Raw genomic sequence first — 72089 nt, forward strand, 5'->3', positions numbered from 1 at the left:
ACCAGAAAACCTATCAACTACGCTTCAGTCTTCCGATCTTGACGCGTCCGGCGAGGTCACCGTGCTCTTGCAAATCTAACAATGATACTCAAGTCACACGGTGAGATTACTCAAGTGTTGTCATCAAACACACAAAACTTGGGGTGTGAATTTTGCTCTTACATAGGGGTTTGAACTTATCCTTTTTCTTTGATAATGTTGGCACCCGGGTCAGACTTTAAAGAAATCCAGATACTGTGCATATATACAATCTGATTGAGAATGACAAGGATGCAAAACAGCTCCAGGAAGTTCTCGTTCACCATCATTGGCAAAGGCACGGCAACTAGGATTTATTTGTGTTTCCAACCATTTGTTATTTGTTCCATCTGTTGTTGTACCATTTGATTCATATTGCACCAAAACATTTGTTCCAATTTGTATTGTTTGTAATGTATGACAGTAAATATTTGTGTAATAATTCAGATTATTGTTGTATTTGTCGTATCAATTTGTGTAATAATTCGGATTGTGCTATTTTGCAAAACCCTGTGTATCCGGTTTTGGTTGCGGGTCGAAAAACATCCGCCCTAAAGCCTTCTTTTGTTTGACGCGGTCAAGTACGGTGTCCGACGCCCCAAGCCTATCCCCGCTACACAACAAAATGCGAGGCGGGGAGTGGCGGGACCGACGCATCAGCGACACAGGAAAAAATCGTCCCCCTCTCCCGCCAAATATTGCCTCTCCCGCCACATCGCGGCTCTCCCGCAGCACATTTCTGCCCTCCAACACATTTCTCCTTCTATCTCGCCGATTCATTTCTCCCTCCCGCCGTCGCTACCCATGTCCCTCCCGCCGCCACTACCTCTCCCCATCCATGGCGTCGCCGATAGGCTCCAAAAAATGGCCAAGAAAGCGGCCACCAAGCCGCCGGGCAATGAGACGAAAGGGGCGAAGGAGCCCTTCGCGAAGCCGCGGAAGGCGCCGGCTTCGAAGAAGAAGCCGGAAGGCTGGACCGAAGATCAATGGCAGCAAGACTGCCTGCACCGCAAGATGTCGATGGCAGAGCGGAGGGGATAGAGGGTGGCGCAGCAGGAGAAGAAGACGATGGTGGCACGCGCGCAGCAGTACGGGCTGGCCACTGATACGTCTCCAACGTATCTATAATTTCTTATGTTCTATGCTAGTTTTATGACAATACCTACATGTTTTATTCATACTTTATAATGTTTTTATGCATTTTCTGGGACTAACCTATTAACAAGATGCCACAGTGCCAGTTCCTGTTTTCTGCTGTTTTTGGTTTGAGAAAAGTTAGTTTACAAATATTCTCGGAATTGGACGAAACAAAAGCCAACGGCCCTATTTTCCACGGAGTGTTCCAGAAGATCGAAGAAGAGTCGGAGAAGGCCAGCAGGGGGGCCACCCCATAGGGCGGCGCGGCTGGGCCCACTGCCGCGCCCAGGTGTGGGGAGGCCACCCCCTGGCTCCCCCGACGCTGCCCCTTCGCCTATTTATTCCTTCGTATCGGAAAACCCTAGTACCGAGAGCCAAAATACGAGAATAGTTTCAGAGACGCCGCCGCCGTCAACCCCATCTCGGGGGGTTCAGAAGATCTCCTCCGGCACCCTGCCGGAGAGGGGAATCGTCACCGGAGGGCTCTACATCACCATGCCCGCCTCCGGACTGATGCGTGAGTAGTTCATCCTTGGACTATGGATCCATAGCAGTAGCTAGATGGTTGTCTTCTCCTATTGTGCCATCATGTTTAGATCTTGTGAGCTGCCTATCATGATCAAGATCATCTATTTGTAATGCTACATGTTGTGTTTGCTAGGATCCGATGAATATGGAATACTATGTCAAGTTGATTATTGATCTATCATATATGTTGTTTATGATCTTGCATGCTCTCCGTTGCTAGTAGAGGCTCTGGCCAAGTTGATACTTGTAACTCCAAGAGGGGATATTTATGCTAGATAGTGGGTTCATGCCTCCATTGAATCTGGGACAGTGACAGAAAGTTCTAAGGTTGTGGATGTGTTGTTGCCACTAGGGATAAAACATCAATGCTTTGTCTAAGGATATTTGTATTGTTTACATTACGCACAGTACTTAATGCAATTGTCTGTTGTTTGCAACTTAATACTGGAAGGGGTGCGGATGCTAACCCGAAGGTGGACTTTTTAGGCATAGATGCATGCTGGATGGCGGTCTATGTTCTTTGTCGTAATGCTGTAAGTAAATCTCATAGTAGTCATCATGATATGTATGTGCATTGTTATGCCCTCTCTATTTGTCAATTGCCCAACTGTAATTTGTTCACCCAACATGTTATTTATCTTATTGGAGAGACACCACTAGTGAACTGTGGACCCCGGTCCATTCTTTTACATCTGAAATACAACCTACTGCAATCATTGTTCTCTTTTGTTTTCTGCAAGCAAACATCATTTTCCACACCATACGTTTAATCCTTTGTTTTCAGCAAGCCGGTGAGATTGACAACCTCACTGTTAAGTTGGGGCAAAGTATTTTGATTGTGTTGTGCAGGTTCCACGTTGGCGCCGGAATCCCTAGTGTTGCGCCGCACTACACTCCTTCACCAACAACCTTCACGTGGCCTTTATCTCCTACTGGTTCGATAACCTTGGTTTCTTACTGAGGGAAAACTCGCTGTTGTACTCATCATACTTTCCTCTTGGGGTTCCCAACGGACGTGTGCTTTACCGTCACAAGCAGCTACTTTTCTGGCGCCGTTGCCGGGGAACTGAAGAAAAAAGGTACACCACAGAGATTGCTAACTCCCACGGCAACAACTACTTTTCTGGCGCCGTTGCCGGGGAGATCAAGACACGCTGCAAGGGGAGTCTCTCACACCCAATCTCTTTACTTTGTTTATTGTCTTGCTTTATTTTATTTGTTGTCTTGTTTGCTTTCTTTATATCAAAAAATAACACACAAAAATTAGTTACTTGTTTTACTTTATTTAATTCGGTTTTGCTTTATTTATTGTTATTATCGCTAAAATGAGTAGTCCTGAAGTTGAAGTTCATTCGTTTAAGCAACAAGGGGCAGAAAGTTTTAAAGATGCTTTGTATAGAATTAGTGATGCTCATCATAGGTGCACTAAGAAACACTCCACTATTATCCTCCTTAGGAACTTTTATGTTGGTATCACTAGCTGGAATAGGTATGTTCTTGATACTCTTACAGGGGGTAATTTCCTAGGTACTCCTGCTTTAGAAGCTAGTTGCATCATTGGCAGTCTAGTTGGAATACCACCTGTTAATGAAGCTAAAATTGAAATCTCTCTTGAGGATGTCATGAAAAATTTGGAGGCCATAGAGAAAAATCTTCCAAGTGTTGAGACTATATTGGGAATATTACTTGATAATACTGATAAACTTGATAAATCCCTAGGAGGAATTAATGAAAGAATTGCTGTCTTAGAAACTTGTGCTATCCATGATAATCAAACCCATAGGATTGGTGAACTTGAAGAAGCTATGGGAACCTTGGGTTCAACTTTTTCTTCTCTTAAGTTTAAGGAGAAAGCTTATGTGGTTAAGGAGCAAAAGTTCATGTATGTCTCTAAGATGCCTAAGCCAAAGAATCATTATGAGCTTAAAATTGATAAAACCCTTAGCACCACTATGGGAAATTCAGATAATGGAGCATCTAAGATACCTGTTGCGACAAGTTGTGTTTTTAAGGAAAATAATAATGTTAATGCTTTTTCTCTTGATGTTACTTGATTTTCACTTTCTGCGCCTAGCTGAAAGGCGTTAAAGAAAAGCGCTTATAGGAGATAACCTATTATTTTATTTCTGCAATTTTTGTTTTATATTTGAGTCAAGATATTTGTTGCTACTGTAGCAATACCTTTGTATCTTTATTTTATTTCATTGGTGTGCCAAGTAAAGTCTTTGATAGAAAGTTGATACTAGATTTGGATTTCTGCGCAGGAACAGATTTTTAGCTGTCACGAATTTGAGTTGTTCTCTCTGTAGAAAAATCGTAAAATCTTTAAAAAATTCATGAGTAATCCTCAGATATGTACGCAACTTTCATTCAACTGGAGCTTTTCCATCTGAGCATGTTAAGTGCCTCGAAAAAATTCGTCTTTACGGACTGTTCTGTTTTGACAGATTCTGCCTTTTATTTCGCATTGCCTCTTTTACTGTGTTTGAGTGGATTTCTTTGCTCCATTAAATTTCAGTAGCCTTGTGTAATGTCCATAAGTGTTGGGAATGATTGTATCCTTGCTGAACATGTGAATTTTTGATTATGCACTAACCCTCTAATGAGATTGCTTTGAGTTTGGTGTGAAGGAAGTTTTCAAGGATCAAGAGAGGAGGATGATATAATATGATCAAGAAGAGTGAAAAGTCTAAGCTTGGGGATTCCCCCGTGGTTCATCCCTGTATATTTCGAGAATACTCAAGCGTCTAAGCTTGGGGATGCCCAAGGCATCCCCTTCTTCATCAATAACTTATCAGGTCACCTCTAGTGAAACTATATTTAATTCTGTCACATCTTATGTGCTTTATTTGGAGCGTCTGTGTGCTTTTATTTTTGTTTTGTTATTTTCATTCTCTGAATAAATTCGGATCCTAGCAATCCTTGTGTCAGAGAGAGACACGCTCCGCTTTTTCATTTGAACATTGGTGTTCTTCGTTTTACTTTTAATGTTCATGGCAAAAGCTGAAAGCCGCTTCACTTATTGCTATTTGGTTGGAAACAGAAAATGCTTCATGTGGTAATTGGTGTATTGTCTTGAATAATTTGATACTTGGCAATTGTTTTGAGCTCTCAAGTAGATCATGTTTAAGCTCTTGCATCATGTATTTTAAACCTATTAGTGGAGAACTACCGTAGAGCTTGTTGAAATTTGGTTTGCATGATTGGTATCTCTAAGGTCTAGATATTTTCTGGTAAAAGTGTTTGAGCAACAAGGAAGACAGTGTAGAGTCTTATAATGCTTGCAATATGTTCTTATGTAAGTTTTGTTGTACCGGTTTATACTTGTGTTGCTTCAAACAACCTTGCTAGCAAAAGCCTTGTACTGAGAGGGAATGCTTCTCGCGCATCCAAAACCTTGAGCCAAAACCTATGTCATTTGTGTCCACAAAACTACCTACTATGTGGTATTTTTCTTCCATTCCAAGTAAATACTTCATGTGCTACCTTTAAACAATTCAAAACTTCATTACTCCTTATTTGTGTCAATGTTTTATAGCTCATGAGGAAGTATGTGGAGTTTTATCTTTCAATCTTGTTGGGCAGACATTCACCAATGGACTAGTGGCACATCCACTTATCCATTAATTTTGCAAAAAGAGCTGGCAATGGGGTGCCCAACCCCAATTAATTAACTTTCATTAATAATTCTCTTCACATGTTTTGCCCTGATTTATCAGTAAGCAACTTAATTTTGCAATTAGACACTCCTCCATGGCATGTGAAATGTTGGAATGCACCCGAGGATTCGGTTAGCCATGGCTTGTGAAAGAAAAAAGGTTGGGAGGAGTGTCATCTATAAATAAAACTAAAGTACATGTGTAAACAAAAGAGAATAGGGATGATCTACCTTGCTGGTAGAGATAACGTCCTTCATGGGAGCCGCTCTTTGAAAGTCTGTTTGACAAGGGGGTTAGAGTGCCCACTACCATTCGTTGCCAACAACAAACACCTCTCAAAACTTTATATGCTCTCTATATGATTTCAAAACTTGAAAAGCTCTAGCACATGATTTAATTCCTGCTTCCCTCTGCGAAGGGCCTTTCTTTTACTTTATGTTGAGTCAGTTTACCTACTTCCTTCTATCTTAGAAACAAACACTTGTGTCAACTGTGTGCATTGATTCTTACATTCTTGCTTATTGCACTCATCATATTACTTTGTGTTGACAATTATCCATGAGATATACATGTTGAAAGTTGAAAGCAATTGCTGAAACTTAAATTTTCCTTTGTGTTGTTTCAAAACCTCTTATTAAGAATCTATTGCTTTATGAGTTAACTCTTATGCAAGACTTTTTGATGCTTGTCTTGAAAGTACTATTCATGAAAAGTTTTTGCTATATGATTCAGTTGTTTAGCCATTATCTTTTTGTTAGCAAACTATAGACCATTGCTTTGAGTCACTTCATTCATCTCATATGCTTTACAATAGTATTGATCAAGATTATGTTGGTAGCATGTCAATTCAGAAATTATTCTTTTTATCGTTTACCTACTCGAGGGCGAGTAGGAACTAAGCTTGGGGATGCTTGATACGTCTCCAACGTATCTATAATTTCTTATGTTCCATGCTAGTTTCATGACAATACCTACATGTTTTATTCATACTTTATAATGTTTTTATGCATTTTCTGGGACTAACCTATTAACAAGATGCCACAATGCCAGTTCCTGTTTTCTCCTGTTTTTGGTTTCAGAAAAGTTAGTTTACAAATATTCTCGGAATTGGACGAAACAAAAGCCCATGGCCCTATTTTCCACGGAGTGTTCCAGAAGATCGAAGAAGAGTCGGAGAAGGCCAGCAGGGGGCCACCCCATAGGGCGGCGCGGCTGGGCCCACTGTCGCGCCCAGGTGTGGGGAGGCCACCCCCTGGCTCCCCCGACGCTGCCCCTTCGCCTATTTATTCCTTCGTATCGGAAAACCCTAGTACCGAGAGCCAAAATACGAGAATAGTTCCAGAGACGCCGCCGCCGTCAACCCCATCTCGAGGGGTTCAGAAGATCTCCTCCGGCACCCTGCCGGAGAGGGGAATCATCACCAGAGGGCTCTACATCACCATGCCCGCCTCCGGACTGATGCGTGAGTAGTTCATCCTTGGACTATGGGTCCATAGCAGTAGCTAGATGGTTGTCTTATCCTATTGTTCCATCATGTTTAGATCTTGTGAGCTTCCTATCATGATCAGGATCATCTATTTGTAATGCTACATGTTGTGTTTGCTGGGATCCGATGAATATGGAATACTATGTCAAGTTGATTATTGATCTATCATATATGTTGTTTATGATCTTGCATGCTCTTCGTTGCTAGTAGAAGCTCTGGCCAAGTTGATACTTGTAACTCCAAGAGGGGGTATTTATGCTAGATAGTGGGTTCATGCCTCCATTGAATCTGGGACAGTGACAGAAAGTTCTAAGGTTGTGGATGTGCTGTTGCCACTAGGGATAAAACATCAATGCTTTGTCTAAGGATATTTGTATTGTTTACATTACGCTCAGTACTTAATACAATTGTCTGTTGTTTGCAACTTAATACTGGAAGGGGTGCGGATGCTAACCCGAAGGTGGACTTTTTAGGCATAGATGCATGCTGGATGACGGTCTATGTTCTTTGTCGTAATGCCCTAAGTAAATCTCATAGTAGTCATCATGGTATGTATGTGCATTGTTATGCCCTATCTATTTGTCAATTGCCCAACTGTAATTTGTTCACCCAACATGTTATTTATCTTATTGGAGAGACACCACTAGTGAACTGTGGACCCCGGTCCATTCTTTTACATCTGAAATACAACCTACTGCAATCATTGTTCTCTTTTGTTTTCTGCAAGCAAACATCATTTTCCACACCATACGTTTAATCCTTTGTTTTCAGCAAGCCTGTGAGATTGACAGCCTCACTGTTAACTTGGGGCAAAGTAATTTGATTGTGTTGTGCAGGTTCCACGTTGGCACCGAAATCCCTGGTGTTGCGCCGCACTACACTCCTTCACCAACAACCTTCACGTGGCCTTCATCTCCTACTGGTTCGATAATCTTGGTTTCTTACTGAGGGAAAACTCGCTGCTGTACTCATCATACCTTCCTCTTGGGGTTCCCAACGGACGTGTGCTTTGCCGTCACAAGCAGGCACTTGTATCATACCTTCCTCTTGGGGTTCCCAATGGACGTGTGCTTTACCGCCAGCTTCCTTGGCACGGCGGGCCTTCTCTATTTGTTTAAGGGAGTAGCAGTTCCCCGTCGTATGCGTTGAGGGCTTGCCCTCCCTGCTGTGGTAGATGCACGGAGCGTCCAGTAGGCTGCGGGCATCAAAGCGTTTGGGTTGGGGTCGATCCTCCCGGGGCGCGCTGTTGTCGCGTCGGAAGGATTTTGGGTCGCGCTGCTCGTAGTCGACGTTGGCGACGAGTTCGGTGTGTCCGCCGTCTGTGCGGTGCTTGCCGTTGCTGGACCGACCGCCAAATCGGTAGTCGCCGCGGCGAGTATCGGCGTGAGTGGGGCGGCGGTTGCGCCGCTGCCCGTACTCATCATCTGAGTCGACTGTGGGGTCTTCGTCGGCGTAACGCAGGGCGATGTTGAAGAGCTCTGCGATTAAGATTTTGTCTCTGCTGACACGGCGGAGCTTGGCGCTGAGCGGTTCATATCGGCAACACCGCCGGAAGCAGTAGATCGCCGTATCCGTGCTAATGCCATTGGAGGTCGTCCACATGTCCTGCGAGCGCTGCACCCATCGGCGAGTCGACTCGCGTAGGTTCTGGATACATCGATCCAAGTCTTCTATGGTGGTTGCGCGGGTATACGCGCTGGCGAAGTGCTGGATGAAAGCGGCGCGAGCTTCTTCCCAGGAGTCGATGCTGTTTGGGGTGAGGGTGTTGAACCAATGGCGATTTACGCCATCCATCATGAGGGGCAAGTAACGTGCCACGAGCAACTCGGAGTGGCCTTGGATGCCCATCGCCATGGCGTACGAGTCGATCCAGACCGTGGGGTCGATGTGGGTGTCGTACTTCTCGATGTCGCGGGGCCCCTTGAACCCTACGGGGTAAGGCTCGCCTCTGATCATAGGGCCAAAACAGGCGGGGCCGACTCGATTGAAAGCACTCTGGCGTGGGAGTTCGTTGGCGTAGCGGTCGTTCATGCATTTTCGCGCCCGCCATTCTTGATCGTTGACGATGTGGGTGCGCGTGTGAAGGAGATATGCCCTAGAGGCAATAATAAAGTGGTTATTATTTATATCTTTATGTTTATGATAAATGTTTATATATCATGCTATAATTGTATTAACCGAAACATTAGTACATGTGTGATATATAGACAAACAAAGAAGTCCCTAGTATGCCTCTTAACTAGCTTGTTGATTAATGGATGATTAGTTTCATAATCATGAACATTGGATGTTATTAATAACAAGGTTATATCATTATATGAATGATGTAATGGACACACCCAATTAAGCGTAGCATAAGATCTCGTCATTAAGTTATTTGCTATATGCTTTCGATACATAGTTACCTAGTCCTTATGACCATGAGATCATGTAAATCACTTATACCGGAAAGGTACTTTGATTACACCAAACGCCACTGCGTAAATGGGTTGTTATAAAGGTGGGATTAAGTATCCGGAAAGTATGAGTTGAGGCATATGGATCAACAGTGGGATTTGTCCATCCCGATGACGGATAGATATACTCTGGGCCCTCTCGGTGGAATGTCGTCTAATGTCTTGCAAGCATATGAAAAAGTTCATAAGAGACCACATACCACGGTACGAGTAAAGAGTACTTGTCAGGAGACGAGGTTGAACAAGGTATAGAGTGATACCGAAGATCAAACCTCGGACAAGTAAAATATCGCGTGACAAAGGGAATTGGTATCGTATGTGAATGGTTCATTCGATCACTAAAGTCATCGTTGAATATGTGGGAGCCATTATGGATCTCCAGATCCCGCTATTGGTTATTGGTCGGAGTGAGTACTCAACCATGTCCGCATAGTTCACGAACCGTAGGGTGACACACTTAAAGTTGGATGTTGAAATGGTAGAACTTGAATATGGAATGGAGTTCGAATATTTGTTCGGAGTCCCGGATGAGATCCCGGACATCACGAGGAGTTCCGGAATGGTCCGGAGAATAAGATTCATATATAGGATGTCATTTTATGTGAATTAAAATGATGCGGAAGGTTCTATGGAAGGTTCTAGAAGGTTCTAGAAAAGTCCGGAAGAAACCACCAAGGAAGGTGGAGTCCCGGTGGGACTCCACCACCATGGCCGGCCAACCCTAGTGGGGGAGGAGTCCCAAGTGGACTCCCCCATAGGGGGCCGGCCACCCCCTCCATGGAAGGTGGAACTCCCACCTCAAGTGGGAGTCCTAGCTTGGGTAGGTTTCCCTATTCTATGGAAGGTTTTGGGTTCGGGTCTTATTCGAAGACTTGGAGTCCAACACTTGGGGTTCCACCTATATAATGAGGGGCCAAGGGAGGGGGCCAGCCACCCCAAGACTACAAGCTGGCCGCCCCCCTTGAAGTGGCCGGCCACCCCCTCCCAAACCCTAGCCGCCCCCTTCTCCTCCATATCTCCCGCGTAGCTTTAGCGAAGCTCCGCCGGAGTTCTCCACCGCCACCGACACCATGCCGTCATGCTGTCGGATTCAAGAGGAGCTACTACTTCCGCTGCCCGCTGGAACGGGAGGTGGACGTCATCTTCATCAACAACCGAACGTGTGACCGAGTACGGAGGTGCTGCCCGTTCGTGGCGCCGGAGCGATCGTGATCAAGATCTTCTACGCGCTTTTGCAAGCGGCAAGTGAACGTCTACCGCAGCAACAAGAGCCTCATCTTGTAGGCTTTGGAATCTCTTCAAGGGTGAGACTCGATACCCCCTCATTGCTACCGTCTTCTAGATTGCATCTTGGTTTGGATTGCGTGTTCGCGGTAGGAAAATTTCTGTTTTCTATGCAACGTTATCCTACAGTGGTATCAGAGCCGTGTCTATGCATAGATGGTTGCACGAGTAGAACACAATGGTTTTGTGGGCGTTGATGCTCTTGTTATCTTTAGTTTGAGTACTTTGCATCTTTGTGGCATAGTGGGATGAAGCGGCTCGGACTAACTTTACATGACCGCGTTCATGAGACTTGTTCCTCGTTCGACATGCAACTTGTTTTGCATAAGAGGCTTTGCGGGTGTCTATCTCTCCTACTATAGTGAAGATTCAATTTACTCTTCTATTGAATACATTAGTATCAACGTTGTGGTTCATGTTCGTAGGTAGATTAGATCTCTATCGAAAACCCTAAACCACGTAAAATATGCAAACCAAATTAGAGACGTCTAACTTGTTTTTGCAGGGTTTGGTGATGTGATATGGCCTTAATGTGATGATGAATATGTATGAGATGATCATTATTGTATTGTGGCAACCGGAAGGAGCCTTATGGTTGTCTTTAAATTTCATGTTGAGTAGTATTTCAAAGTAGTTGTAATAGTTGCTACATGAGGTGAACAACCATGAAGACGGCGCCATGAACCTTGACGCTACGCCGACGATGATGGAGATCATGCTCATTGATGATGGAGATCATGTCCGTGCTTTGGAGATGAAGATCAAAGGCGCAAAGACAAAAGGGCCATATCATATCACATATGAATTGCATGTGATGTTAATCCTTTATGCATCTTATTTTGCTTAGAACGCGACGGTAGCATTATAAGATGATCCCTCACATTAATATCAAGATAATAAAGTGTTCTCCCCTCGTATGCACTGTTGCCAAAGTTCGTCGTTTCAAAGCATCTCGTGATGATCGGATGTGATAGATTCAACGTTCATATACGACGGGTGTAAGCCATGTTGCCCACGCGGAATACTTGGGTTTGCTTGACGAGCCTAGCATGTACAGACATGGCCTCGGGACAACGGAAACCGAAAGGTTGAACACGAGTCATATGGATGATATGATCAACATGTTGATGTTCACCATTGAAGCTACATCATCTCACGTGATGATCGGTTTTGGTGTAGTGGATTTGGATCGTGTACCACTTAACAACTATGAGGGATGTTGTATTAAGTGGGAGTTCATTAGTAATTAGATTAAAACATGAACTAATTATCATAAACATAGTCTGAGTAGTATTTTGAATTAATTTTGTAATATTGGCATCCGTTTTCTACCATGCGCTAGTCTTATTATTGAGATAGAAATACTGTTAAAATCTGACAAGAAACTTTACGGATTGGTACCGTATTGTTAAAGAATCAAGAATTGATTAAGTCCTATTGCAAACTTTTAGTAAACCTCACATTGTTGATTCAAAGAGCTATGGTTTCAATTAGTACCTAAAGTTATCTTGTCTCCGTGAAACTTGAAGTTCAAATTTGTTTGAAAAGTAAGGAGCTGAAAATTTAGTTTTCAGAAATAATCAAGGTATGAGATATATGTGATATCTAAGACCTTATTGCAAGATGATAGAATATAATTTGGTGAGACTACATAAACTCATAAGTTTTATGGGAATGTATGAAGGTTGAAGACGCCAGGCGTCCCAATCCTCCAACTATTGGGGCACTAATAATATTCGCATATCCATGAAGTTACCATCCTTAGTATGCACCGTTGCTAAGACTCGTCGTTTCGAAGCATCACGTGATGATCGGGTGTGATAGATTCTACGTGTGCATACAACGGGTGCAAGCCAGATTTGCACATGCGAATACCAAGGTTAAAACTTTACGAGCCTAGCATGTACAGACATGGTCTCGGAAAGTTGTCATGATATGATGGATAAAATTATGAGTGAAATTGTTCATCATATTACAAAGTTACTAATAGTGAAATCTGAAACACTTGTCATATGATGATCAACTTAAAGTAAGAACCTCAAGGTTATTGGTATTTAACCAACAAACCTAGAAGTTAATAATGTTAAAGTGTTTTTCTGAATAATGAGGAAAGCTAAAAGAGAAACTGCAAAAGATATTTTGGCAAAAAGAAAAGAAAAGACTAGAAAGTCTAGCTCATGTGTATATAAATGATATACATGTTATGGTTGTATTCCTAGTTAAGTCACACTATGAAATTCTTGGGTATTAGTACTATATTGGTTGGTATGAAGTGTCATACAAAACAACGCAATACAAGAATAACAATGGCCTAAGTGACTGACAAGGAATATGATAAGGATGCACGTCTGGAACAAAATAAAGTGTTATTATGTTCGTCGTTAGCATTTTATCTAGCCCTTAGAATTTATAATGAAGAACTTAATAATTGTTATTTTGCTCCGGTCAAATGAAAACAATGAGTTGTTCAAATTATGACATTACTCCATGTACGATGGATGAGTTATTATAAATCTTAATGGTGAAACACACATACATAACACTGACGCTAAAATGCCATAAGGCAAATGATTTGAATTCCACTTATTTGTGGAACCGCCATTTAGGTCATGTTAGAAAGGAACGCATGAAGGAACTCCATGCAAATGGATTTTTGGAGTTATTTGATTTATGAATCATTTGGTGCTTGCAAATTTCTTCTAAAAGGAATGACTAAAATACCGTTCATAGGCCAAGAGTTGAACGTGCAACTAACTTAGTGAAAACATACATAATGATATATGTGGTTCACTGGGCATAGTTGTGTGCGGGAGATTCTTCTACTTCATGAAAACTTTCAACAATAAATTGAGTATATATGTGGATATATTCAATAAGAAAGAAGTTTGAATGGATTCAAATAAATTTCAGCATGAAGTGGATATCATCGTAATAGAAAAGTCAAATATCTATGATTGGATCATGGTGAAAATATTTGAATTACGAGTTTTAGCAAATATCTAAGAGAGTCATGAAATTGTTCTACTACTCACATTTCTTGGAGTATCATAATGATGATATAGTATCCGAGAGATGTATCCAAACCTTGTTGGATTAATGATGAGATAAAATATTATGACGCCATTATATTTTTGTGGATTATGCTTTAGTGACTACCGCTTTTACACTGAATAGAGCATCATCATGATCCGTAGAAATGACACCATACGAGTTATGGCATGGGTATGAACCCTAATAGTCCTTTCTTAAAATTTTGGTATGCATAGCATAAGTAAATAAGTTTACAACCAAAATCGGATGAATGTCTTTGTTGGTTATCCCAGAGAATTGATTGGGAATTCTTCCCACTATGTAGACAAAGACAAAAGTGTTTGTCAATGTTTCTTATTTCCAAGAAATTGTTTCTAGCGAAGTATTTGAGTGGGAGGACAATAGAACTTGATAAGGTTTATGAACCTGAGCATAATGATCAGAGTAGCGCAACATCGGAATTGGTTCCGGAAGCGGCCACGACGATCATGGCTCCCATGACTACAAAGTGTTTTAGCCATGGAGATCGAAGTACTTATTGAACCTTGTAGGTATGGTTTACTTTGTGATCAAATAAATGATTTGTGGACAAAGGATTGATTTTGAACAATGATAAACCAACTACAAACAAAGAAGTTATGATGGGCCCTGACTCCATTAAAATGGCAGTAAGCCATGAAATCCAAGATAGATGAATACTTTCTTGAAAGTAAATGGATCTATGAAATTGATGGACTTGGATGAAATATCCTTGAAGAAGCTCAATTTGTCGAAAAGTTGTTTACGACAAAATTCAAAGAGTTGACTACGATAAGATTAGATCTTCCGTAGCAATGCTTATAGTCTATGTGGATTATTCTAGTAATCACTACATATTTCTTTTATGAGATATGCTAGTAGGATGGCAAAATACACTACTTAACAGAAGTGTGTATTAAAGGTGTATACAAGATACAACCAATTGTTTTGCTAGTCCGTAGAATATTAGATAGATATACGAAAATTCAATTGGATGAAGTGAGTATTACGGAGTTGGAATCTTCACCGGATGAAATAGTCAAAGAGTTTTTGATTTCATTAGAGACGATGAAGAGGCTTGCATTTGCAAGAAATTAAGTGGGAGCGCTGAGACATATTTATAATACTTATGTAGATGACATATAGTTGGTTATAAATGATGTAATTATATACTTAATTAAAAAGGTTTCATTGAAAATTAACTTCAATGAAAGGATATGGACCGAAACATATTTAGTGTCAATATCTATGAAGATAGATTGAAACACATAATAAGTTTAAGTCAAAGTACATAGAATGGATATTGAAGTAGTTCAATATAGAAATATTAAGAAAATGTTCTTGTCATGTGAAGGTTTAACAAGACTTGAGTGTATCTGACACTCGATGAGTAAAAACACATGAGTGATTATAGATCACAAATAATATGTACACAATCAGATATCACGTACTCTTAAAAATGTTATGAGCATGTACCAGAATGATTCATGTGGTGATCATTGAAAAACAGTAAGAATATTCTTGAGTACTTTAGAAGATCCAAGGATATATATATAATTTTATATGGTGTAATGACAAACAAATCGATGTAATGTGTTGCACCGATATTAGTTTGGTCGCATATAAAATAAATTTCAATCTCAATTAGGCTAAGGGTTGTTTAAAAGGTAGCACAATGAGATAGAAGTTGTCTATGCTAGATTTAGAAGAGTTCTAAATATTGTGACGGATTCTACAAAAGAAGGCAGTGTATGTCATTGTTTTGATAATGACAAAGGATGTTAAGTCAAAAGGTTCTTTGAGAATTTGGTGTAGTTCCGATAGTGTCAGAACTTTGAAGCTATATTGTGTATGACAATATTAGTGACATATTTCAGACCGCGGAATTAAGGTTCCACCAGATGACCAAACATATTTAATGCCGACTCATTTGGAAATGAGTGATGCGTTGAGACGCAAATAAATTACAAAATACATACGGTTCTGAGTATGTCAGATCCGTTGACTAAAACCTCTCCCGTGAGCAAAACATGATAAAGCACCGGAAGACCAAGGTGTTATATCTTTACAAATGTAAACTAGATTATTGACTCTAGTGCAAGTGGGAGACTGAAGGAGATATGCCCTAGAGGCAATAATAAAGTGGTTATTATTTATATCTTTATGTTTATGATAAATGTTTATATATCATGCTATAATTGTATTAACCGAAACATTAGTACATGTGTGATATATAGACAAACAAAGAAGTCCCTAGTATGCCTCTTAACTAGCTTGTTGATTAATGGATGATTAGTTTCATAATCATGAACATTGGATGTTATTAATAACAAGGTTATATCATTATATGAATGATGTAATGGACACACCCAATTAAGCGTAGCATAAGATCTCGTCATTAAGTTATTTGCTATATGCTTTCGATACATAGTTACCTAGTCCTTATGACCATGAGATCATGTAAATCACTCATACCGGAAAGGTACTTTGATTACACCAAACGCCACTGCGTAAATGGGTGGTTATAAAGGTGGGATTAAGTATCCGGAAAGTATGAGTTGAGGCATATGGATCAACAGTGGGATTTGTCCATCCCGATGACGGATAGATATACTCTGGGCCCTCTCGGTGGAATGTCGTCTAATGTCTTGCAAGCATATGAAAAAGTTCATAAGAGACCACATACCACGGTACGAGTAAAGAGCACTTGTCAGGAGACGAGGTTGAACAAGGTATAGAGTGATACCGAAGATCAAACCTTGGACAAGTAAAATATCGCGTGACAAAGGGAATTGGTATCGTATGTGAATGGTTCATTCGATCACTAAAGTCATCGTTGAATATGTGGGAGCCATTATGGATCTCCAGATCCCGCTATTGGTTATTGGTCGGAGTGAGTACTCAACCATGTCCGCATAGTTCACGAACCGTAGGGTGACACACTTAAAGTTGGATGTTGAAATGGTAGAACTTGAATATGGAATGGAGTTCTAATATTTGTTCGGAGTCCCGGATGAGATCCCGGACATCACGAGGAGTTCCGGAATGGTCCGGAGAATAAGATTCATATATAGGATGTCATTTTATGTGAATTAAAATGATGCGGAAGGTTCTATGGAAGGTTCTAGAAGGTTCTAGAAAAGTCCGGAAGAAACCACCAAGGAAGGTGGAGTCCCGGTGGGACTCCACCACCATGGCCGGCCAACCCTAGTGGGGGAGGAGTCCCAAGTGGACTCCCCCATAGGGGGCCGGCCACCCCCTCCATGGAAGGTGGAACTCCCACCTCAAGTGGGAGTCCTAGCTTGGGTAGGTTTCCCTATTCTATGGAAGGTTTTGGGTTCGGGTCTTATTCGAAGACTTGGAGTCCAACACTTGGGGTTCCACCTATATAATGAGGGGCCAAGGGAGGGGGCCGGCCACCCCAAGACTACAAGCTGGCCGCCCCCCTTGAAGTGGTCGGCCACCCCCTCCCAAACCCTAGCCGCCCCCTTCTCCTCCATATCTCCCGCGTAGCTTTAGCGAAGCTCCGCCGGAGTTCTCCACCGCCACCGACACCACACCGTCGTGCTGTCGGATTCAAGAGGAGCTACTACTTCCGCTGCCCGCTGGAACGGGAGGTGGACGTCGTCTTCATCAACAACCGAACGTGTGACAGAGTACGGAGGTGCTGCCCGTTCGTGGCGCCGGAGCGATCGTGATCAAGATCTTCTACGCGCTTTTGCAAGCGGCAAGTGAACTTCTACCGCAGCAACAAGAGCCTCATCTTGTAGGCTTTGGAATCTCTTCAAGGGTGAGACTCGATACCCCCTCGTTGCTACCGTCTTCTAGATTGCATCTTGGCTTGGATTGCGTGTTCGCGGTAGGAAATTTTTTGTTTTCTATGCAACGTTATCCTACAGCGTGTCGATGGGCTGCCCGTTGGCGGCGACCATCACCCGTGCGGGGCGCGGCTCGACACGGTTATTAGTCGAGTGGGCCGCGCGTGGCGCTGGTGGTGGGCAGTTATTGACGTTGGCGACCGCGCGATTTGCCGCTGCTGAAGAAGCTGTGCGGCTAGCGGATGAGCGCGAGTAGAGTCGTCCTTGTGAGTCAGCGGCGGCGTGCTGTTGCTCCAGGGCCTTAGCGACTAGGGCCTTAGCGTGTTGGACGAGGATCGCGCCATCTCCCGTTTTAGGGAGTCTTGCGAGAACAGCCCGAGCGGCCGCGACGTTGTTGGCCGGAGATGAGTGCAGGGGTAGGCCGTTGGCATCGAATTCCACCCGGGGAGCTTCGGGTGGCGGTGGTGGTGGTGGCGGCGGTGGTGCTCCATGCGCCGTTCTGCTGGCGACAGCCCGACTTGGTTCGGGGATGTCGGGGTTCTGGACTCGGGCGGTCCGGACTTCTCCATCTGGGTCGTCGAAGTTGAGACGCGCACTGGGGAGTCATGCGCGCGGGCGCGCTCCATGCGCAGGCGATTGCGCTGTTGGCGATAGTGAGACACAGCTCTCACTTCGTCTTGCTCGAGGCGGAATTTCTGCCGCTCGGCGAGCTCCTTCTTCCTCTGCTCCTCAAGGGCCACCCGATGCGCCTCAATCTCGGTCGCGTTGGCGGTTGCAGGGAGGGGCGTGGTGAAGGCGTCTTTTGGAGGTACTTCCTCGCCCCCCGCCATGAAGACGGCGATTGGATACTGGTAGTGCGGGGCCTCGATGGAGTCCGACTCGGAGTCGATGCCGAAGAGAGAGAGAACGGAGTCGTCCACAAAGTCGCTCGGGTGAGAGACTGGGGAGATGGAGTCTTTGAACGACGCCGCGGTGATGGAACCGACGACTGACGCCGTACCGGTCGACCCAGCGACTGACGCCACGGCGGTGGATTCGGCGACTGATGTCGCAGCGGTGGATTCGGCGATTAACGCCGTGGCCGCCGAGTCGGCGTCGTCCTCCAGGGCCGGCTCGCCCTCGACGTATACTTCGCCGGTGACCGGGTGAGTGGCAGTGAGGAGCTGCCCCGGCGCGAAGGGGTCGTGCGGCTGGCCAGGACGAGGCTCAGTGGGGTCGCTGACACCGGCGAGCCCGACGAAGAGGTTGATCGTGCCGACCGGCACCATCCAAGCGTGCTCGAGGGGTGATGAGGCCGGTCGGTAGGTGCTTGGCTGGATGTGGAAGAAGTTGCCCGTGGCGATCATCCTGCCAGAGGCGACCGACCGTCGTATTGGCGAGTAGGGCCTCGCCGCAGCTCGAAGGCTTGATGTCCCATGCCCCACGGTGGGCGCCACTGTCGAGGTTTTGACCACGGTAGATGCAACGGGGTAGCACATGAGAGATGTAGAGCAAGGCGGCGTTGGAGATTCCGGAAACGAGTCGGCACACGATGTACCCAGGTTCACGTCCCCTCGGTGGAGGATCGCTACGTCCTGCTATAAATCACTATGATCATACTGTCCCCATCGTTAGGCGACTTGCTTTTGGTATCCGCCGGAGGCGGAGAGGGAGATTGGATCTAATCTGAGTTATGTGTGGGGGTTCCCCTGGTGGCTTTATATATGGAGCCACCTAGGGTTTACAGGTATAAGGCCTCTCGGGCCACTACGCTTCCTTCATGGGCCTTGTGCAGATCGAGTCGCTCCTGGCTTCAGTCGCCAGGACGCTTGGCCCAGTCGCCCGCCGACTGGAGCTGTCCTGGGCTCTCTTCATCTAACGAGTGAGCTGGGTGATGGACCCCCTAGGACGTATCCCCATCAACCGGGCCGGCCAGTTTGGAAGGCATAGAAGAGGCGGCACTACAGGAATGGGGCGGTATGCCGAGGGCCGGGAACCCTCGGCGATAGGCTACGCCGAGGGCCGCCCTCGGCATATCTCCTCGGCGGCTACCTTCCTCGGCAGAGTCACTATTGTCGTCGGCGTAGCCCGGCCCTCGGCGTAGGACGCTACACCGACGCCAAAACCGTCGGCATACAAACTAAAAAAAACCAAATTTCCATTTTCAAAAAATAAATTCCAAAAAAAAATCGAAAAAAATCATTTTTGGCTATGCCGACGGCAAAACCCTCGGCATATAGTTTTAAATTTTTTCAAATTTTAATTTATTTTACACCATTATTTTCTTATTTTCTTATTTTACTTGTTTATCTTTCACCCAAGACACTTTTAACTCCAAGTATACTTAATCTTAGGTCAAATTACAATCATGGTTAAACTTTCCAGTCGGTCACCCATCCTCACACTACTCTAGACTTAGCACGCTTAACTCCTTGGTTCCATTCGAATGAGTTTCCATTACAGAATTGACACATTGCTGATAATAATAGCTTATCAACCCTATTAACCCTTGGACCATGATGTCACACCTCTTTACTTTTGAATTCCAAATAATTACTTAATTAAACAACAATGAATATATAAGTAATAATACTATTGAATTCAAATAACAATAAAATGATTTTTTTGGACTTTTTTCTATTTAATATGGAATAATTAATATCTTTAAATCGAAAATCGAAATTCCATAAATAATATGTCTAAATCGATCAGAAAAATGAGAGAAATCTAAATATAACATCCATATCATCATTTGAACCTAAAAATTAGAGGAATCTAAATATGACATCCAGTTTGCCATCTGGCCAAAATAGCCCCCCTCGGAAGATGCGAAATGGCTGTACCAGGCGCGCTGGTGCACCGTTCGCCAACACGCTAAACGAAAAAAAATAGCAGATAAAGGGATGTGTTATAGACCTAAAAACATTTTTCGCGGAATTTATTGAGCGACGGAAAGTGTACCCCTAGTTCAAATCCGGTCAGTTTTCAACGGATTCGGCGGGACACCGCAGAAAGCCGCAGGGATTCCTAGATACCTAGCGCGCACATATGGCATGTGATATGTGGTCCGGAGGCAGTGTCCTACCACTACACGGAGGTCTCGCGCAATAATAAAATATGCCCCATGTAGCTGCTTCACAAAAAAAATCCCGTTTTGACACCCCAATAATAGTAAAAACCGTCGCCCATGGGTCGGATTGGAAATCCGCTCCCGGGGCCTTTCTTCCCATCCCAGGGACCACACATGTGCCAGATATGGCCTCGTTCCGACAAACTATGAGGTGTCACCGGCCGTTTCCTACTCATTTTACCCTAAAAGCCATAGAACTCAAGACATGATAGCCCTATTTGTGAATGATTTTCCAAAATAATTACCGTATCCCAATTCCGAATTTTGGAGTGGTTACTAGGACACATAAAATGTTGTCATGCGGCTCCGCGGGATTTTTTGACTTCGTTTAAATTGTCATTTGGCTAAAATGGGCCCCACGGAGACGTGGTATGGCCGTACCGGACGCACTGGTGCACCCGTGTACCATCGCGCTAAACAGAAAAATAGCACATAAAGTGATGTGTCGTAGACCTAAAAACATTTTTCCGGAATTTATTGAGCAACGGAATGTGTACCCCTAGTTTATATCCAGTCAGTTTCCAACAGATTCGGCTGGACACCGCAGGAAGCCGCATGGATTCTCAGATAGCTAGCGCGCACATATGACATGTGATATGTGGTGCAAAGGCGGTGTCCTACCACTACGCGCAGGTCTCACGCAATACTAAAGTGCGCCCCATGTAGCTGCTTCACACAAAAAAAAACCGTTTTGGTACCCAGAAAATGAAAAAACCATCGCCCATGGGTCGGATTGGAAATCCGCTCCCGGGGCCTTGCTTCCCATCCCAGGTGCCAAATATGGCCTCGTTCCGACAAACTATGCGGTTTCACGGGCCGTTTCCTACTCATTTCCCCTAAGAGTCATAGAACTCCGGACTTGATAGCCCTGTTTGTGAAGGGTTTTCCAAAATAATTGCCGTATCCTAATTCCGACTTTTGGAGTGGTTACTAGGACACATAAAATGACGGCATGCGGCTTCGAGGAATTTTTTGACTTCGTTTAAATTGCCATTTGGCCAAAACGGGAAACCAAGGATATATAAGAAAGTGTTTGAATTCTTAGTATGTTAACATGGTAATGTACATGATTCAAATATGCATGATTTTGACATAAACGGATAGAGGATGTTTTTCTGAATACGCATTTTTCTGACATCATATGAATTAGTTATAATTTTTACAAAATTAGACAAATTTGAAAAATAGCCTACACCGAGGGTGGCCGTCGGCGTAGCCCTGTCTACGCCTAGGGCCAAACATATGCCGAGGGCTGCCCTCGGCGTAGACCTCGCTACGCCGACGGCAACTCTACGCCGAGGGTCGGACTGCAGGCTGGCCTGGCTGGGCCATACGCCGACGGCCCCGACTTTTGGCCGTCGGCGTATAGCCTGGCCCTCGGCGTAGCCTCCCATTCTTGTAGTGCGGATGCGGCAGTTTCATCGGAAGGCTCTACCTCCCAGAATTTTGACACCGACGTGGATACGGAGTCTAGCGGCTCCAGTGGCGACGGAGTCCCCATCCTAGAAGCGGTATGTGTTCCCCCGGCGTTCCTCTCTGATATTTTTTTCTTGTTGTGTTCTTATCATCCTGTAACTTCATTTTTTCGCGAGGTCTATGCAAATTTCATATGCAGTAAAACAAACTTCTTTCTGCAGATATACCACAGAAGATAGTAAATTGGAGGCATGGTTAATGAGTTCATTTAGGGCTGCAGTTCAGTTCAGATCACTTATAATTGGTTTTCTGGACTCTGTTGCTCTGAAAATTGTAAAATATTATCAAGGATACTAAGATAGCAGATTTGTAATGGTTAACATATGATGTCTAACTATCCTCAAGGCGCTAGTAAATGCATGCTCTGGATTTCTATTTCCCGGGAGCACCAACCAGAACATTTTATGTTTATTTTTGTGAGAATTAGTTGCCATACCATCGCTTTCCCCATATGTTGGTGTCCTGGATCATGCTTGATATTATGTGTTGCTTTCATGATATTTTTGTATAGCTTTCCTCATCTAATATGACCACATTTTCTTATGGACCACATCTTCTACTTTCTTTTCTCGAACCACATCTTATACTAAAAAATATATGTGTTTGAAATTGATACATGAGACAGGTATAGGAAATGAAGCGATCCATACATGCACATTAAAAAAATGAGATTCTGACAGCTCCTACTGAAGAGGAGGTGTTTGAGGCAATCCCACAGACGGAACTCAATAAAGCTCCTGGTCCGAATGGTTTTCCGGTGAAGTTTTATCAAAAAAAAATGGAAAGTAATAAAACATGATTTGATGGTGCTGTTCTCTCAGTTTAGTAAAGGGGAATTGCCCCTGTACAAACTGAATTTTGGTGTAATCACGCTACTTTCCAAGAAAGAGGATGCAGTACAGATACAGCAATATAGACCTATCTGCCTCCTGAATGTTTGTTTTAAAAAATTTATGAAGGCTGGTACTAATCGTATCTCAGGGATTGCTCCAAGAGTGATAAAACCAACCCAATCAGCCTTTTTGCCGGGTAGGAATATTTTGGAAAGAGTGGTCATTTTACATGAAACAATTCATGAGTTACATACAAAAAAGATGGATGGGGTATTGTTTAAAAGTGATTTTGAAAAGGCTTATGATAAAGTTAAATGGCCTTTCCTACAACAGACCTTGAGGATGAAGGGTTTTGCTCTTGAATAGGGCCAATTAGTTCAACAGTTTGTTCAAGGAGGAAGCGTAGGTGTTAAGGTTAATGATGGCATTGGTCATTATTTCCAGACAAAGAAAGGTTTGCGGCAGGGGGATCCTTTGTCCCCATTGTTTTTTAATATTGTGGTAGACATGCTGGCTATCCTAATTGAGAGAGCAAAAGAGGATAACCAAATAGGTGGGTTGGTTCCTCATCTTGTTGAGGGTGGCCTCTCCATATTACAATACGCCGATGATACCATTCTTTTTTTGGAGCATGATCTACACAAGGCGGTTAATATGAAATTAATATTATGTTTGTTTGAGGAATTATCAGGACTTAAGATTAATTTCCATAAGAGTTAGATTTTCTGTTTTGGAAAGGCCAAGGAGGAGGAGGATCAGTACAAACAGATCTTTGGAAGTGATGCTGGATCACTCCCCTTTAGATACTTGGGTATTCCTATTCACTACAGAGAACTTAAAAATTCTGATTGGTATCCGGTAGAGACGCGATTTGAAAGCAAATTGGGATGCTGAAAAGGGAAATTACTATCCTATGGTGATAGGTTAGTCCTTATCAATTCAATGTTATCGAGTTTACCTATGTTCATGTTGTCCTTCCTACAAATACCCGTTAGGGTAAGGAAATGTCTGGACTTCTATAGATCTAGGTTCTTTTGGCAATCTCATGACAATAAAAGAAAATATAGACTTACTAAATGGAACATTGTGTGTCGTCCACAGGATCAAGGGGGGCTAGGTATTGAGGTTCTTGAGATTAAAAACAAATGCATACTGAGCAAATGGCTCTTCAAACTTCTTAATGAAGAAGGGGTATGGCAAGAGTTACTTCATAATAAATACTTACGACATAAGACTTTAGCTGAGGTTCAGGCTAAGCCTACTGATTCTCCCTTTTGGAAAGGGTTGATGGAGGTTAAGGGGGAGTTTTTTTCTAGAGGTTTTTCCAAAGTGGGAAATGGTATGAATACCCGCTTCTGGGAAGATACGTGGTTAGGAAAAACTCCTTTAGCACACCAATATCCATTATTATATAATATTGTACATCACAAAAATGTAACAGTCGCCCATGTTTTAGCTCAACCACCACTCAATATTACTTTTTGTAAGTGGTCCTCATGGGTAAACTTATGTCGCAAATTGATGAGGGTAAACTTGAGTGAAGATAATGATCGATTTGTTTGGGATTTGACATCGACAGGGCTCTTTACGGTTAAGTCTATGTATGAAGATCTTTTGAATGTCCATACTCCTTTTTGCGAAAATATCTCTGGAAAGTTAAGATGCCTCTTAAGATAAAGATTTTCATGTGGTTCTTGAGTAACAAGGTTCTTTTAACTAAAGATAATTTAGCCAAGCGACACTGGAATGGATGTACGAAATGTGTTTTCTGTGGGGATCAGGAGACTATACAACATCTTTTTTTGGACTATCCTTTAGCTAAACTTCTTTGGCGTACAGTTAATTTCACTTATGATCTTCCACCTCCATCAAATATTACTAATATGTTTGGTAATTGGTTGAATGGAGTAGATAAACAATCTAAGGCTTTTATCCGAATTGTGGTTTCTGCTTTATGTTGGTCTATATGGAGGGTCAGAAATGATATTATCTTTAACAGGAAAAATTCTTTTCATTTTCTGCAGGTTATTTATATGGTTGCACATTGGATCCAGCTTTGGTCCCTCCTTTCGCCGGAGGGAAAGCAGGATGCTATGGCTACTGGGTGCACACGGCTCCTGATGGTCGCTCAGGATATCTTGTGCCAGGCTGGTTGGCGGCATACTAGGAGGATTTGTTGATGAGTCTTCCTTTTTTATGATTTGTTTCTTTTCTCTGATTGATTTTTATATCAATCAGTGGTGATACTTGAGATGTAAACAATACTTTGTCTAAACGTATCTTTAATAAAAGGCCGTGTGCATCATCACGATGCAGAAGCCGGGGTATTTCCTCATTTCGAAAAAAACATGCACCTTGAAAGTGTGATCTGGAAATTTAAATGTAAGATGGAAATGTCCTTGACCATATATTCTTAGCGACAACATATATAAAAAACATTGCCGTCTCTGAAGTCAACACATCAGATTTTTTCAAAAAAGGGCGCTTTATTACTTCAGAGTTTGACGTAATACACCCGACCTCTGCATAATTAGGATGCACATAGCCGTTCGTGATACAACCAAACATAAAAGGTTCAAACTGAAAGTATAGCTCTCATACAAAGGTGAGCAAATCAGGGTGAAGGAGCCGGTATCCTCAGACTATGCAGCCACCCATGTTGGATAATAAACTCCTTGGCCGAATTCTCCAATTGTGTAGATACGTATACCAATTGAAGTGTCACACACATATACGGATATACCTTGAAAAATTGTGCTCTGGAGATTTAACTGCAAAGTCGAAATGTCCTTGTAAACAATATGTGTACTTGTTGCTTGTGGGCATAAAAATTATGCTATGAAATACATATGTCTTCATTGTGTTCAGTTGGGTAAATCCAGGTTCGGGGCTAACCGTTGCTCCTTCTTCCCCAATAGGGTGAAGTTCGCAACCTTGTGGATTGGGGAAAAGAAATTTCAGAAGGGAGGACCTCTGATAGGTATGACTTTGTTGCCACAATTTTGTTTCAACAATTTCAAATTTTGAAACCATACTTGTTCATAATCATCTTCTCTAGTATAAATGCTTGGGTGCTTCTATTGCTTGTAAAGCTGGATAAGTCCTATATTTTGTCTTCATATTGCTATGTAAATCTCTATAACAAAACCTATGTTATATCGCTTGCCTATCTTTATGCCTTTAACCCAATCTTTAAAAATTGCTTTAGTCATTTTGTCGTATTCAATATTCATTCATAGGAGGGTTCATGTGGCCAAGTCATCACTTGTATTGACGTCAGGTGCTGCCATCTTGCCTCATCCTTCTAAGGTAACAACTGTTCTGCATCTGCATGTTTTCTTTTACAATGTGTCATTTTCATGTCTTGAAAAAATTGCAGAAGCAATTTCCCCTTTTTTCTCCGAGAAACCCAATTCCGCTCCATAGTTATGTTAATTGCTGAAATATGTGAATGTTGGTTGATTTCGCATTCTGTGTACCTATCTTTCCGGCACTCAATCTGATTACTCAAAAGATGGTTCTTTTCCAAAAACTTAAAAGATGGTTGTGTTTTGCACTAGATTGTGTCCAAGATTGGCCAGTAAGTTTTATGACAGAACAAAGAAAAACTGTAATGTGATACTATGGAAGCATGTTTTTTTTATGATGTTCCCTCACGAGTATTTAACCAGTATATATATAGAATAATATTTCTGGTAAAAAATGGAGGTGTGTGGTGGTATATATCCCACTTTGAGAGAAAAATGTCTGGAGGAAATGAGTGGCCTGGTAGTTTTATGTTAGGTTCAAGAACGTGCAAAATCTGCATGAAAGCAAATTTTAGTTATCAATCGTAATTTCTGCTGTAAACTGGCAGTCATTGGTACCAACCTTGCAACCTGGGGTGCCAATTATGACAGCAGCGTGCTTGTCGGCGTCGCTGCAATCGATTGGAAGGGCTGGGGTGTGAAGACAGTGAAGCAGAAGCAGATCCCAAGAGTTGCAGCACCTGCCTGACAGCATCCAAGTTCTGGACCGTCGGGTGGCAGAATACCACAACCCTTGCTCACAACCTCTACCACGAGAGAGGCACACAATTTCTCTTCTTGAGATACAAAGTATACACAAAATCAGAACTAATGGTTTATGGTTTTAATTTCCCACATCAAATTGAGAAGGGGGTTGATCCCTTAAAGCTTGTAAAGGTGCGAATGATTACCGAATTTCTCCTGTCAGTCCTTGCACCTTGTGAACAACTAAAAATTAACACTTGAATTTCTACTATGTTTCTAGAATTATACAATTGATCTAGAGGAAGGTGATGTCATTATAACAGCAACAAATGGCCTTTTCGACAATGTCTATGAGCAAGAAGCAGCAGCCATGATCTCGAGATCTTTACAGGCAGATTTAAAACCGACGGTAAGGATCAACTTTCCTTTAGATAATGTGCCCAATCGTTGTCGCAAGATTCAACAATGACATGATTATTTTACTTGCAGGACATGGCCGAGCACCTGGCTGCTAGGGCACATGAGGTAGGGTGGTCTGGAGCAGGGACAGGCCCATTTTCAGATGCTGCCCTCGCGGTGGGTTACCTAGGTTTCAGTGGGGGGAAGTTGGATGACACAGTTGTTGTTGTGTCCATCTTCCGGAGATAGGAAGTTTAATTATAGAAGTCCCACCTGTGGAGAGAGGCTATTCTGTTTTGGTCGAAGCACTGCTTGGAAGCGTTCCATCTGTCGGCCATCACACTCAGGTACTGTTGTCAAGAAGTTCAGTGGCAAGCATGGTGCTTCCCCCTGGTAGACACCTGGTCTTACGACCAAAGGTTTCAAATTAGGAAGTGGTCTATGCACTCTACTAGTAGATTTTTTTTTACTTGGTGTGAGTGTTATGTGCAATTTTTTGGGCTATATAGAATGTGAATATGTGATATTGTATCCTGATCTCCGAATTGAGTTATAAACTAGAGTGGCCAAGAACTAGCCATCTAGGGATGTCCAAAGACAACCATGCATAGGAACTAATATTGATAAAATACATTTATTGGAACATTGTGATGTTAAGTTGTTACCGGATACCTTGCCACACTGGTAACTATAGTTTTTTTTCATTACTATGAAGGGAAAGCCATGCAAGAATGTCGCTGATGAGAATCTGTTAGCATACCCATTACTCTCAATTTACCATTAGAACAGGACCACTCAAACTTCTGGCTCTTTTGAAATTTCTGTTAGAACAAGAGATCAACTTCTCAAACTTCGAACTCCTTCTCTCTGTTGTATGTGTTTAATTCCTCTCTTCCACACTCTTCTGAAATTCTAAAACAACTGCAACAAGGATTGAAAGAAAATAGGAAAACACTACCCTGAACCCACAGAGAAGAGTTTATCACCAAACAATAAAAAACCAAGAGCGAGAAAATATTGATTTGACAATTGCAAGCCGTTCTTTGATTTAAAGTTTCAAATATTAGGCCAGCTGATTCTACTAGCTCCATGATAAGAAAATAACCGAAGTAATAATTCCTTTGACTATCATACATGAATCTGTCTCCATCACGAAAAGTAGTCTAAAAATAGAGAAAAACAGGAGCAGAGGGCCAACTAATAATGAACGAAAAGCACCAAGAGGATCCATGCTTTGTCCTGATCTCTACTTCACATTTCCCCTTTCATTGGCCTCTTGTTATTCCTTCTCGTGTTGATACTTTGTTGTTCCTTGTGATGAGAAGATTCGCTTGGCATGTCATTTGTGCTCAAGAATCATGTTGTTCTCAGGGGCCAGCCCAACACAAGCCCTAAGGATGTTCTCGAGCATGGCCCTCTGCTTGGCCAGTGCATTAACCACTGGTGTCCCTGGAGGAACCTGTTCCAAGAACCAAACTCTTTTGTAAACAAAAAATACTTATTCAACTTGCCAACTGAAAAGTTTTTCTATGAGTATAACTCTAGTACTGACAACTAATTTGTAATGAAAACTGATTGCACTTACAAGTGGAGCCTTGCTTAGATAGCTCAAGATGGTGGCCACTGGATGGAAAGAATGGAACTTCTCCTACACGGTGAGATGAAATAAAAATTAAATTAAACATGATCATTTGTGAAATATCAACTGATCTTACAATGCCTCCACTTTCAGTTACCTGGCTCTGCGCTTTCAGTTGGATCCTGGTGCTGAGCTCAGCCAAGAGCACCAGATCAAGGATGATAGGTGCAGCGAGAAGCGAGTCCTCACAAGTATTGTGCAACACGATGGTGTTCTTGCCACCCATGAAAATCTCCGAGGTGTACTCGTCCATGGCCCTCTTGCTGTCCCCGACATACGGCACATACTGCAGTATCATGAAAGGATCGTTTAGGTTTCAATCAAAAAAAAATTGAATCTTTGAACGTGCATGCAAGGTGGCGAGCAATAGTTAACTCCAAGGGACGAACCTTGATGACGATGACGTGGTCAGGGTGCTCCCCTGGGTTGTAAAGGATATTGTTGCTAGCAACCATGTCATCCACCACACCGCTCTTGGAGATCTCCTTGGATCGGAATACCTGCGGCGCCGAGAGGTTCATGCCGTCATTGTTTCCAAGGTGGTTATAGCTGGCAATAGAGGTAGGCTGAAAGCAAAACACAAACATCATTAGTCTCTTGAAATTTTTGTTGTTTGGTAATGGAGGATTTGAATCAACACTGTCCATAAGTTTCTTTTAAGGATACCTTGATTCCAGCACCAACGAGGAAGTCAACCAGGACTGACTTCATCTTAGTTTGCCCGCTCTTGAAGTCATCACCACCGATCAACGAATTCTTCTTGATGGCCAGCTCAATCAACCCTGCGCACGAATGCACAAAAAATCAATCTTAGCATCGTTCAAATCCAGGAATGGAAGATGGAACACCAAAAATATTTAGTTTCTTCTGCGTAGCTAACTAGCTACATACACACCAGGCACGAAGGTGTTCTGAGGACTCCCGTTGACAAATGGTACTCCCTCCGTTACACAGGCTATCGCGTACATGGTTGACGGTGAGATCTCAGCCTCATTCTTGTCGAGAGAAGCCAAGAGGTTGTCCATGGTATCATTGAGCCCGACGACAACATCACTATACCGTTCGGTGTTGGCTGTCCACAACACAACCACCTTGTCCACCTTGTTCTTCTCCTTGAACTCCCTGTTCCGTTCAATGTAAAATCCACTAGCATGAACAAACCGAACAAAACTCCTGTCTGAATGTGCTGATCTAATTGTGTACCTGATGTCCTTGATGATATGGTCCACCTGCTCCTTCTTGGTGCCCTTTAGTATATTGTTAGCGCGGGAACCTTGGTTTGCTGCGATGAAGTCCGGGTTGAAGATGCCAGGGAGGGGCACCATGGACTCCATATGGCTCCTGAGCTGCTTCTGCAGGTCAAAGTCTAGTACTTTGGCTCTGCCCATGGCATCAGCCAAGTTCATGCTGCTGATGTCCCATCCACCAAACACAATGTCGTTCGGGTTCACCTGCAGAATTGAATTGAAACAAGGAAAATCCTTAAAATGCATGCAATGTTCAGCACTAAAAACATTTTCTCCCTAATGTGACCATTGTAATACGGAATTTTCAGTGTATTTATAGACAAAGTATATGTTCTTGTCTCACAAACAAATCTCAAAAAAATTTACTACTGCCCAAAAAAAACAAGAGGAGATTTAATTAAGAAAAATAGACTACCATGGGTACAAGGCTCCTGAAAGGTGTGTAGACCTCCTCCCCGTTGTAGCTGCCAACTCTGACTGTGGAAGCCTGGGTTAGGGAGCCGAAATAGTTAGCCTTGTGCACCTTCTCCTTGGTTGACCATGAAATTCCCCTGGAGAAAAGCCCATCGGAAAAAAATAAACATTATAAGACACGGTTTAGGAGCAATTAGTTGATAAAACTATGCGGATACGTTGAACCATTTGAACATCGCTGATCTGGTTACATGCAAGGGTGCATCGAGCAATTAATTTGTTAAACTATGCAGATACATTAGACCATTTGAACATCCACTGATCTCATTACATTCAAGGGGGCGTTGAGGAATTAATTGATAAAACTATGTAAATACACTACATCATTTGAACATCTGACTGATCTGATTATAAGCAAGGGTACATCTCTCAATATGTGTTTCTTTAATTTCCATGCCGAAAGCTATATGGTTTATATTTAGGAATGGAGGGAGTATTATTTTTTCACCTTGTTCTTTTATAAAAAGAAATAAGATGATTTTTATCGTCGTTAAAAAAATCATCGCTAATTTTACAGAATGGTGAACCAATGCGCACATCGAAATCTAGTTTATTGGGTAGACGCAGCTGTTGCTGCATGCACATGGGTCATCTGATGCCTGTGTGGGTGAGAGCTTGTGCGCAGTGGTCTGTTTCCGGTGGGTCCAGGATAGGACCATTTGTCCCTATCGGTTTGTTGGTTTTGTGTGAGACTTCTGATCCATAACGTAAATCTCCGCCAGTGGACCCAAATACTTCCTCAATAATCCTAGACGTACGGGCGGTTTGGTTTACAAAAACTTCTACGGGCTGACGTGCAATGAATTTGTTGGCTGCGTTTTGATTCCTCCCTTGAATCACGGGTCACATTCAGATTTTGTGCACTGCTTGATGTTGTCCGTAAGAAAATTTTGTAAGATATTTTTGTAGGTGTAGCATTACTCATACTTTCTGGACCCATCTGTCTGTCTCCTCTTGGCTTGAAAAACATGCCGAGGTTGAGCAGTGTTGTTCTTTACGTGTACTTCGCTCTGCCGCCGTTCTGACCAAGACTGAACCTTTCCTATTTTCCCAGCACGCTCTCTCTCTCTCTCTCCCGACCCCGTCCCAATCTCCTGGCGGCGGCGCAGCGGCAGCCGGGCAGCGACGAGCTGGCGCCAGTGGCTACCGAGACTAGCGGCGGCAAGCGGCAGGTAGCGCCGCGATGACGAGGTCAACACCCCGGGCGGCTGCCTCCACACCACAGGGAAAATGAGACCAAGGGGAAAGAGATCCCCTTTCCCTCGCCCCTCGGCGGTGCTGGCCGCTATCACGCATCCTACCTCCGCGTCGTCACCCACCCCTTCAACATCATGTCCTCGCGCCGGGAACTCGTCGGCGGCATAACCCGGCTACGGCGGTCATCAGGGAGAAGGACGACCTGCGCCTCCAGATGTGCCTCCTCCGCAACATGGTGGCTGGCCTGCTGATGCTTCTCTCCTCCGGTGTTGGGGACGACGGGCTGCCGCTGCACGCCGGTGAGTAGGGGTACTCTGGCATCACGTATGTTCCTCTCTTGCTAATGGAATACTGCGGTTTCTCTTGCACTGATTGATGGTAGAGCCCAATGCGGCGGTGACGGCGAGGATGGGTGGCGTCGGGTTCATGAGGGCGCCCAACAGGGCTCATGCATCAGGGCATAAAAGAATGAGAAGGAGGGGGCGACCTGTCGACTAGCATCTTTGACGGGGGGATGATAGTCCAGATCAAACAGGTAAGCCCTAACCGTTGCTCCTCACCTTTCATCTGTGAGACCTCTGTACTCTCATCGGGTTTAATTGTTCATCTATCACACTTCTTTTTGCAGACATGTGTTCCATACTTCCATGCAAGTGCTAGGAGGTAGGAGCAGTAAATTTCCTTATTAAGGTGCTGCCACATATAATATCAGATTTATCTAGCTATACTCTTGGATTCAATCTTTGTAGATGTTTGGTTTCTGTTTCTCAGATGAGCTTGGTTAATTTCTTCCTTGGTGGTGCTTCGATCTGACAATTCACAAGGACCCCGCCTCTCCTTTGTCCTCCTTAATTTGTTTGTGCAATGAATGTTTTATTTCGACAGTGATTATTTGTTTGTACAATACATGCTTTAGTCTTAAAAATGATTAGACTGAATGATGGTTGTTATTTATTTTTCCTTCGAGGCATTAGGTTTCGTATAAGCTGTGAATGTATAAAAATTCAGAATCTATAGGAAGATCGATACAAAAATATTTAGATGATATATCATTCTATATATATGTGCATCTATGGTGATCATTTGTTCTTCCGTTGTGTTTTTCTCATTCGGTACTCTTGAATTTAATTTGCTGATTGGTTCTCCAGACATGAGTGCAGATCTGGGGAGGTCTAGAAGAGGAAGAAGCTACAGTAGAAAATTTATTAAGAAGCTGCCAAAGGTTTCACATCAGCCTCATGCTTTTCATAATAAACCATAGTATATCTCTTTCTTGAATCATGTTGTGGTGTACCCACTCCCATCAGTTTGTGTACATGTACCCTTGTTAGTCTTTTATAGTTCACATGTCCAGCTTTCATTTTATATTGCAGTTGAAAAAAAACCATCTGATTGTGTGATTAAGCATTTGCTATATCAGCAATCTAGACAAGCCCAAAATCAACCCTATGTATAGACATATGATATATTTCCTTAATGTGCCTGTTTATTTACTAAGAGTTGTTTGAACATTGTGTGACTAGATTTGTTCACTACGAGTCTTTATTTGGAAACTCTGCATTTCGTAACCTACCCTACAACCTGAGCTGTACGAACCTCCACAATGGGTATTACTAGAGTTGGCAATGTCGCATTCTCTTGATAAGGATAAGGCACTTAATTTCTTTTGACTGCAGTTTTGACCGGTCTGCATATCGATCAGGCGATAATCATGCCTTTTGTTTGTTCGAGAATTTTTCACCAGTTTGACTGTTTTTTCTCATCCACTCAGTTAAGATCTCGTTTATTATTTCTTTCCAGAGTTGTTCTTGAGGGACACACGGCTGGCCTCGAAGATGGACCTTCATGTATGCCCCATCTAAACCGCATCTCTAATTTATAGTACCACACAACAGCTTCAAGCAAACAACCCTGTGAGCTAGCCGATCATCAGATGTATTACCTATCAAATGCTTTGTATAAAATCTTGAGAAATTAAAGTGAGTTAACTTCTACTTCCTCAATAACAATTTCAATTGACTTTTCACAATTCTGATTACTGCTCCAACTTATGTTGGAAGGCAGCCAAATATTAGGAGCCAAAATGGAGCAATTGTCTTCGACATACTGGAAATTCATTGGAGTCCAGCCATTATATTGAAATGTTGCTATCCCTTCAAGCTCTGTTTTCTGCTTCTGCCCCTGATGATTCTCAGGGTGTTGTTGTTGCACGACTGGTCTGAGTTGGATCTTTGCTATTTAGTTCCATGTTTTAACCGACCAATACTTATGGGAGCTTACTATGCATTGGGTGTTAAATATAGATTTCCTCTTCATGAGCTAATATCTTTTGCCTGAAGTTCAGTTATGTACTTGGCCAGAACTGCCACATAATACCTACGGTACAATAGCAAAAAAGTGATGGAGAGTTGGGTCTTGCTATTTAGTACCATGTTTTAACACACCACTTTTGCCATGGGGGCTACTATGCATTGGGTGTAAATTCCATGCAGCGAAAGTTCAATGTTTAATATATTTTCTCTTTGTGTCTTTTAGTCTACAATTTCTTTTATCTTATTGGAGATGAAAGGCAGGTTCGCAAAGTCAAATTAAATATAGCCATGGTCATGTTGCTAGATTTTAGAATTTTATTTGAGACTTTAGCTTTCTGTGTTTGGTCCATAGTGTTAGATGTTCATGATATGTACATAAGACAGGCCAACTTATATTAAACCTTTACGATTACTAGGACTTTCTTTTCTCTCTGTACTTTTCGACATGCATGTGATGCATTTCTTGAAGGATTAATCATGTGATATTGTGGGTTTGCTCAGCTATCTTCTCTTTACATATTTTGGGCTAATCCTATGGTACAATAGCATGGAAGTGTTGCTGTACTGTAATTGGTTTCAGTTGTTTGTATTGTGTTTCAAGACGTGAAGCCTTACCCCGGAGTTATTTCTACATCTCAGTGCGAATTTCTTATAGGCTCCATGGGCAATATTTGAAAAAACACGTAAATATTTGGAATGCATATTAGAACTTGATGAGCTCAAGCTACCTACATATTTAATGCTGATAGCCTCTCACTTTCGTTTAGTTACTGAAGTACTGAGGTTGTACCTAAAGACGGTCTGGTTTGCGCCACCTACTGTTCTATTATATTGCAATAAAAGTTTGTTGCCCTTTTTTCTATGTATGATATGATTTTGTATCTACACTTTTTACATCGTGTTTCTGCTTGCTATTTTTTTTATTTATACTGTTTCCTATTCTCCAGGTCAGTTCATCAATCTCTTGGCATGAGCTCTTCAATTGCTTCTTCGTATTTGCCATTGAAGTGACATAGGTCAACATACAGAAATGCTGAAATAGCATGTGTTGTACAGTTTTATGTGGAGACTTTCTAATGTTCTATATCTTGTTGTATATATAATACGTTCTCTGTGCTTTACTACCTGAGGATTCTCTCCATGTTGTTCCTTTGGCTGCTCTACACAATTATATTTTATCAAACACAACAGTTATGGCCAGTACTATGTTGGATTTGTGTGAATTATGTGTAGTTTACATCACTTCAGCTAAATGAAAGCTCTGTTTGTATCTTCTACTGGTGCTGATTTATCGTAGTGTGTATACAAGCAGATATTCTGTCTTTGAAAATGCACCTCACACTAAAAGAAGAGAAGATACATAAGATAGTTTCACGTTTACAAATACCATGGTGTAAAGGAATCTCGATGAATTTCTACACCTTGATTTTCCAATGTGGAGATTAGAGTGCTTGATTTTTTTCTATGTAGGGAGGGGAATGAAGTAGCGGCCAACTTGAAGATGTGAGTTTGGCCATAAGTAGTATATAAGGCTGGCAAAGAAAAAAAAAAACTCACAGAATGAAACTAGGCCTCGTTTTGGGCAAGATTGGGCCGCTACTAACCGGTGAGGAGGCACCCCAACCACATTAGATCATTTGAACATCTGACTGATTTGATTCCGATCCCCATCGACCCAACATCAAATATGTGACGATGAAAATATACTTATGCATGCAAGAAGAGATCTGTTAATCGATCTGTATCCTAGATTAGCTAGTTTAAACTTACAATTTGTTTGCGATGACCCCGGCTGTGAGGGTGGTGCCGTTGTTGCCGCCCCATCCGACAAGCATCACCCTGCGCGCATGCACCAGCGACACACGATGCGATTGAAGATGTAGAGATGAGACTAATTTATTCAAAACCAACAACATTGTGGAGTTGTTGAAGAACAATTACCCGAGCTTTGGGACGGCGGTGCTGGTCTTGAAGTTGTAGGTGACGGACTTGGGACGCACCACCCAGCTTCCCTCCGGCGTCGGCGCCACCTCCGTGGTGTCATACCGGTACTCGGACTCGATCTCGCCGGCGCCGTACCGCACATGCGGGCTCTCCACCTTGAACCCCTCCAGGAACATCTTCGTCGACAATTGGTGACTGATCTTTTCGGTTCGAGTGGATCCGATTTCAGATATACAGGAATCCCATTCTTGTGGGAAGTCATTTTATAGATCACTTATCGCCTTCATCGATGGACCTGCGCACAGTAGTGCTTGCGAGCGGGGACGCAAACACCTGTCGCCCAGTCCTCTAACCTCGTAAGTGACTTTACACGAATGGACTAGGACCGTTTCTACTCCCGACAGCATCACACGTTATCTATTTTTAGGAAGTTTATTAAGCCCGCAGGTTTCCGAAATAAGCGCATGCATGCATGACCCAGCAACGCGCTGGCGTGCGCGCACATGTACGAACCAGGCAAGCTCTGGCGGTCACGCCAGCCAGACGTGGATACCGGCATGTCTCCGCTTTTTTTTTCTTTGCGTTTTATTATCTGGTGCATTTAAGGCGTGATAATTTCACCGCGAATTATTTTTAAATAATACTTTTTTATTAATTTCAGAAATAATACTTGTTTTTAACTTTTTACACGAATAATACACCGTCGGGTTCTTGGAAACCAAAATTTAAAAATCGGGATAGTCGATCCCGAAACGAGGCGAATCTAGCCCTGCCGCGCCGAGTCGGAGTCATGGAGCCCGACTTGCTTTAATCGCGACGGAATCCCGAGGAAAGGCGTGTCGGCTGGTCGGCCTGCCAGCGGCAGACTTGTCGCGTCGTAGAATCCCGAGGGGGAGGAATCGGTGTCCTCGACCCCGACTCGGTTGCTTCGGGTATCTCCAGCCCGAGATTCCCCTTGCATAAAATCGACCGTGCACGTCGCTGCTCTTCTTCCTCCTCAGTTCTTCCTCACAGCAGCTCCTCTTTCTCTCTCTCTCTCGTTTCCTCTCAGCTCCACCTCTCTTTTCTCCCATTTAGCTACGATTTGTCCAACATTTTGCTGTTATTTCACCACCAAGTGCTGTAGAATCACCTGATCTATAGATGGGTTAGATTTGAGAGCGTTTTGGTGGTGGTGGTAGAGGTGGGTGGTGGTGGTGCTTGTGGTGACCCTGCATACTGTGGTGACCCTGCATACCACTGCATGTTGTAGTATGCCAGTCGTTGATATAACATTCACGAAGTACCATTCCGCAAATATTACATCCCTCAGAGTAGTACAACAGAACATAGCAGGTCCATAACTCATTCATTTATTATTACAAATATCATACACATATCGTCTTGGAGCTCCTCTGGGGTCCTAAGAGGAATACTCCTGGGTTCGAGGCGAACCCAACTTAGCTTACAATATAGATGTCTCATTAAGTTATACATTTATCTTCTCAAGCAGCTAAATACTAAGAGTTCGGGCTGCTCGGCTACTACTACTACTCGAGATGTTCAGGCTTGATCTCCTCCGGAAGCCTCCCCGGTTCCGTAGACGATGAGGTAGTCTACGCCCTCGATACCTCCAGAGAGGTCTGGCTCTTCATAACCGATGATCTCGGCTCCTTCATTGTTGTCGTAGTCCTCCTCCAGACGATTCAGACAATCTAAGCATGGGGTTTAAGAGTGGTATGAGTACGAGCGTACTCAACAAGTTCACTATAGATAAGAGGTGTTTTAATGCTCTAGCTACGATATTAGACCAGAAAGTCTAATATCAATGCAAGTTTTGATAAACATTTCTTCAAGAGATTGCTTTTATTCCAAAGAGCTATGTCCGTCAGCCTTCACCGGTTTACTAGAACTTCATGGAGCTCCTTTCCGGCCGCGTCAGCTTCCTTATCCCGAACAGGAGTGACAGGTCACAGTTCTTTACACTCTGCAGAGGTGTGTTGCTTTACCCATAAGAGATCTTAACCTTGGTGCCAACCGGGCAGCTTTCCCGTCCACACTTCCTTCGGTGTGAGGCCCGGTATAAGGTCTAGCCAATCATGTTCCTCCGCTACCTCGAACACCCACCCTTTGTTGCATGCCCCGACCCTGGGTCCACGCCGGTCCCATTATTCCCATATATTTCAGGGTGGACCCCGACCACGACGACAGTCTGGGATCGAACCAAACTCCTTCGCCGGTAGCTGCAACCCATCATAGACCGCAATACCGTGGGGACTTAGGACTCCCCAGCCTCACCATCTTGCTCCTTCGGGCGACAAGTGTACTACGGACAATGCCGTGGGGACTTAGGACTCCCCAGCCTCACCAGCTTGCCCCCTTGGATTACAAGTGTACTACGGTAAAGCGCATCCGTTGATGAACGAGAGGTGGAAACACTTTTGACTACTCCGTCCCACTCCGGATCTTATGGTTAACACGGTATTACGGCACAAGAATCACTGGCGACATTTGTTGTTTAATCCTAGATGGATATAAACCCTTGCAATGGAACCTCCACCATATCAACACAATCCATGGTTCCATTGCCCACCACATAGTCATATTCATAGTTATGAAAGTAGTGATTTTGGTTTTTATGCAATAGTGATAACCATAGTACTTTGCAAGTAATTTGATAGAAATACACAATTGACATGAGCAAGTGATGAACTTGCCTGAACACTGCAAAGTTTTGCAGTTGGAAGGTGTGGACTGACCCTTGTCCTCTGTCTCTGAAAAATAGCATCATTGTCCGATAAGGGCAATGGTTAAAGAAGCAATTATGCATGCTTTCCATTTTTAGGGTTTATTCCCCCCTTTCCGATGACTTATTAATTTATGTGAGAGGTAATTACTAAGAATGGTTTGGAGATACTTATCTTAGGGTAAATACAATCTTGAAATATTGTCAAGATGTTTTTAAAGTCCAAATGCATTAATGGACTTATTTTTTTTATTGAAAATAATATGTGTGATTTAAATCCTTATTTAAATCCTCAAATTAAGACTTATTCTTATTTGTTTTCAAAAATTCTCTTTGCTATTTTATTTAAATAGAGAATTTTATACTGATCAATTTTCATATTTTTAATTATTTTTTTAGAGATTTTCTCAATTTTCTATTGGATTTTAAAGTTTCTGGTTTTTAATTGAATTGTGAAAGGTCACAATTGCCCCTGGGCCCACCTGTCAGTGGAGCCCAGTGGGTTGGGCTAGACCAGCTCGGGTCCAACCGACCCGAGCGGTCGCTCGCTCACTCTCCACCTCGCGCCGCTCGACCTAACCCTAATCCCCTTCCTCGCTCTGGCGACCTGCGTCGCCCTCACCGTCGCCGGCCGATTCCGGCGGTCTCCGGTCACCATGGCCTACGCCGTGGGGTGCAATCGAACCGCCAGGCGACGGCGATTCGTTCTATCCGCGTCGATCTGGAGCAGACGCCGTCCTCCGCTCGCCATCGATCCTCTCCGCCAAGGCTAGGGTTCGGGATCCGCTTGATCCCGCGGCCCCCAGAGCTCCTGGCGTGGTGGCGCCGCCGTGGCTGTGCTGCCATGGTGGGGTGGTGCTGTGGCGCCGCCATGGCCTGGCTTGGCTGGGCGCCGCCGCGCCCTGGCGTGTGCCGCCGTGGCCGCCATGGTGGTCTGCCTGCTCGACCCTGGTACGTTCGCCACCTCTTCTTCTCTCTCGCGTGCTTGTTCTTCTTCCTCTCTCCAGTAGCTCTAGCCATGGCTTGCTGTTCCTGGTGCCTATGCTACTCTATGGCTGGCTTGCTGCTGCTGCGTTGCTGCTGGGCTGCGTGTGCTGCATATGCTGATGTGCTTGTGCAAGCTTGCTTTACTTGCTAGAATTTCTTCCCTGTGCCTCTATTCTTGTTTCTATGCTTGTCTGGCACTCATGTGTATTCATAGATGCTTCAATGGCTTAATTGCAGTATGCAATTCTTGCAAATTTGCAAGTGCCAGAGCTCCTGTGGCTAGTTCTTGTGCTCAAATTCATGAGCAGGCTCATCTGAGCATTGCTATTGGCTTAACTGCATGATTCAGTGATTACTGGTATGTGCTTTAGTTGTTTAGCAAGATCCAGTGGTTCATCAAGCTCTTGATGTGCTTCTGGATACAATCATATATCATCTATTTGATTATCTGTGAAGCAACTGTTGATTATGTATGGCTATTTAATTATCAATGGTCAGTGTGATGCTAGAATTGGGTGCTAGCATGCTTTTAGCAAGCTCTAGTGATCCAGTGATCATCAGCTGCTTGAGTATTGCTTGCTTTACTTACTGCTTATGCCTGTCTGGGCTTATTCTGGTGACTGTGCATCACCATGCCTTGTGCTGGTGTGTGCTGTGATTGGCTCAGGTAATTGTTGTTGCTTGCTGTGATCACTTGGATCCACTGCAAGGCTCTGGTATGTGGATTTCTTGGATATTCATTTATCTGTGTTGTCTGGCTTGACTAAGTGGATAATTGAGATGAACTGCTTTCAGTGATGATTCTTATAATGAGTTCAATTGAGCCAGAGGGATGCCAACAGTGGTTGGGAACCCTAGCTCCTCTTTGAACTCAATCTGAGTAATGATACAATTGCTTGGCTTAGTGTGTGGTTGTTTCTTATTTATCTATGCTTGTCAGTGAAGCTTGGCTTCCTATTTCTGACAATATACATGATCTACTTGATACAGTAGTAGACTGGTGCATCCTATGCCCTATCTGGATGGAAACCAACATGTGTTGGCACCTCCTGTGATGCATGAACTCCTTGGAGTGATGATATGCTTCTCTGTTGGCTTTTCTGTGTGGCTAGGTAGTTGTTGTGACCCTAGCTCTGCTTGATGTGCTAGTAAAGGTTGCTCCTACCTCTTCTGTATGCTACTGTGCAATATTACTGGTAGTCATATGGCTTCCAGTATAATTGATATTGAAATGAAAATAGACATAGAAATGTCTATATTCTGATGGTCTTAGAAGGGCTAGTGTGGTCTGGTTGTACTTGGATAGTTTCTGGGATTGTTTACTTTCCTGTTTCCATTTGGATGATGCTACCAGGTTGGCATAACCATGGGTATAGGCTTGATTGATCCCTGGTCCTTTCCACTTCTTCCAGGTTTCACTTGGTCTCTGACCAAATGATGATCAAAACAGGGGTTACCCCACCCTTTGTGTGCTTGTGATCATGCCTGTGCAGTTTATGAACAAAACCATCTGGTTTGTTCATGATGATATGTATACCTCACTCCAGCTCCTAGAAATAGGGTTGGTGTAGAGGTTTGCTTCTGGATGGATTGATGTGCTTGCCCTGCTCCTCCTTGCAAACCTTGAGTCCTAATTTGTTTCTGGTGTTTGTGGAATGGTTGAACAGCAGTGGTTGTTCTTCTGTTCTTGGTGTTCTTGGTGGCTTACCAGAGCAATCCTGTTGATGGATGAATCCAGTGGCTAGGGTTTGGTTGTGAAAAGCTTTTATATGGCCAACCATGGCTTCTTTGGTCGACAGCACCACATCTTACCATGGTGACTCACTGTGTGTGTGTTACACATGCACACTGCCTTGTGTGCTGCCTGGTTGTGTGTGTGTGCAAGTGCTGTGCACTTGGACTTGGTCCTATCTGTGGCATGGATCTGCTCGGCAGAGGCTTGATCATATCTTCTTCATTTCAATTATTTGCTAACCTACCAAGTGGCAATGCCACTTGGCATAATGTGCTCTATGTTGTGTTTGTTTGCAGGGATCAACCTGATGCTCCAAGGATCATGGAGATCATCAAGTACAATGCTAAATGAAGATTAGCTTGTAGTGTTAGGATAGATCATTGAATTGTAATTTCCTTTTCTTTTCTTTTTCTATTTTGTCCAATTCTTGTAATATGTTGTAATTCATAATTCTATTCTAAATATTGTAAAGACAATGTATCTTGTGTGTGATTATCAATAAAGCTCAAGTTTTCCTTAATGAGCTTAATGCAATTGTTGTATTACTTATATTCTTGCTTAATGATAATTGTGTGTTAAATTATCTCAAATTTGAATTATTTGATAATCATTTGATGTTTGAATTTGAAATTCAAATTCAAATTCGGTTTGAATTCATTCAAACAACTTAACTTATAATTCAATCATGCAACTTAAGATTTCAATGTAATATCACTTCTCTCTTCTCAAAACCCTAATTTAGATAAGTAGGAACAAGTTCATCGCACTCTCGAAACCCTAACCCTGTAAGGTGTCGAGAGAGAAACATGTCCCCCTTCGATGCAGTTTTGTTTCAAAAGCGCGAAATTTCCCCGTAATTTACAATGCAATGCGCATCCCTTTCTAAAATCTACCCCTCGATCGTCTCTAAACCTGGGATATTACACATACCACTGCATGTTGTAGTATGCCAGTCGTTGATATAACAGTCACGAAGTACCATTCCGCAAATATTACATCCCTCAGAGTAGTACAATAGAACATAGCAGGTCCATAACTCATTCATTTATTATTACAAGCATAATATACATATCGTCTCGGAGCTCCTCCTGGGTCCTAAGAGGGATACTCCTGGGTTCGAGGCGAACCCAACTTAACTTACAATATAGAAGTTTCACTAGGTTATACATTTATTACCTCGAGCAGCTAAGTACTAAGAGTTCACACTACTCAGATACTACTACTACACTCGGTGGTTCTAGACTTGATCTCCTCCGGAAGCCTCCCCGGTTCCGTAGACCATAAGGTAGTCTACGCCTTCAACACCTCCAGAGAGGTCTGGTTCTTCATAGCCGATGATCTCGGCTCCTTCAGGGTTGTCGTAGTCCTCCTCCAGACGGTTCAGACAATCTAAGCAAGGGATTTAAGAGTGGGATGAGTACGAGCGTAGTCAACAAGTTCATTATAGATAAGAGGTGTTTAATGCACTAGCTACGATATTAGGCCAGAAAGCCTAATACCAATGCAGGTTTTGATAAACATTTCTTCAAGAGGTTGCTTTTATTTCAAAGAGCTATGTCCGTCAGCCTTCACCGGTTTACTAGAACTTCATGGAGCTCCTTTCCGGCCGCGTTCGCAGTTCCATATCCCGGAACAGGGAGTGACAGGTCACGGTTCTTTACACTCTGCAGAGGTGTGTTGCTTTACCCATAAGAGATCTTAACCTTGGTGCCAACCGGGCAGCTTTCCCGTCCACACTTCCTTCGGTGTGAGGCCCGGTATAAGGTCATAGCCAACTATATTCCTCCGCTACCTCGCACACCCACCCTTTGTTGCAAACCCCGACCCTGGGTCCTCGCCGGTCCCATTATTCTCGTATTTCAGGGTGGACCCCGACCACGACGACAGTCTGGGATCGAACCAAACTCCTTCGCCGGCAGCTGCAACCCATCATAGATCACATTACCGTGGGGAATTAGAAGGGGATCCCCACCCACCAATTGTTCCGCAAGCAGCAACCGCTACGGTAAGCAATAGCTATACCGTGGGGAATTAGAAGGGGCTCCCCACCCACCAATTGCTCCGCAAGATACAACCGCTACGGTAAGCGCATCCGTTGATGTACAAGAGGTGGAAATACGGTTGACTACTCCGTCCCACTCCAAATCTTATGGTTAACACGGGTATTACAGCACAAGAATCACTGGCGACATTTGTTGTTTAATCCTAGATGGATATCAACCCTTGCAATGGATCCTCCACCATATCAACACAATCCATGGTTCCATTGCCAACCACATAGTCATATTCATAATTATGAAAATAGTGGTTTTGGTTTTTATGCAATAGTGATAATCATAGTACTTTGCAAGTAATTTGATAAAGATACTCAAATGACATGAGCAAGTGATGAACTTGCCTGAACACTGCAAAGTTTTGCAGTTGGATGGTGTGGACTGACCCTTGTCCTCTGTTTCTGAAAAATAGCATCATTGTCCGATAAGGGCAATGGTTAAAGAAGCAATTATGCATGATTCAGCTTTTAGGGTTTGTTTCCCCCCTTCCGATGTCATTATTGTTTCATGTGAGAGGTTAATACTAAGAATAATTTGGGGATACTCTATTTAGAGTAAAATACAACCTTGAAATGTTGTCAAGGTGTTTTTATAGTCCAAAGGCATTACTGGACTTATTTTCATTATTGAAAATAATATGTGTGATTTAAATGATTATTTAAATCATCGAATTAAGACTTATTCTTAGTTGTCTTCAAAAATTCCCTTTGATATTTTATTCAGGTAGAGAATTTTATGCTGATCAATTTTCTTATTTTTAATTAATTTTTTAGAGCTATTAAACATTTATTGTGCTTTTCCAAAGTTTCTGTCTTTTAATTGAATTATGAAATGGCAAAAATGTCCCTGGGCCCACATGTCAGTGCGGCCCAGTGGGTTAGGTCGCACCCGAGCCATCAGTTCGGCTCGGTCGGCCCACTCGTCCTCTCCTCTCTTCCTCGTGCAGAAACCCTAATCCCCCCTTGACTCTCTGGCGATGCCGTGGTCGCCGCCGCCTTCGCCGAAATACTCCGGCCGTCTCCGGCCAACTCCGGCGACGAGATGCGGCGGATCTGGACCGCCTCACGACGGCGCACCAGATCCTCCGGCTCGATCTGTTCTGTGTCTCCTTCTTCGTTCGCCCCCGTCGCGTTCGCCCGCACGGCTATGAGGTTGCACGGTGATGCGTCGCTCACCGGCGACTCTGGCGCCGTGACACCGCCATGGGTGCTGCCGTGGTGGTGATGGGGCGCTCGCGCTCGGCGACGCCAGGCCTGGCCGCGGCTTGGCGCTGCCGTGGTCGGCCCGTGCTGCCGTGCCGCCATGGCACGCCGTGGTGCTCCGCTCCAGGTACGCGCGCCTCCATATTCTCTCTTGCTTCTTCCTTCTCTGCCATGCTCTACTGCTTGTGCTTGCTGTGCATGCATGTGTGCTACTGCTGCTTGACACGCGTACAGCACGCGACCGTTGGGAACCCCAAGTGGAAGGTGTGATGCGTACAGCAGTAAGTTTCCCTCAGTTAGAAACCAAGGTTTATCGAACCAGTAGGAGTCAAGAAGCACGTTGAAGGTTGATGGCAGCGAGATGTAGTGTGGCGCAACACCAGGGATTCCGGCGCCAACGTGGAACCTGCACAACACAAACCAAGTACTTTGCCCCAACGAAACAGTGAGGTTGTCAATCTCACCGGCTTCCTGTAACAAAGGATTAGATGTATAGTGTGGATGATGATTGTTTGCAGAGAACAGTAGAACAAGTATTGCAGTAGATTGTATTTCAGTAAAGAGAATTGGACCGGGGTCCACAGTTCACTAGAGGTGTCTCTCCCATAAGATAAACAGCATGTTGGGTGAACAAATTACAGTTGGGCAATTGACAAATAAAGAGGGCATGACCATGCACATACATATTATGATGAGTATAGTGAGATTTAATTGGGCATTACGACAAAGTACATAGACCGCTATCCAAAGATGCATCTATGCCTAAAAAGTCCACCTTCAGGTTATCATCCGAACCCCCTCCAGTATTAAGTTGCTAACAACAGACAATTGCATTAAGTATTGTGCGTAATGTAATCAATAACTACATCCTCGGACATAGCATCAATGTTTTATCCCTAGTGGCAACAACACATCCATAATCTTAGAGGTTTCTGTCACTCCCCCAGATTCACGGAGACATGAACCCACTATCGAGCATAAATACCCCCTCTTGGAGTTACAAGCATCAACTTGGCCAGAGCATCTACTAGTAACGGAGAGCATGCAAGATCATAAACAACACATAGATATAAATTGATAATCAACATAACATGGTATTCTCTATTCATCGGATCCCAACAAACACAACATATAGAATTACAGATAGATGATCTTGATCATGTTCGGCAGCTCACAAGACCCGACAATTAAGCACCATGAGGAGAAGACAACCATCTAGCTACTGCTATGGACCCATAGTCCAGGGGTAGACTACTCACACATCACTCCGGAGGCGACCATGGCGGCGTAGAGTCCTCCGGGAGATGATTCCCCTCTCCGGCAGGGTGCCGGAGGCGATCTCCTGAATCCCCCGAGATGGGATTGGCGGCGGCGGCGTCTCTGGAAGGTTTTCCGTATCGTGGCTCTCGATGACCGGGGTTTCGCGACGAAGGCTATTTGTAGGCGGAAGGGTAGGTCAGGGGGCGTCGCGAGGGGCCCAGGAGACAGGTCGGCGCGGCCAAGGGTGGGGCTGCGCCGCCTGCCCTCCTGGCCACCTCGTGGTCCCACTTCGTTGACTCTTCGGTCTTCTGGAAGCATCGTGGCAAAATAAGACCCTGGGCGTTGATTTCGTCCAATTCCGAGAATATTTCCTTACTAGCATTTCTGAAACCAAAAACAGCAGAAAACAGCAACTGGCACTTCGGCATCTTGTTAATAGGTTAGTTCCAGAAAATGCACGAATATGACATAAAGTGTGCATAAAACATGTAGATATCATCAATAATGTGGCATGGAACATAAGAAATTATCGATACGTCAGAGACGTATCACTGCTCTTCTGGCTAGCTGCTGCTATTGCTCTACTGCCAAGGCCATAGCTGTGCTGCTGCTGTTCTTGCTATTGGCCCTACTGGCCTTGGCCAGTGTTACCCTGGCCATGCCAGTGCTTGCTGTTTTCACTAATTTCCCGCTCTGTGCCTCTATTCTAGTTGCTATGCTTGCCAGAATTCAAGTGTGTTAATGTGTGATTCCCTGGCTTGATTACAGTGTGCAATTTCTTACAAATTTGCAAGTGCCAGTGCTATTCTAGGCTATAGCTTGTGCTTGATTTCATGAGTATGCTCAATTGAGCATTTCTACTACTTAGAACAAGCATGCAAGCTCACTAAACATGTTACCTACAGCAGCAAAATATTCAAGATATACTCAACCAAACAAAATTCTACTTGGATAATCGGAGGAGTCACATACCGGAGAGCAAATGTGCCAAATTTCAGACAGAAATCTGGGCTGAGCAAAGAGATTGAGAAATCTTGAGCTCTTGAGTGGAAACGCGAGTGAGAGAAATCTGGTGCGATTTTTTTCGGGAGAGGGAAGAGAGTGGGAGGAAGAGATAAAGTAGTGGGGCAAGGAGGGGCCCACACGCCAGGGTGGTGCGCCCCCTTCCAGGCCGCGCCTCGTGGGGTGCCACTCGGGTGCCCCACCGGTCATCCCTGTGTGCTCCTGTGTGCGTATTCGAAAAATAAGACCAACGGTATAATTTTTGTGAATTTTTGAAAACTTTGAAAAATGCACATTTCTGGGTATTAAGTTTTATTATTAGTGGACAGAAAAAGATTTTGAAATTTCTAATTAACTAAAGAACTTTGCAAAACAAAAGTGATACGGCAAGTAGAACAAGTGGAGGAAGAAAGAAATGTTGTTTACCTCCTCTATGCATATAAAAAGTATTTGTTAACAAGGTTGATCAAGTCTTGCCACCAAATAAATTTTACATAGCATAAGAAGAAATAAACCTCAAATCAATCATGTTACCTTGAATTGTATTGATATGGATCCAATCATAAGATTTTGATATCCTTCTTTAGGCTCATATATAGGACAATCAATAGTTCCAACTTTGATAGTTCTCACATTAGAAATGGTATTAACTCCACATACTTTATCAATCCTCTTGGGGAAATAAACGGTATGCTCCTTTTCATCAACATTGAAAGTAACTTTTCCTTTATTGCAATCAATAACAGCCCCTGCGGTGTTAAGAAAAGGTCTCCCAAGAATAATAGACATATTATCATCTTCAGGCATTTCCAACACAACAAAATCAGTTAATATCAAGCAGTTATTAGTAACTTGAACAGGAACATCCTCACATATACCAACAGGAATAGCAGTAGATTTATCAGCCATTTGCAAAGATATATCAGTCAGTATCAACTTATCTAAGTAAAGTCTCTTATAAAGAGAAAAAGGCATAACACTAACACCCGCTCCCAAATCACATAGAGGACTTCTAACATAATTATTCTTAATAGAACAAGGAATAGTCGGTATACCTGGGTCGCCCAACTTCTTTGGAACTTTGCCATTGAAAGAGTAATTAGCAAGCATAGTGGAAATCTCCTCATTAGGGATTTTCCTTTTGTTAGAGACAATATCTTTCATATACTTTGAATAAGAAGGCAATTTAATAGCATCAGTCAAAGGGATTTGCAAGAATAAAGGTTTTATCCAATCGCAAAATTTATTATAATGTTCTTCTTCCTTTGATTTTAGTTTCTTAGCAGGAAAAGGCATTTACTTTTGTACCCAAGGCTCTCTTTCATTACCATGTTTCTTAGCACTAAAATCTTCTTTAGTATACTTTTTATTTTTAGCATGCTTTTCAGGTTCATCTTCAACCTCTTCTTTATCAGAAGCATCATTCTTATCATTATCATGTTCATTACCACTTTCAGTTTCAGCATCAGAAATAGAAATACTATTAGGATCATTAACAGGTTCAAAGGATTCTACAACAGTTTTATGTTTCTTCTTCTTTTTCTTAGAAGGAGCACTAGGTTCAATGCGTTGAGAATCTTGTTCAACTCTTTTGGGATGCCCCTCAGGATATAGAGGATCCTGGGTAGAAACACCGCCTCCAGTTGTTACTTCATCAGCATGTTTCTCTTTAGAATTATTTTTTAACAAGTCATTTTGCACTTTAGTGAGTTGATCAATTTGAGTTTGAACCATATGAAAATGTTTAACAAGCATCTTAACATCATTGGAGGTTCTCTCCACAATATCATGCAAATTGCTAATAGCTTGAGAATTTTCCATTAAATGATTCTCTACTCTCATATTAAAATTTTCTTGCTTAACAATATAATTATCAAACTCATCTAAGCATTGAGCAGGAGTTTTCGAATACGGAATATATTCCCTAGTAAAGCGTTGAAGAGAGTTTACCTCAATCATGGATGAAGGGGGAATTATCTTACATAGATCTTCTATGGGAGGTAAGTTCTTCACATCTTCGGATTTAATACCCTTCTCCTTAAGAGATTTCTTGGCTTCCCTCATATCTTCATCATTTAATTTAATTAAACCCATCTTCTTCAATATCAGCGTCGGAGTTGGTTCAGGTGTAGTCCAATCATCATGATTCCGGCCTATTTTAGCCAATAATTCTTCAGCTTTGTCTGGAGTTCTTTTCCTGAAAACACAACCAGCACAACTATCCAAATATGCTCTAGACTCAATGGTTAGTCCACTATAAAATATATCAAGTAAATCATGATTTTCCAAATCATGTCCAGGTCGAGCTCTGATAAGAGAGCAAAATCTTGCCCATGCTTCAGGCAATTTCTCTCCATCTTCCTGGTCAAAGCTATAAATTTTCTGCAAAGCAGCATGTTGAGCACTAGCAGGAAAGTATTTCCGAAAGAAAACATCAAGCAAATCACATGGACTATTAATAGAACCAGGAGACAAATTATTATACCAAGTTTTAGCGTCATCCTTTAATGAGAAAGGAAAAATTTTAGCAACAAAATAAGTACGCATCTTGACATCATCAGAAAACAAGCTACTCATAGAAGAAAGTTCATTCATATGTTCTACAACACTTTCTTTTTCAGTACCACAAAAGGGTGTTTTCTCAACAATAGCTATATGAGATAGATCAAGAGAAAAATCATAATCTTTATCCTTAATGTTTATAGGAGATGTGGCAAATTTAGGATCAGGAGATAGCTTATATCTAACAGTATGTTGTGCGAGAAACTTTTTAATTTTTCTTGCATCAGTAATAGCATTGCATTTATCAATAAAATCATCATTAAGCTCCACATAATCCTCATCAGGATCATCACTAGAGTAATCAACAGACTCAGGTGAATTAACAGGTGTAGCAGCATTTTCATTAGGAGTTTCAGTATTTTCAATTTATCTAGACCTAGCAATTGTAGCATCTAGAAAGGATCCCAATGAACCACTATCATCAAGCACAACAGAAACATCATCAATATTATGAGAATTTTCAGATTCAGCAGAAGTACTAGCAAGTGAAGCTTGCGGTGGTGAAACAAGTTGACTTATCACAGATGGTGAATCAAGAGTAGCAGAGGTACTCAGAGTTGTACCTTTTCTTGTAGTGGATGGTAATATGGCGACTTTAGGATCGCGAGATTTACCCATGATGGAGAATTTGCAGCGAACAATATCAATCCAAGTGAACTTCCAAATAAAGCTATGCTCCCCGGCAACGGCGCCAGAAAATAGTCTTGATGACCCACAAGTATATGGGATCGCAACAGTCTTCGCGGGAAGTAAACCCAATTTATTAGTTCGACACAAGGGGAGACAAAGAATACTTGAAAGCCTTAACAGTGGAGTTGTCAATTCAGCTGCACCTGGAAACAGACTTGCTCGCAAGAGTTTATCAGTAGTAACAGTTTTATAGCAGTAGCAGTAGTGAAATAACAGCAGCAGAGTAACAAAGACAGCAGTAGTGATTATAGTAAACAGCAGGATTAAAATACTGTAGGCACAGGGATGGATGACGGGCGTTGCATGTATGAGAGAAACTCATGTAACAATCAAAGCAGGGCATTTGCAGATAATAATAAAACGGTGTCCAAGTACTAAGCAATCCATAGGCATGTGTTCCGTATATAGTCGTACGTGCTCGCAATGAGAAACTTGCACAACATCTTTTGTCCTACCAGCCGGTGGCAGCCGGGCCTCAAGGGAATCTACTGGATATTAAGGTACTCCTTTTAATAAAGTACCGGAGTGTGGTGACCCAGCATACCACTGCATGGTGTAGTATGCAAGTCTGATATAACACCAATGAAACACCGTTCCACTAGTATTATATCGCTCAGAGTGGTACAACAAAAACATATGCGGGTCCAAGGCATGTCTATAGAATTACATACAGACTCTGTTACATAAGATCAGCACAACCTCCTACTTTACAATGAGGTAAATCTGCGAATAAACTCCAGAAGAATGACTTGTAGTCTAATCCTATCACGAACTTTATTTGTAGATTATTTAACTATCTATAGAGGCTATGAATAGATTCTAGCTAAATAGGAGCTAAGTTTAGGAAGCTAGTTCCCTTCTATGGATAAACTAGGTTTTCTCCTTGTTGGATGTGGTATCTGACTCCTCTGACAGGGTCCTGTCTCTTGAAGTAGTTTTTGACTCCTCGGCCTTCGAGTTGCACTGTAGATCCTCCTTCGATGCCTCCATATCTAAGCAGGGGATTTAAGAGTGGGATGAGTACGAGCGTAATCAACAAGTTCATTATAGGAAAGAGGTGTTTAATGCACTAGCTACAGCATTAGACCAGAAAGTCTAATACCAATGCAAGTTTTCATAACCATTTCTTCAAAAGGTTGCTTTTATTCAGAAGAACTATGTCCGTCAGCCTTCACCGGTTTACTAGAACTTCATGGAGCTCCTTTCCGGCAGCGTTCGCAGTTCCAAATCCCGGAACAGGGAGTGACAGGTCACGATTCATTACACTCTGCAGAGGTGTGTTGCTTTACCCATAAGAGATCTTAACCTTGGTGCCAACCGGGCGTACACCCCGTCCACACTTCCTTTGGTGTGAGGCCCGGTATAAGGTCATAGCCAATCATATTCCTCCGCTACCTCATACACCCACCCTTTGCTGCAAACTCCGACCCTGGGTCCTCGCCAGTGCTCTTATACCAATTAAGGATGGCCCCCGACCACGACAACAGTTCAGGTCTCTACCATGAACTCCTTCGCCGGCAGCTGCAACCCATCATAGACCGCAATAACCATGGGGACTTCATCGGGACCCCCACCCTACCACTTGTCCTCTCTTGGATCAAGGGTACCACTTGTCCTCTCTTGGATCAAGGGTCTACGGTAAAGCGCATCCGTTGATGTACAAGAGGTGGAAATACAATTGACTATTCCGTCCCACTCCAGATCTTATGGTTAACACGGGTATTACGGCACAAGAATCACTGGACGACATTTGTTGTTTAATCCTAGATGGATATAAACCCTTGCAATGGAACCTCCACCATATCAACACAATCCATGGTTCCATTGCCCACCACATAGTCATATTCATAGTTATGAAAATAGTGGTTTTGGTTTTTATGCAATAGTGATAATCATAGTACTTTGCAAGTAATTTGATAAAGATACTCAAATGATATGAGCAAGCGATGAACTTGCCTTTCTTGACTGCAAGATTATGCAGGCAAGGTCTTCGGTACGCAATAACTCCAAATTCTGAAATAGCATCATCGTCCGGTAAGGACGATGTTTAAAAGATTGGCAAGGATGCAATAATGCATAAGTATGAGATGCAATCGCTCTAAGCGTGACCTAACCCCGATGATTTAGGATCAGTGAGTTGTAATAATTGGTTCAGGGTGTGTTGCACTTTTAGAGTGATTCACAAACAAGGTTCTTATTCAGGTGTGATTACTTGGTATTATAAACAGGAAGATATTAAGGCATAGTAATCAATTGAGCACACAAAGAATGATAATTGGCATAATGTTAACAAGTAAAGAACAGTGGTTAGTTTTAACACTATATGGCATGGTTAATGATTAATTATCATATACTTCAAAAGAATAACTTTTGAAGAACATGTTCTTAATAAAGAACAAGTAAAATAATTAAGGTTGTGGAAGTCTCTGGTTTATTATGGTTCTAGTTGGGTTCTAGAGCAAGTATTAGATGGATCACAACAGAGTTGGATTCATCAATAGTAGGTGGAGTTATGCCTAGGCATCCTAAGCAATTAATTACACATGGGTGCTATAAAGGTTGATGCTACTTTGCTGGTGATCGATGGCTATTGTCTATAGGTCCTATTAGGCAGTTTTGATGATGATTCTTTAGTTACTTCCAAAGAATAACTTTTGAAGAACATACTTCTTAAATATTAAGAAGTATTGCAATTAGGGTTGAGGTGGTCTAGGTTTTACTGTTGGTTCTATTAAGTAAGGAATAATTGGCTCCTAAATAGGATGGTTGATAAGTATCCAACACTAGTAGGGTCTAGTGGAATATGGTTAGGTAATGCTCAAGATTTGGCATAGTTGCTCCTGAGGTTCATCACATTGGTGTGATGCTGAGTATGGATAATTAAGGATGATTGTTTTGGTAATAGGATCTAGGGTTTACACTTGGTTAACCCTACTTGATTATTTAGGTCTGATGAATATGAACACATGGGATACCCATATATTAGTGATAGGTCTTCTACATTTTATGAGGCCAAGACAAGTATTTAGTTGCTACTATGGTTCTATGATTTGAAAGAAGGTACCATGATCACATGGTCTAACCTAGGGTTTAGGTTAGAAGCAAATTAAGGTTCACATGAAATAGTGGACCTAGGGTTTCTAGTGGAATTAGGGGTTTTGGGTTTTACATACAATTATGAGGTTGTGTTCTTTATTCAATATGGAATCAGTGTTTCCTAATCTACCATATAGTTCTATAGTTAATAACTTCATTTTAAAGTTGAAGTTATTAATAACTTGGAATAAAAAATTAATATTGTATTTGGCATTTTATTAATTTTAAACAATTAAATAATTAAGGTAATTATTAATCAGGTTTTAATTTCCAATATTAGGGATTAAATAAGTTACAAATAAAGAAAATTGGTGTTAATGTTTTCTTTATTTACTTTACTGGTTTTTTTATTATTTTAAATAGTTTTCCTAATTATTGAAGTTTAATTGAATTTAGAATTAATAAATAAGGCTTAAATAACAAGTATTAAATAATTGAATTTTTATTAAAATTACAGATTTCATTTTATATTTTTATTGGATAAATTTTTCTTTTATAAGAATTTTGATGTCTCATTTGTATTTTTCTGACTTAATATGAATTTTATAAATATCTACAAAGTTTCAGGAATTGTTGAATTTTGAATTAAAAACCAGAGAAATACTACCAGTACCCGGCTACTCTACCCGCATGACACTGACTAGTGGACCAGTGTCCACGTCAGCTGCCAGATGGGCGCTTGACTGGGTCAAAATTGAGGATGTGGCGTTGGAGCTCACTGCCGGCGGGGAAATTGGCGACGGCGCCGCCGTTCCCGAGCTCCCACGGATGGATGACTCGTACCACTCGAACCAGCATGTTATGGTGAAGCTAACGGTGCTAGCGCCGCCTCCAGATGGTCGCCGGAGAGAGCTCGACGGCGAGGCCGAGCGGCGGCGCTCGCAGTCGGTTTGTGCGGCGAAGCTACAGGACGGTATCGATCTAGGCGAGCACGCTACGAGGCTTAGGAGCTCACCAGGGTTACGCCGGGCTTGACGGCGAGGTTGGAGCTGGCTTGAGTCGCCGGAATTGATAGCTCCGGTCGTCGAGGAAGTCGAGCTCGCCGACGACGTTCCTGGATGATTCGGCTCGATTCTTCGAGCTGGTGGAGCAAGTCGAGGATGTAGTTCACGATGGTGAGCTCAGAAACGCTTGGGGAGGCTCCAGACATTGGCGGAGGGAGATGGCCAGAGTTGCCAGGGTTTCGTTTTGGGGAAAAAATTCAGCAGAGAGGAAGGAAAGATGGAGACTAAGGTTTTGGCCAGGTATTTATACGGCCTCTCTCGATCGTCGGTGGTCGCGCAGTCAGCAACGGCGGCCAGGACGTGGCTCTAGCCATCGCGGTGGCGACCTCCTGTGAAGCGAAGGAAGAAGAGACGAAGACGAAGTCGGCGTCTCCGGTCTTATCCAGCGAAACGGTAAGTTGGACTGGTTCTGGTGGGCTTGGCCTTTGATGATTGCTCCTTGGGCTGCTTGGTGGGCTGTGGTGCTGGGCTGCGTCGGCTGGTAAGCTCCAGGTAAGGTTTTCCCTCCTTTTCCATTTTCTGTTTTATATTTTCTGTTTTCAATTCCATTTGTTGAATTCAAATTTGAATTCAATTCTACTTTGCAGGAGTTCCTACCTATTTTAATTAGGAATTAATAGCAATGGTAATTACATGGTCTTGTTGTTCTAAATAAATATTTAACATATTAAATTTTATTGCAATTTTCATTAAGCATGATTTTATGCACTCTTTTAATTTCTTTTTCTTGTGGAATCAAATCTGTTTTGAATCATTTGAGTTGATAATTTCTACTCCAAGTGTATTAGAAAGAATCATTAGGACTTGTCCTCTTATTTGATAATTTGATTACTTGCATAATATTTTATGTGAGCATCTTTTTGTTAAGGTGTTGTAAGCATTATTATAATCCTAATTCAAAGTTAGCCCTAGTGTTATATTTTAATAACACCATGAAATACCTAAGGTAGATACTACTCTCATTATGGGTTGGTCTTAATTATAAAGCTAAGTGGTTGATCACCATCATGGGTTTAATCATATGGTTTAGCTAGTGGGAATTTTAGGGTTCTAATTATATTCACCTACTGGCAAATGGTTTGGAACTCAAATGTGAATTAGGTTTAGAGTTGTGATCACCCAAGTGATGCACATACTAGAACTGAGGTAGGGTTTAGGGTTTTACTTGTGATCATCAATTAATTCATAATTCAGTTTGAGATATGGGGATAGGTTCTATATGTGATTTAACACCACATTACTTTAGCTAGGTTGCTCTTCCTCACCACTCATAGGATGATTCAATCCAAGATCATTTAGATTGATATATGACTGAATTATGCACAGGGTTGTTACTATTCAGTTGTTTCTCTTATTAACATATTGGAAATAGTTTAGGGTTGCTAGTAGTCTCCCTATGATTTTATGTGATGAGTAATATCTACTTATCCTATTAGGATTTAACTTATCCTCACATACCTCAAGAGCATGATCATGTATTAGGCATGATCAACTTGTTCTTAATATCTCTACCTCAAGTTCTTAGGTTTTATGATCATCACTCAATTTATAATGATCAAGGTTTGGCTTTCTAAGGTATCTCTCATTAAATGGGTTTCTCACTTCCATGATCAAGCATTGTCTTGATGAACTAAGGTATAGCACTTCTATTTTACTTTCTAGGATGGGCTATTATGGTGGCCTCTATAGTTTATATCCCAGGAGAATGCCTGAGATATTCTCTTAGAGTTCTCTCACTGAATGATGATTTAATCATTAAGATGTATGGGTAGTTCTCTCCCTCAATTCCAAGTGTTGCCTCAACTAACTTGAGTGTAGCACCAAAGCTTGAGCTCTCTTTCATAGGAATAGTTTAATCAAGGTTTTATGGTGTACTCCTAATATCTCCTTAGGTATCTAGGCTAAGATTCCATTTGTCTAACTTGGTTGGATTAGTCTCTACTTTACTTCTTCAATTCATGGCTATGGTCTTATTTAGTTTGATCCTGGTTCCTCTCACCATTCCAAGGTGAAATGGTTTAGGTCCTAATACTTTAGTTCAATGGTTGTCCTTTATTCTTAAATAGGTAAGGCTAGTATTGGTAGGAATGGTCTCTCTCTCATTTGGGAAGGACTTTAATTCCATCCTAAGATTAAGTTCCATAGAGAATGATGTGATCATCAATATCTATGTTTAACATAAATGGATTCTCTCTCTAGGGATTGTCTTGAATAATATCCTAGGGTTCTTTCTAAAGATGATGATTTGAATACTTGGATGTATATCCAAGGTTTAGCTCAAGGTTTGTTAATGCTTCTCTAATAATTATAATAGAACTCTCACCTCTCTAGGTTTGATGCTTAATAATTTGGAATAGAGAAGAATTATATTCCTTAGTTGGATCTCCATGTCTTGTTTCCAAGAATGGAGTAAAATGAATACCATGAGATTCATGGTAGGATTATGGATTAGTTTAAGACATGGAAAAGTTAAGTCAATAATGGTTTCTCCATTTTATTGTTACTTGGTTTGTAATTGAATAGATATTCATATGCTATGGCAAGGATTACCATATTATATTCTTTTATAAGATCAAGCAATTGTTCATTGAGTAAAGTGTTGTTGTGTGGATTATTAGTTCCATTTGATCTAACCCCTTAGATCAAATCATCTCTACCCAAAACAAGGTTTTAAACAAAGTCACATTGAGGTTTATAGCGCTTGACTTGATGAGCTACTTCAATTCCACCAAGGTCAAGTGAAACTTCAGTTACTGGGACTGTTTTACTTTAAAGCGCGAAAATTCCCCAAATTTTCTATGCATGAATGCAATGCACACATCTGTTTCCTCTATTTTTGTAACCCCATTACCTGGGATATTACACGGAGCAAAGCATTAACACTCCGTGAACACATGTGATCCTCACATCATTGCCATCCCCTCCGGTTGTCCCGATTTCTGTCACTTCGGGGCCTCGGGTCGGACAATGACATGTGTATACAACTTGCAGGTAAGATCATAAAACAATGCATATCATGATGAAACAATAACATGTTCAGATCTGAGATCATGGCACTCGGGCCCTAGTGACAAGCATTAAGCATAACAAGTTGCAACAATATCATCAAAGTACCAATTACGAACAGTAGGCACTATGCCCTAACAATCTTATGCTATTACATGACCAATCTCATCCAATCCCTACCATCCCCTTCAGCCTACAGCGGGGGAATTACTCACACATGGATGGGGGAAACATTGCTGGTCGATGGAGAGGCGTCGGTGGTGATGATGGCGATGATCACCTCCAATTCCCCGTCCCGGCGGAGTGCCAGAACGGAGTTTCTGGTTCCGAGACGGAGTTTCACGACGGTGGCGGCGTACTGGATGGTTTCTGGCGACTTCGACTTCTCGTCTCGCGTTTTTAGATCGAAACCCTTAAGTAGTCCAGAGGAGGGCATCGGAGGCCAGCCGAGGGGGCCACACAGTAGGGCGGCGCGCCCCCCTCCTGGGCCGCGCCGGCCTAGTGTGTGGGGGCCTCGGGCCTCCACCAGGCTTGCCCTTCTGGCTCCGTGATTCTTCTGGAAAAATAAGACCTTCGACATAAATTCCGGGGATTTTCCTGAAAGTTGAATTTCTGCACAAAAACGAGACACCAGGGCAATTCTGCTGAAAACAACGTTAGTCCGTGTTAGTTGTATCCAAAATACACAAATTAGAGGCAAAACAATAGCAAAAGTGTTCGGAAAAGTAGATACGTTTTGGACGTATCAGTGTTCATCTACCACATTGTTGGCGCTGAGTCTCAGTGGCATGGTGCTGCAGGGTATCGACGACAGATGCGGGATGATTTATACGTGCAGGAGAGTGGAGTCGTCTGGCATCATGGTGGCATCGACAGCAGGTCTTGCAAGGTTAATGCGTTGATCTCTATTGAAGGTGGAGTCGAGGAAGACGGCGGGAGCAACTCCTGTGGCGTGTGCGTTGGCGTGCGCTCAGAGTCTGCTTGACTGGATGTGTTTCTCACCTGCTATTGGGCGGTCTGAGAAGGCATTTAGTTTTGGATGTTTTGAGTTGGTGTATTGTCATCCTCTTCATCCCACTGTAGGTATAGTAAGGTTGCTTCGAGTTTGATCTTTTGTATTTTTTCTTGTAAGATTTCGTGAATAATCTAATAAAAAAACCATGTGCATCCTTTGGATGCAGAAGCTGGGACGATATTTTCCCCATTTCGAAAAAAAATATTGCGTGGAAATGGCAGGCATGTCTTTTTAAAATTCAAAATTCGAATCTTGTCTCGCACAAGCCAAGCCGTCGTCACATCGGGAAGGCGCAACCCTATCCAGCGGCTGCTACGTCTGCGGCCGGCGGCAAGGACCCGTTCGAGGACTTCCCGGACCATGTGTTGGCGTTCTTGCCTTCGCAGGAGGCAGTGCACACCTGCGTGCTGGTTTAACGCTGGTGCCACGTGTTGAAGTCCGTCCCGTCGCTGCGCATCTTCGACGACATGTTGAAGACCGAGGAGCAGAGCAACAACATCTATGGAGCTGAGATTCAACCGAGCTGAGAGCAACATCATCTTTCTGTGACAGCATCTATGTGGAAAATTTCTCAAAATTTGAAGTTTAGAGTGTCACTTTATGCTAAATTCCGAGGTTTTCACCTGAAATTCAACCGGGCATTATAAAAATAAAAAATCAATAAAATGTAAAAACTTCACAGTCTATCTATGTCTCTCTATAAGATCATGTGTAGCAAATTTGAGGCGATTTAGAGGTGGTCGAAAAAATCACGTTGTTGAATTCTGGTGGGCTGGGGGTACAACCACCCTCCTAACCACCCAACCTCATGTTGGTTCTCACCTATGTTACTCTCTGATATTGTGATGTTACCTTTTTCCCATGTTACGCTCAATTCCCAGCAATCCAGACCCAGCGTTGTGCCTTCGCATGCGAGGTTGGGGCAGATCGAGGACGAACACGCTCCGCTCCGCCCGGCCCCCATCCCCTCCGTCCTCCTGCCATCCACCATGGCGACGACCACGACGGCTCCGCCCTGGAATCGGCTTGCCTCGCCTGGAATCGGCCCGTCCTGCTCCAGGCGCCAGCCCCACCGGTGGCGCGACGAAGTCCTCCGTCTCCCACGGCTTCGAGGCCGACGCCGCGGCCAGGTTGCAGAGCTCGCCCAGCCCGCCGTAGAGGAGGTCGAAGGCCGCATGACGGAGGTTTGCGACGCGAATGGGTTGAAGGACTCGTCGGCGGCGACCTCTTGCGGCGGCTTCGACAGCTCACATGAAACTTCAGGACGGTTGGAGTGCGCACGCGAGACACGCGTTTTGTAGCACGCTGTAGCCGGCGCCGAATATATACAGTGAGGATGCGTGCGACCGCCCTGAAGTTGGTTATGTGGTAGTTATTGGATTTGTGGGCCGCCAGGAGGTGTCAGGCACCACTCGAGCTGCGATAGCTCCCACTCCACTACCGTCAGGTGCTGGCGAAGCTGCACATCAATGGCTTGACAAAGACGTGCGCCTACCAACACCAGATGACAGTGGAGTGGGAGCTGTCGCAGCTCAAGTGGCGCCTGACAGCTTCTAGGAGGACGCCCTCCCACATTGGGCCACATGCGCAGACATCGGGAGAAGTGGCGGCAAGCCATACAAGCTCCAAGCAACAATGGCTCCCACTCCACTACTGCCAGGTGCTGGTAGTCGTCGGCGGAAACAAACCACCAGGCTTATGTTATTTTTCAAGATACTTTTTATATAATATATAATAGATATCTCTAGAAATATGTATTTGGATAGTGTAATATACACACATATATATACCCATCACGCCAGGCTCATAACTTAGTTGTTTCCTTCTATTTAAGGTGCTAGATCTTGGTTCGTATTAATTCTACGGAATCACATCTCAAATTTTAAAATAACTTAACAATTGATGCATATATAATAAAATGTAGGGTTGTAATTTCATGTTTGAGTTGTAGAAATATCTAAAAATTTAAGAAAATTTCCATTGTTGTTAGTTATGATAAGTAAGAAGCAAAAATGTATATGTTTATATTTTAATTATTAGAACTATAAAAGTTTAGTATAAATACTTAAAAATAAAATAATAATAGATATCTCTAGAAATATATATTTGGATAGTGTAATATACACACATATATATACCCATCACGCAAGGCTCATAACTTAGTTGTTTCCTTCCATTTAAGGTGCTAGATCTTGGTTCGTATTAATTCTACGGGATCACATCTCAAATTTTAAAATAACTTAACAATTCATGCATATATAATAAAATGTAGGGTTGTAATTTCATGTTTCAGTTGTAGAAATATCTAAAAAAATTAAAAAATTCCATTGTTGTTAGTTATGATAAGTAAGCAGCAAAAATGTAAATGTTTATATTATAATTATTAGAACTAGTCTTCAACCCGTGCACCTGCACGGTCAACCGATTATTTTAACATCATAAATTAGGGACACTATTTGAAGTTTATGATAAAAAATAATAATTGTTCGCAATATGACGCGTTAACCTCAATTTATCTTGTGATGGAGAAATTTGTTACATATATTTTTCTATTAAAAATGCAAATTGTTGCTATATGATATCATTCAGATTATCTTACAAATATACGGCTTGATAGTTACATTTTTCACACGTAGAGAGTCGAGTTTGAACTGCGACATAACATGTGTGGTGAGAAGGAAAATAAAAGTATGTAATTTTTTATAACATTGAGATAATTCTTGATATTAGTTATCGTTACTAATATGCTGACCACATGTCACTTGTATTAATACGTTGTACGGTGAGAATTTGCATTTGCAAAATATATAAATGGTTATTTTATTTAAATCTCAACTGCATAAATTAAGTTATTTAGAAGATGTGTGCTTAGACATCTATCCATTTGTTCTTCTTATACAACTGAGCACACATCAATATATTAATTAACAGAATAACCTTAGTCATGGGCTAAGCGTATGAGCTGAATATGAAGAAAAAAAACTCTCCGGTCCTAAATACTTGTAGCAAGTTCAATGAATCTAAAGAGATTTTAGCCTATATTTTACCCAAATTTGCTATGAGTATTCAGGGTCACAGCGATAGAAAACATTAACATAACTTAATTAGTAGGCCACAAAGTAAAGAAAATGAACTTTGAAGAGATAAAGAACAGAAAAGAACAATAGTCTTGAAGCACGTATCAAGATATGTTTGCTTCCACCCAACCCAGTAGGCTAACAGCTGCCATAATCCTATGCTTTGTATTGCATAAACCTTGGTTGATTACAGTCAACACTGAAAGTTTGAGACTGACATAGTACATGTGGCATTTAGCGGACTAAACATACGTACTCCACCCGTCCACAAAAGAAATACTTGAAATATTGTCAAGGTGTTTTTATAGTCCAAGGGCATTACTGGACTTATTTTCATTATTGAAAATAATATGTGTGATTTAAATGATTATTTAAATCATCAAATTAAGACTTATTCTTAGTTGTCTTCAAAAATTCCCTTTGATATTTTATTCAGGTAGAGAATTTTATGCTGATCAATTTTCTTATTTTTAATTAATTTTTTAGAGCTATTAAACATTTATTGTGCTTTTCCAAAGTTTCTGTCTTTTAATTGAATTATGAAATGGCAAAAATGTCCCTGGGTCCACATGTCAGTGCGGCCCAGTGGGTTAGGTCGCACCCGAGCCATCAGTTCGGCTCGGTCGGCCCACTCGTCCTCTCCTCTCTTCCTCGCGCAGAAACCCTAATCCCCCCTTGACTCTCTGGCGATGCCGTGGTCGCCGCCGCCTTCGCCGAAATACTCCGGCCGTCTCCGGCCAACTCCGGCGACGAGATGCGGCGGATCTGGACCGCCTCACGACGGCGCACCAGATCCTCCGGCTCGATCTGTTCTGTGTCTCCTTCTTCGTTCGCCCCCGTCGCGTTCGCCCGCACGGCTATGAGGTTGCACGGTGATGCGTCGCTCACCGGCGACTCTGGCGCCGTGACACCGCCATGGGTGCTGCCGTGGTGGTGATGGGGCGCTCGCGCTCGGCGACGCCAGGCCTGGCCGCGGCTTGGCGCTGCCGTGGTCGGCCCGTGCTGCCGTGCCGCCATGGCACGCCGTGGTGCTCCGCTCCAGGTACGCGCGCCTCCATATTCTCTCTTGCTTCTTCCTTCTCTGCCATGCTCTACTGCTTGTGCTTGCTGTGCATGCGTGTGTGCTACTGCTGCTTGACACGCGTACAGCACGCGACCGTTGGGAACCCCAAGTGGAAGGTGTGATGCGTACAGCAGTAAGTTTCCCTCAGTTAGAAACCAAGGTTTATCGAACCAGTAGGAGTCAAGAAGCACGTTGAAGGTTGATGGCGGCGAGATGTAGTGCGGCGCAACACCAGGGATTTCGGCGCCAACGTGGAACCTGCACAACACAAACCAAGTACTTTGCCCCAACGAAACAGTGAGGTTGTCAATCTCACCGGCTTCCTGTAACAAAGGATTAGATGTATAGTGTGGATGATGATTGTTTGCAGAGAACAGTAGAACAAGTATTGCAGTAGATTGTATTTCAGTAAAGAGAATTGGACCGGGGTCCACAGTTCACTAGAGGTGTCTCTCCCATAAGATAAACAGCATGTTGGGTGAACAAATTACAGTTGGGCAATTGACAAATAAAGAGGGCATGACCATGCACATACATATTATGATGAGTATAGTGAGATTTAATTGGGCATTACGACAAAGTACATAGACCGCTATCCAGCATGCATCTATGCCTAAAAAGTCCACCTTCAGGTTATCATCCGAACCCCCTCCAGTATTAAGTTGCTAACAACAGACAATTGCATTAAGTATTGCGCGTAATGTAATCAATAACTACATCCTCGGACATAGCATCAATGTTTTATCCCTAGTGGCAACAGCACATCCATAATCTTAGAGGTTTCTGTCACTCCCCCAGATTCACGGAGACATGAACCCACTATCGAGCATAAATACCCCCTCTTCGAGTTACAAGCATCAACTTGGCCAGAGCATCTACTAGTAACGAAGAGCATGCAAGATCATAAACAACACATAGATATAAATTGATAATCAACATAACATGGTATTCTCTATTCATCAGATCCCAACAAACACAACATATAGAATTACAGATAGATGATCTTGATCATGTTCGGCAGCTCACAAGACCCGACAATTAAGCACCATGAGGAGAAGACAACCATCTAGCTACTGCTATGGACCCATAGTCCAGGGGTAGACTACTCACACATCACTCCGGAGGCGACCATGACGGCGTAGAGTCCTCCGGGAGATGATTCCCCTCTCCGGCAGGGTGCCGGAGGCGATCTCCTGAATCCCCCGAGATGGGATTGGCGGCGGCGGCGTCTCTGGAAGGTTTTCCGTATCGTGGCTCTCGGTACTGGGGGTTTCGCGACGAAGGCTATTTGTAGGCGGAAGGGTAGGTCAGGGGGCGTCGCGAGGGGCCCAGGAGACAGGTCGGCGCGGCCAAGGGTGGGGCCGCGCCGCCTGCCCTCCTGGCCACCTTGTGGCCCCACTTCGTTGACTCTTCGGTCTTCTGGAAGCATCGTGGCAAAATAGGACCCTGGGCGTTGATTTCGTCCAATTCCGAGAATATTTCGTTACTAGCATTTCTGAAACCAAAAACAGCAGAAAACAGCAACTGGCACTTCGGCATCTTGTTAATAGGTTAGTTCCAGAAAATGCACGAATATGACATAAAGTGTGCATAAAACATGTAGATATCATCAATAATGTGGCATGGAACATAAGAAATTATCGATACGTCGGAGACGTATCACTGCTCTTTTGGCTAGCTGCTGCTATTGCTCTACTGCCATGGCCATAGCTGTGCTGCTGCTGTTCTTGCTATTGGCCCTACTGGCCTTGGCCAGTGTTACCCTGGCCATGCCAGTGCTTGCTGTTTTCACTAATTTCCCGCTCTGTGCCTCTATTGTAGTTGCTATGCTTGCCATAATTCAAGTGTGTTAATGTGTGATTCCCTGGCTTGATTACAGTGTGCAATTTCTTGCAAATTTGCAAGTGCCAGTGCTATTCTAGGCTATAGCTTGTGCTTGATTTCATGAGTATGCTCAATTGAGCATTTCTACTACTTAGAACAAGCATGCAAGCTCACTAAACATGTTACCTACAGCAGCAAAATATTCAAGATATACTCAACCAAACAAAATTCTACTTGGATAATCGGAGGAGTCACATACCGGAGAGCAAATGTGCCAAATTTCAGACAGAAATCTGGGCTGAGCAAAGAGATCGAGAAATCTTGAGCTCTTGAGTGGAAACGCGAGTGAGAGAAATCTGGTGCGATTTTTTTCGAGAGAGGGAAGAGAGTGGGAGGAAGAGATAAAGTAGTGGGGCAAGGAGGGGCCCACACGCCAGGGTGGTGCGCCCCCCTTCCAGGCCGCGCCGGCCTGTGGGGTGCCACCCTGGGGTGCCCCACTGGTCATCCCCAGGTGCTCCCAGGTGCGTATTCGAAAAATAAGACCAACGGTATAATTTTTGTGAATTTTTGAAAACTTTGAAAAATGCACATTTCTGGGTATTAAGTTTTATTATTAGTGGACAGAAAAAGATTTTGAAATTTCTAATTAACTAAAGAACTTTGCAAAACAAAAGTGATACGGCAAGTAGAACAAGTGGAGGAAGAAAGAAATGTTGTTTACCTCCTCTATGCATATAAAAAGTATTTGTTAACAAGGTTGATCAAGTCTTGCCACCAAATAAATTTTACATAGCATAAGAAGAAATAAACCTCAAATCAATCATGTTACCTTGAATTGTATTGATATGGATCCAATCATAAGATTTTGATATCCTTCTTTAGGCTCATATATAGGACAATCAATAGTTCCAACTTTGATAGTTCTCACATTAGAAATGGTATTAACTCCACATACTTTATCAATCCTCTTGGGGAAATAAACGGTATGCTCCTTTTCATCAACATTGAAAGTAACTTTTCCTTTATTGCAATCAATAACAGCCCCTGCGGTGTTAAGAAAAGGTCTCCCAAGAATAATAGACATATTATCATCTTCAGGCATTTCCAACACAACAAAATCAGTTAATATCAAGCAGTTATTAGTAACTTGAACAGGAACATCCTCACATATACCAACAGGAATAGCAGTAGATTTATCAGCCATTTGCAAAGATATATCAGTCAGTATCAACTTATCTAAGTAAAGTCTCTTATAAAGAGAAAAAGGCATAACACTAACACCCACTCCCAAATCACATAGAGCACTTCTAACATAATTATTCTTAATAAAACAAGGAATAGTCGGTATACCTGGGTCGCCCAACTTCTTTGGAACTTTGCCATTGAAAGAGTAATTAGCAAGCATAGTGGAAATCTCCTCATTAGGGATTTTCCTTTTGTTAGAGACAATATCTTTCATATACTTTGAATAAGAAGGCAATTTAATAGCATCAGTCAAAGGGATTTGCAAGAATAAAGGTTTCATCCAATCGCAAAATTTATTATAATGTTCTTCTTCCTTTGATTTTAGTTTCTTAGCAGGAAAAGGCATTTACTTTTGTACCCAAGGCTCTCTTTCATTACCATGTTTCTTAGCACTAAAATCTTTTTTAGTATACTTTTTATTTTTAGCATGCTTTTCAGGTTCATCTTCAACCTCTTCTTTATCAGAAGCATCATTCTTATCATTATCATGTTCATTACCACTTTCAGTTTCAGCATCAGAAATAGAAATACTATTAGGATCATTAACAGGTTCAAAGGATTCTACAACAGTTTTATGTTTCTTCTTCTTTTTCTTAGAAGGAGCACTAGGTTCAATGCGTTGAGAATCTTGTTCAACTCTTTTGGGATGCCCCTCAGGATATAGAGGATCCTGGGTAGAAACACCGCCTCCAGTTGTTACTTCATCAGCATGTTTCTCTTTAGAATTATTTTTTAACAAGTCATTTTGCACTTTAGTGAGTTGATCAATTTGAGTTTGAACCATATGAAAATGTTTAACAAGCATCTTAACATCATTGGAGGTTCTCTCCACAATATCATGCAAATTGCTAATAGCTTGAGAATTTTCCATTAAATGATTCTCTACTCTCATATTAAAATTTTCTTGCTTAACAATATAATTATCAAACTCATCTAAGCATTGAGCATGAGTTTTCGAATACGGAATATCTTCCCTAGTAAAGCGTTGAAGAGAGTTTACCTCAATCATGGATGAAGGGGGAATTATCTTACATAGATCTTCTATGGGAGGTAAGTTCTTCACATCTTCGGATTTAATACCCTTCTCCTTAAGAGATTTCTTGGCTTCCCTCATATCTTCATCATTTAATTTAATTAAACCCCTCTTCTTCAATATCGGCGTCGGAGTTGGTTCAGGTGTAGTCCAATCATCATGATTTCGGCCTATTTTAGCCAATAATTCTTCAGCTTTGTCTGGAGTTCTTTTCCTGAAAACACAACCAGCACAACTATCCAAATATGCTCTAGACTCAACGGTTAGTCCACTATAAAATATATCAAGTAAATCATGATTTTCCAAATCATGTCCAGGTCGAGCTCTGATAAGAGAGCAAAATCTTGCCCATGCTTCAGGCAATTTCTCTCCATCTTCCTGGTCAAAGCTATAAATTTTCTGCAAAGCAGCATGTTGAGCACTAGCAGGAAAGTATTTCCAAAAGAAAACATCAAGCAAATCACATGGACTATTAATAGAACCAGGAGACAAATTATTATACCAAGTTTTAGCGTCATCCTTTAATGAGAAAGGAAAAATTTTAGCAACAAAATAAGTACGCATCTTGACATCATCAGAAAACAAGCTACTCATAGAAGAAAGTTCATTCATATGTTCTACAACACTTTCTTTTTCAGTACCACAAAAGGGTGTTTTCTCAACAATAGCTATATGAGATAGATCAAGAGAAAAATCATAATCTTTATCCTTAATGTTTATAGGAGATGTGGCAAATTTAGGATCAGGAGATAGCTTATATCTAACAGTATGTTGTGCGAGAAACTTTTTAATTTTTCTTGCATCAGTAATAGCATTGCATTTATCAATAAAATCATCATTAAGCTCCACATAATCCTCATCAGGATCATCACTAGAGTAATCAACAGACTCAGGTGAATTAACAGGTGTAGCAGCATTTTCATTAGGAGTTTCAGTATTTTCAATTTGTCTAGACCTAGCAATTGTAGCATCTAGAAAGGATCCCAATGAACCACTATCATCAAGCACAACAGAAACATCATCAATATTATGAGAATTTTCAGATTCAGCAGAAGTACTAGCAAGTGAAGCTTGCAGTGGTGAAACAAGTTGACTTATCACAGATGGTGAATCAAGAGTAGCAGAGGTACTCAGAGTTGTACCTTTTCTTGTAGTGGATGGTAATATGGCGACTTTAGGATCGCGAGATTTACCCATGATGGAGAATTTGCAGCGAACAATATCAATCCAAGTGAACTTCCAAATAAAGCTATGCTCCCCGGCAACGGCGCCAGAAAATAGTCTTGATGACCCACAAGTATATGGGATCGCAACAGTCTTCGCGGGAAGTAAACCCAATTTATTAGTTCGACACAAGGGGAGACAAAGAATACTTGAAAGCCTTAACAACGGAGTTGTCAATTCAGCTGCACCTGGAAACAGACTTGCTCGCAAGAGTTTATCAGTAGTAACAGTTTTATAGCAGTAGCAGTAGTGAAATAACAGCAGCAGAGTAACAAAGACAGCAGTAGTGATTATAGTAAACAGCAGGATTAAAATACTGTAGGCACAGGGATGGATGACGGGCGTTGCATGTATGAGAGAAACTCATGTAACAATCAAAGCAGGGCATTTGCAGATAATAATAAAACGGTGTCCAAGTACTAAGCAATCCATAGGCATGTGTTCCGTATATAGTCGTACGTGCTCGCAATGAGAAACTTGCACAACATCTTTTGTCCTACCAGCCGGTGGCAGCCGGGCCTCAAGGGAATCTACTGGATATTAAGGTACTCCTTTTAATAAAGTATCGGAGTGTGGTGACCCAGCATACCACTGCATGGTGTAGTATGCAAGTCTGATATAACACCAATGAAACACCGTTCCACTAGTATTATATCGCTCAGAGTGGTACAACAGAAACATATGCGGGTCCAAGGCATGTCTATAGAATTACATACAGACTCTGTTACATAAGATCAGCACAGCCTCCTACTTTACAATGAGGTAAATCTGCGAATAAACTCCAGAAGAATTACTTGTAGTCTAATCCTATCACGAACTCTATTTGTAGAGTATTTAACTATCTATAGAGGCTATGAATAGATTCTAGCTAAATAGGAGCTAAGTTTAGGAAGCTAGTTCCCTTCTATGGATAAACTAGGTTTTCTCCTTGTTGGATGTGGTATCTGACTCCTCTGACAGGGTCCTGTCTCTTGAAGTAGTTTTTGACTCCTCGGCCTTCGAGTTGCACTGTAGATCCTCCTTCGATGCCTCCATATCTAAGCAGGGGATTTAAGAGTGGGATGAGTACGAGCGTACTCAACAAGTTCATTATAGGAAAGAGGTGTTTAATACACTAGCTACAGCATTAGACCAGAAAGTCTAATACCAATGCAAGTTTTCATAACCATTTCTTCAAAAGGTTGCTTTTATTCAGAAGAACTATGTCCGTCAGCCTTCACCGGTTTACTAGAACTTCATGGAGCTCCTTTCCGGCAGCGTTCGCAGTTCCAAATCCCGGAACAGGGAGTGACAGGTCACGATTCATTACACTCTGCAGAGGTGTGTTGCTTTACCCATAAGAGATCTTAACCTTGGTGCCAACCGGGCGTACACCCCGTCCACACTTCCTTTGGTGTGAGGCCCGGTATAAGGTCATAGCCAATCATATTCCTCCGCTACCTCATACACCCACCCTTTGCTGCAAACTCCGACCCTGGGTCCTCGCCAGTGCTCTTATACCAATTAAGGATGGCCCCCGACCACGACAACAGTTCAGGTCTCTACCATGAACTCCTTCGCCGGCAGCTGCAACCCATCATAGACCGCAATAACCGTGGGGACTTCATCGGGACCCCCACCCTACCACTTGTCCTCTCTTGGATCAAGGGTACCACTTGTCCTCTCTTGGATCAAGGGTCTACGGTAAAGCGCATCCGTTGATGTACAAGAGGTGGAAATACAATTGACTATTCCGTCCCACTCCAGATCTTATGGTTAACACGGGTATTACGGCACAAGAATCACTGGACGACATTTGTTGTTTAATCGTAGATGGATATAAACCCTTGCAATGGAACCTCCACCATATCAACACAATCCATGGTTCCATTGCCCACCACATAGTCATATTCATAGTTATGAAAATAGTGGTTTTGGTTTTTATGCAATAGTGATAATCATAGTACTTTGCAAGTAATTTGATAAAGATACTCAAATGATATGAGCAAGCGATGAACTTGCCTTTCTTGACTGCAAGATTATGCAGGCAAGGTCTTCGGTACGCAATAACTCCAAATTCTGAAATAGCATCATCGTCCGGTAAGGACGATGTTTAAAAGATTGGCAAGGATGCAATAATGCATAAGTATGATATGCAATCGCTCTAAGCGTGACCTAACCCCGATGATTTAGGATCAGTGAGTTGTAATAATTGGTTCAGGGTGTGTTGCACTTTTAGAGTGATTCACAAACAAGGTTCTTATTCAGGTGTGATTACTTGGTATTATAAACAGGTAGATAATAAGGCATAGTAATCAATTGAGCACACAAAGAATGATAATTGGCATAATGTTAACAAGTAAAGAACAGTGGTTAGTTTTAACACTATATGGCATGGTTAATGATTAATTATCATATACTTCAAAAGAATAACTTTTGAAGAACATGTTCTTAATAAAGAACAAGTAAAATAATTAAGGTTGTGGAAGTCTCTGGTTTATTATGGTTCTAGTTGGGTTCTAGAGCAAGTATTAGATGGATCACAACAGAGTTGGATTCATCAATAGTAGGTGGAGTTATGCCTAGGCATCCTAAGCAATTAATTACACATGGGTGCTATAAAGGTTGATGCTACTTTGCTGGTGATCGATGGCTATTGTCTATAGGTCCTATTAGGCAGTTTTGATGATGATTCTTTAGTTACTTCCAAAGAATAACTTTTGAAGAACATACTTCTTAAATATTAAGAAGTATTGCAATTAGGGTTGAGGTGGTCTAGGTTTTACTGTTGGTTCTATTAAGTAAGGAATAATTGGCTCCTAAATAGGATGGTTGATAAGTATCCAACACTAGTAGGGTCTAGTGGAATATGGTTAGGTAATGCTCAAGATTTGGCATAGTTGCTCCTGAGGTTCATCACATTGGTGTGATGCTGAGTATGGATAATTAAGGATGATTGTTTTGGTAATAGGATCTAGGGTTTACACTTGGTTAACCCTACTTGATTATTTAGGTCTGATGAATATGAACACATGGGATACCCATATATTAGTGATAGGTCTTCTACATTTTATGAGGCCAAGACAAGTATTTAGTTGCTACTATGGTTCTATGATTTGAAAGAAGGTACCATGATCACATGGTCTAACCTAGGGTTTAGGTTAGAAGCAAATTAAGGTTCACATGAAATAGTGGACCTAGGGTTTCTAGTGGAATTAGGGGTTTTGGGTTTTACATACAATTATGAGGTTGTGTTCTTTATTCAATATGGAATCAGGGTTTCCTAATCTACCATATAGTTCTATAGTTAATAACTTCATTTTAAAGTTGAAGTTATTAATAACTTGGAATAAAAAATTAATATTGTATTTGGCATTTTATTAATTTTAAACAATTAAATAATTAAGGTAATTATTAATCAGGTTTTAATTTCCAATATTAGGGATTAAATAAGTTACAAATAAAGAAAATTGGTGTTAATGTTTTCTTTATTTACTTTACTGGTTTTTTTATTATTTTAAATAGTTTTCCTAATTATTGAAGTTTAATTGAATTTAGAATTAATAAATAAGGCTTAAATAACAAGTATTAAATAATTGAATTTTTATTAAAATTACAGATTTCATTTTATATTTTTATTGGATAAATTTTTCTTTTATAAGAATTTTGATGTCTCATTTGTATTTTTCTGACTTAATATGAATTTTATAAATATCTGCAAAGTTTCAGGAATTGTTGAATTTTGAATTAAAAACCAGAGAAATACTACCAGTACCCGGCTACTCTACCCGCATGACACTGACTAGTGGACCAGTGTCCACGTCAGCTGCCAGATGGGCGCTTGACTGGGTCAAAATTGAGGATGTGGCGTTGGAGCTCACTGCCGGCGGGGAAATTGGCGACGGCGCCGCCGTTCCCGAGCTCCCACGGATGGATGACTCGTACCACTCGAACCAGCATGTTATGGTGAAGCTAACGGTGCTAGCGCCGCCTCCAGATGGTCGCCGGAGAGAGCTCGACGGCGAGGCCGAGCGGCGGCGCTCGCAGTCGGTTTGTGCGGCGAAGCTACAGGACGGTATCGATCTAGGCGAGCACGCTACGAGGCTTAGGAGCTCACCAGGGTTACGCCGGGCTTGACGGCGAGGTTGGAGCTGGCTTGAGTCGCCGGAATTGATAGCTCCGGTCGTCGAGGAAGTCGAGCTCGCCGACGACGTTCCTGGATGATTCGGCTCGATTCTTCGAGCTGGTGG

At 42.4% G+C, this 72089-nt stretch overlaps 1 protein-coding gene and 1 long non-coding RNA gene across 6 annotated transcripts; one reads left to right on the forward strand and one right to left on the reverse strand.

Moving 5' to 3' along the window:
• Window positions 1-28251: 28251 nt before the first annotated feature.
• Window positions 28252-36303, reverse strand: LOC127336827 (inositol-3-phosphate synthase 1). Its single transcript, XM_051363691.2, has 10 exons — window positions 36054-36303; window positions 35883-35951; window positions 30545-30680; window positions 30086-30333; window positions 29778-30004; window positions 29549-29664; window positions 29272-29448; window positions 28980-29168; window positions 28829-28891; window positions 28252-28702 (listed from the first exon to the last, which is right to left on the reverse strand). Exons 1-10 carry the CDS (start codon window positions 36230-36232, stop codon window positions 28583-28585), a joined length of 1524 nt encoding a protein of 507 aa, XP_051219651.1. The 5' UTR covers window positions 36233-36303; the 3' UTR covers window positions 28252-28582.
• Window positions 31615-35389, forward strand: LOC127336828 (uncharacterized). Of its 5 annotated transcripts, none has more exons than XR_007873545.1 (5): window positions 31615-32099; window positions 32183-32335; window positions 32429-33022; window positions 33601-33779; window positions 33861-35389. It is a non-coding gene; the product is annotated as an uncharacterized lncRNA (long non-coding RNA). The 5 variants fall into 5 exon arrangements; XR_007873543.1 differs by having other exon boundaries at window positions 33865-35389; XR_007873546.1 differs by having other exon boundaries at window positions 35060-35389.
• Window positions 36304-72089: the final 35786 nt, after the last annotated feature.

The sequence above is a fragment of the Lolium perenne genome, chromosome 2 (assembly GCF_019359855.2).
Source record: "Lolium perenne isolate Kyuss_39 chromosome 2, Kyuss_2.0, whole genome shotgun sequence".
NCBI classification, from domain to species: domain Eukaryota; kingdom Viridiplantae; phylum Streptophyta; class Magnoliopsida; order Poales; family Poaceae; genus Lolium; species Lolium perenne.

What these genes read in the sequence shown, in the direction of transcription:
- LOC127336827 (XM_051363691.2), bottom strand. Translation starts at nt 36,232, where the DNA reads ATGTTCCTGGAGGGGTTCAAGGTGGAGAGCCCGCATGTGCGGTACGGC. An exon ending in TCAGAACACCTTCGTGCCTG is followed by an intron (nt 29,665 to 29,777) that starts GTGTGTATGTAG and finishes ATTCGTGCGCAG; the next exon opens with GGTTGATTGAGCTGGCCATC. An exon ending in AACTGAAAGCGCAGAGCCAG is followed by an intron (nt 28,892 to 28,979) that starts GTAACTGAAAGT and finishes CTCACCGTGTAG; the next exon opens with GAGAAGTTCCATTCTTTCCA.